Below are 69,844 nucleotides of genomic sequence, written 5' to 3' on the forward strand. Positions count from 1 at the left end.
CAGCCACAGGGCTTGAGTAGGAGTCCAAAGCCCCCTTTAAACCAACTCTGCTTCAACACTCACCCCCTAGGAAGGCCCAGAACGAAGAAAGTCCAAGCCCCACACCCCCTTTGCTAATCACTAGAACCGGTTACTCATTTGCAGAGCATGTTTTGGTCGACAAAGCTTTTTCCCATATGTGATGTCATTTGATCCTCACAACAACACGATATTTCCCCATTTTACAGAGGAGGAAACTAAAGCTCGGAAACTCAAGCTTCAGAAGTGGTGAAACCACAACAGGGAGCCGGGAGGTCAAATTCCAAGGTCAGTGCTCTCTGTGGGGCGCTGTGTCCCTATCTCCAGGCCCTAGGGACCCAGAAACATGCCTCCGGGATTCAGACAGTGGGCTGAGGCCTTCCCAGCCAGCAAGGCTATGTGTCTGCAGTCCAAAGGGCCTAGAGACCCACCCACACTGTTGCTCTGCGCCCACATGCAGGTTCATAGAGAAGGTTGGTAAAGCAAAGCCATTCTGCAGTGGGCCTGAAACTCAGGGTAGACCTTCCCTGGGGACTGACAGGGCTGGATCTCTTTCCTCCTGCTGAAACCCATAACTCTTCTCTTAGAGGAAGAGACCCATTTGCCGCCTTCAAATCTCTGAAGAGCCGTGAGGAACAGGGAATGGCCATCTCCTGTGGGGATGACGGGTGGAAGAGGCAGCAAGCAGATGGGTTACAGTGCAAGGAGGGACCGATGGAAGGAAGAACCCTCCAGGCTGGGTAATCGTTCTGCCCTGGGAATGTTGTATAGGAAATTCAACTCCTGTAATGCTGAGTGGGAAGAGTGGGGCTACGTGATAGTTACACCTTTTCACACCAAGAACCTATGATGAAATGGGAACTCTCTTGGCTTCTATGGCCCTTGAATTCCCCTCTATGAGTACCATACTGGATCAAGATAAAGTTGTTGCTGAGTGTCTCTACCTCCTGCTGTTACAGACTGGGATGGAGTGGAGAGAAGAGGTCAAGAAGCAGGGATGGTGGGCTGTGTGGTGGCCCCTGGACCACAGCCAGCTGAGAGTCTGATGTGGGAAGGGTCTGCTGGAGCTCCATGCTCTGAGGGCCGAGTGCCCTGAGGCCATCTTTATCTGCTGTCCCCGAGAGGTAACTGGGGCATTCCCATTGATTTGGGCGGCCAGCCAAAGACCTGCCTGGGCCTCATGGGCAGCTGTCTCCTTTGCCACAGTGACCAGAATGAGTTGCCAGGTCAAGGCAAGCCCGGCCTCGGCCATGGGTGTTGGTCAGCCACCTGTGTCCAAGCAGCAGCTAGCCAATCACTGGCCATCCCTCCTCTGCAGCTGGCCTGGATTGTCCATATCGAAGAGGAGCTCTCTTAGGACATCTGAGTAACTGAAATCTGGAATCTGGAGCTACAGGTGGAGTGATTGGACTCTAGCATCCCAACACTGTCTGCGGAACACCTCAAGCTACAAAATTGTCTGCCGCAGGTCCTTGAGGGTTAAGAGAAACCAGACCGTCCCCCTTGTCCAGAAAGCCTCCCAGGAGTGTGCTCAGTTGGTGAACAGAGGGTGGCACCATCCCTCCCCCACCACACCTCCTGGCCACCCACCTCCTGCTTGGTTCTTGGTTTTCCCCTGGAGGCATTTCCTGCCATCCTGGGGAGGTGTGGGTACAAGCAGCCTTCAGGCTCAGCCCAGCCTGGCCCATGTTCTTCTAGGAGTCCTGGGAGCTACTCCCACTCATTCATTCGTTACTCAATGCTTCCTGAGCACCCGTGCACCTGCAAACCTAAAACAGCAGATAACTCCCTCATAGAAAAATGGGCAAAGGATATGAACAGGTGATTCCCAGACCTGGCCTTGCTACTTATTTGCTGTGTAAATTTGGGGAAGTAACTTAACCACTCTGTGCCTGTTTTCTTATCTGTAAAATTGTGATAATAATGCTTCTAATTCACTGGGTTACTGTGGAAACTGAATGAGATAATCCACATGTTATGAGTAGAATTGTGTCCCCCACCAGATTCACGTGTTGGAGCCCTAACCTCCTGGTACCTCAGAATTTATTTGGAGACAGGGACTATAACGGGTGATGACGTTAAAATGAGGCCATTAGGGCCTATAAGGGGTGATGACGTTAAAATGAGGCCATTGGCCCTAATCCAATATGACTGGTGTCCTTGTAAGAAGAGGAAAAGACAAAGAAATGGGCACACAGAGAAAAGACCATGTGAAGAGGTAGCAAAAGGGTGGCCAAGGAAAGAGGCTGAAGGAGAAATGAACCCTGTGGGCACCCTGATCTTGGCTGTCTAGCCTCCAGAATGCTGGGAAAATAAATGTCTGTGGTATTTTGTTATGGCAGTCCTAGCATACTAATATACCACCCAAAGCACTAGAACAGCATCTGGCATATGGTATATACTCAATAAATACTAATTACTGCCATAAATATTATTGTTTATCTCAGCTGTATACCCACTATATTCGTTTCCTACTGCTGCTGTAGAAAATTACCCCCAAACGAACTGGCTTAAGATAACACATATTTATTTTCTTATAGTTCTGTAGGTCAGAAATCCCACTGGACTAAAATCAAGATGTCTGCACGGCTGTATTCCTCCTGGAGGCTCTAGGGAAGAACCCATTTCCTTGTCTTTTCCAGTTTCTAAAGGCCACCTCATTTCTTGGCTGGGGCCCCTTCCTTCATCTTTAAAGCCAACAGGGTAAGATGTTCCAATCCATCTTTCTCTGACCCTCCTGCCTCCCTCTTATAAAGACCCTACGATTACATGGCGCCCACCCAGATGATTCAGGATCACCTTCTCATCTCAAGATCCCTAACTTAATCACAACTGCAAAGTCCCTTTTGCCATGGAAGGTCACGTGTTCACAGATGTGGGGGATTAGGACATGTGCATCTTTGGGAGAAGGGCCATTATTCTGCCCACCACACACATAATCTATGATTAAGTGAAAAAAACGAGCCATAGAACAACACCTATAGGTTAATCTCACTTATGGAAAAAGACACTAAATCAATTTATAGAGAGAGAAAGAAACTCACACAACTATTAACCATGGGGAGGGCGTCGGGGCGTCGGGGCTTTTTGTGTATTGTTCTAACTTTTTTCTTTTACAGTATGCACATATTCACAGATGACTTGTGTAATTTGATTTTTTTTTTAAGTAATCCAAAGGAAAGAAGAAGAGATGAGTGCCCATCCTTGGGGAGCTCAGTCTAGGGACGTCAAACAAATCAACAGCCTCAAGTCCTCTCGCTTCATGGTCTGAGAAGCGGCAGCTGGCGTGGAGGCTCCCACCCGCCTGGGTGACACTACCTGAGGTGACACTTCTGCTGGGCTCTGAAGGATAAGAAAAAGTTTCCCAGATAGAGAGGAGGCAGAAGCGTGTTGCCAATGGCAGCGGGCCTAAAGGGGCCGCCCTTTGCCGGGCGGTGTAGGAGCCATGGAGCAGAGGCCAGAGGCAGGACTGGGCTGCTTGGCTGTGGGCAGGCCCTGTGCTGAGTGGTGGTGTAGGCATTTCCTCATTAGATGTCAGTGAACTGAGGCTGTGTGTTTTGATGAGACGAGAGAAGGTCTGACTGGATGAGAAAGGGCATGAAAGCAGGTGGCAGGGCCTTGGTGCAGCTGGTGCAGACAGGGAGAGCTGGGGAAGGGGGCAGGTAGGGCAGAGCCAGAGGCAGTGCCTTCCCTCAGTCCCCACCCACCTCCCACGGCCCCATCTGCAAGCTTAGCCCCAAGACAAGTAGCAGGTGCAGGACAAGGTCTCCGGCAGCCTCTCCTAGGGTTGCGGGAGCTTCTAGGCCTGACCTGGGACCTGCTGCCTGGGGGCTGACTGCCAGGTCTGCATGGTGTGTGCAAGGCAGCTGGCCACAGACCCGGCCAGGTCATCCTGGCAGCGAGGTGACGGCACAACACCATTTCTCTTAGTCCACTGGGGCTGCTATAACAAAATACCACCGATCGGGTGGCTTATAAACATCAGGAATGGACTTCCCTGGTGGCGCAGTGGTTAAGAAGCCGCCTGCCAATGCAGGGGACACAGGTTCGAGCCCTGGTCCCGGAAGATCCCACATGCCGCAGAGCAACTAAGCCCGTGCACCACAACTACTGAGCCTGCGCTCTAGAGCCCACGAGCCACAACTACTGAGCCCACGTGCCGCAACTACTGAAGCCCGCGCGCCTAGAGCCCGTGCTCCGCAACAAGAGAAGCCACCGCAATGAGAAGCCCACGCACCTCAAGGAAGAGTAGCCCCTGCTCGCTGCAAGTATAGAAAGCCCGCTCACAGCAATGAAAATCAAACGTGGCCAAAAAATAAATAATTAAATAAACAAATTTATAAAAAAATAAACATCAGGAATTATTTCTCACAGTTCTGCCGGTCAGAAGTCCAAGATCAGGGTACCAGCATGGTCAGGTGAGGGCCCTCCCAGGGTCTCAGGCAGCTGACTTCTTGCTGTGTCTTCACCTGGTGGAAAGGAAGCAAGGGGTGTCTCTGGGGCTGGTTTTACAAGGGTGCTCATTCCACTCATGACCTAATCACCTCCCAAAGGCCCCACTTCCTAATACCATCACCTTGGGGGTTAGGCTTCAACATTTGAATTTTGGGGGGACACAAACATTCAGATCATAGCACCCTCGAAGGGTTCCCAAGCTGGGTCTGTGGGCGGGGAAAGCAGACAGAGGGCCTTCAACCTGTGGCCAGCCACCCTGTGTGCTTGTCCTGACTTGCAGAGAGAACCCAGCCGTGACTCGAAGATGTAACTGCAGATAACACAGAAGGCACCTGTCAGTGGCAGAGGGGAGAGGTGATTGGGTGGGTGGGATTAGTTTAGGGGGTAGCCAGTTCCCATGTTCCAATGGCACCCTGGCCCAAATGATGGGCCCACATCTCTGCTCTGCCAGTTTCAAGCTGTGTGGTATTGGACAAGTTACTTAGCCTCTCTGGGCCTCAATTTACCCATCTCTAAAGTAGGGGTAATAATAGTATCTACTTCATAGGTTACTGTCTGGTAAGTGCTTGGAACAGCCTAAGTGCTAGTGGTCATTCCTGGGGACCCTCCATGGATCTCCCAGCTCAGCCTGGCAGGCGAGGACCCCTTCAGGGTCTCCACAGTGCCATATCCCACCCTCAACCAGTCACCCACTCACACCTGCTCCTTGGGCCCATGGGGTGGCCCCGTCAGCAGGACCTGTGGCACAGGGAAGGGGGAGGAATGATGGCTTACGAGGCAGTGGTTACGGGGTGCGAGGGCTCTGAAATGGTGGGAGGTGGGGATGGGAGGAAGCAGGGGTTTCAGAGTAGCAAAGACTCCCTCGGGGAGATCTGTCCAGGGCAGAGACTGCTGGTCACCGAATGCCTGGCTTTGGGGTATCAGAGCCAGCTTTGACGGGAGCCAGAGCTCCCAGCTCTGCTTCCCAATGCCGAGGTGTCTGTCATTATCTGCAGGGCTGTTGCGAAATGTTCCAAGCAGAATTACATACTTTTAATTCACTTTAATTGTATAAAAGACCTGCATGTCAGGCAGCACTTGTGAGGAGGGGATAAGGTGTCACCAAGTCAGAGAAATGCTGATGATCGGGGTCCACTCAGCAGAGTTGGGGGTGGGTGTCTGGATACTGATGTGGCTGTAGGATGAGCAGGCCAGGGGCTCTGGAATGCTAATATTGTTCTTGGAGATCTGCTGATCTGTTGGAGCCCACAGGGAGGCCCATCTCAGATGAAGGGGGCGGAGCTCAGCACTGAGGAACTCAAGGAAATCATCCCAGTTTGCAAACTAGTGGCATAGCCGGGAAAAAGTAACAGCCTGTGGTTTTCTAATTCCATTGCCAAATGGGGGCAGGGCCTACTGACCGGGGTGTGAAATGCAGGCTATCGATTTGTTTGATCTGTGAGGGATTCTCAGAAAAGGCCCGACCAAGGCAGGGGTGAAAATGATTGCAGAGGAAGCCCAGGCCTGCCGCAAACCGGCTGTGTAGCCTGGGACGAGCTGTTTGCACTCTCTGGGTTCCACCTCAGTCGTGTCGTAATAAGGAAGGATGGCTGCATAACCATGACACAATTATCATGCAGGGCTTACTAGGTTTGAGTCACCTTAAGTACATTATCTCACATAATCCTTCCAATAACCCTATGGAGTTATCCTCATTTTGCAGATGAGAAAATGGAAGTTCAGGGAGGTTGAGTAACTCATCCAAGTTCACTCAGCTAATGAGAGACCCAACAGGGATTTAAAGGCTTGAATGGCTTTAGATGGTTGCTAGCGCCATGCTAGATCCCTCGGGGTCAGCTCTGTGCTCCATCCTGAGCGTGAAAAATAGGGAGGGGTTGCCCCCGTTCCTTTGCGCTCTACCTCACTGCTGCTTGAGGGCCGGGTCCTGGGCTCGATGTGCAGGCAGTGGGTTGGGATGGCCCCGGCCGCCACCAGGACCCCCGAGCACGTGGAGAGGAGGTGAGAGCCCTGGCACCTCCACAACCTATACACCTCCCGTCCCCACAGGTCTGAGAAAGGCCACGCCCTTGCTTTAAACTGAACTCTTCTCTCCAAGAGCTTATTACACATCCCTTTACACAGCAACTTAATCAAATAATAACTTCTGTGCAAACCTCTACAAAGGACCTTTTCACCCAGGGCTCATTTAATGCTCACAACCTCGCAGGCGGGGATGTTGTCATCATCACTACCATTTGGACAGTCAACTGAGGCAGAAAGGTGGCCAAGGATAGGTGCTACAGTCGCTTGTGGCTCTTCAATGACCAGCTGGGCGCCCTTGGACAAGTCACCTATCCTTCAGAGCCTGAGCGTCCTCATCTGTAACCTGGGGATGGTTGTGAGGACTAAAGGCAGAGTGGGTGTGCAGTGCTCAGTACTCTGCTGGTACAGAGTAAGCACTCAACAGTGATAGCCTGTATGTTTTTAGGTCCCTTTTTTAAAATGGACTTAATTTTTTAGAGCAGTTTTAGGTTCACAACAAAACTGAAAGTACAGAGAGTTCCCATACACCCTCTGGCCCCCGCCAACGCACACACACACACATGGCCTCCCCACCACCAACATCCCCCACCAGCGTGGTTACAGTCCCTGAACCCACACTGACACATCATGACCACGCAGAGTCCCCAGTTTACATTAGGGTTCTTTCTGAGTGTTGTACGCTCTATGGACAAATGTATAATGCCGTTTACCCCCCATTACAATATACAGAATACTTTCACTGCCCTAGAAGTCCTCCGTGCTCTGCCCATTCATCCCTCCCTCCCCCTGAACGCTCGGCAACCACTGATCTTTTTACTATCTTCATAGTTTTGCCTTTCCCAGAATGTCATATAGTTGGAATCGCACGGTATGTAGCCTTTTTAGACTGACTTCCTTCACTTAGCAGTATGCTTTCAAGTTTCCTCCATGTCTTTTTGTGGCTCGATCGCTCATTTCTTTTTATCGCTGAAGAATATTCCGTTGTCTGGATGTGCCACAGTTTCTTTCTTCATCCACCTACTGAAGGACATCTTGGTTGCTTCCAAGTTTTGGCAATTATAAATACAGCTGCTGTAAACATCCATGTACAGGGTTTTGTGTGGACATAACTTTTCAACTTGCTTGGATAAATACCTAGGAGCACCATTGTGGGTTCAAAAAGGGTATGTTTAATGTAGGCTCTTGTTTTTTTATCCAGTCTGACACTATGTCTTTTCATTGGAGTATTTAGTCCATCAACATTTAAGGTAATTATTGGTAGATACATATGTATTGGAAACAACCTAAATGTCCATTGACATATGAATGGATAAAGAAGATGTGGTATGTGTGTGTGTGTGTGTATATATATATGTATATATATATTACTCAGCCATAAAAAGAATGAAGTAATGCCATTTGCAGCAACATGGATGGACCTCTAGATTATCATACTAAGTGAATTAAGTCAGAAAAAGACAAATACCATATGATATCACTTAACACGTGGAATCTAAAATATGACACAAATGGACTTATCTACGAAACAGAAACAGACTCAGACATAGAGAACAGACTGGTGGTTGCCAAGGGGGAAAGGGGAGGGGGGAGGGAAGGAGTGTGAGTTTGGTATTAGCAAATGCAAGCTATTTTTTTTTTTAATTTTTTTTGGCTGCATTGGGTCTTCATTGCTGCACACAGGTTTTCTCTAGTTGCAGCGAGTGGGGGCTGCTCTTCGTTGCGGTGCGCGGGCTTATTGCAGTGGCTTCTCTTGTTGTGGAGCATGGCCTCTAGGTGCACGGGCTTCAGTAGTTGCAGCACACAGGCTCAGTAGTGTGGCTCACGGGCTCTAGAGAACAGGCTCAGTAGTTGTGGCGCACGGGCTTAGTTGCTCTGTGGCACATGGGATCTTCCCAGACCAGGACTCGAACCCATGTCCCCTGCATTGGCAGGCGGATTCTTAACCTCTGTGCCACCAGGGAAGTCCATAAACTATTATATATATGTATAACTGAGTCACTTTGCTGTATACCAGAAACTAACACAACATTGTAAATCAACTATACTTCAATAAAACAAAAATTTTTTTAAAAAAGAGTATATTTAGTTTTGTTAAGAAACTGCTAAACTGTCTTCCAGAGCGGCTGTGCCATTTCTCTTTCCCACCAGCAATGGCTGTGGCTTTTATTTTTATTGAGAAACAAGAAGTGACTAGCTTACGATTATACAGCCATTTGTTGGCAGAAGAAGGACCTGAGGACAGTACCACTTCGGGTGGTTTCCCTTTAACCACATTGCCCCTCAGCTAGACACACCAACCTCACACCCTGACAAACACTCACACTTATTCACTATGGCTTTCAAGACCCAATTCTCGGTGCGGATGTGTGTGGAGCAGTCCTCTTCTGCCCCGTCCAGGAAAGCCTGCCATCCAGTCCCTGCATCTGAGAAGATTGTGATGCTCTTGCCCCATGCCCGGGTGCATAGGGGCCAGTGTCCAGGTGTTCCAAGCTTACCTGCACCTGGAGAAGAACCAGATGTCCTGGAAGGCTCTTTCCCCTGTCAAAGCAGACCCAGCCAGCCCCACAGTCCCAGGAGTCGCTGTAACTTCATCAGGGACTGGCAGAGGGAAAGAAACGGCCCCTACACTCGCCCCTTACTCCAGCTCTGAGTCCTTCCTCCCTTCCTCCCTTCTGTAGGTGAAATTCACATAATAAAATTAACCGTTTTGGGGCTTCCCTGGTGGCGCAGTGGTTGAGAGTCCGCCTGCCGATGCAGGGGACACGGGTTCGTGCCCCGGTCTGGGAGGATCCCACATGCTGCGGAGCAGCTGGGCCCGTGAGCCATGGCCGCTGAGCCTGCGCATCCGGAGCCTGTGCTCCACAACGGGAGAGGCCACAACAGTGAGAGGCCCACGTACTGCCAAAAAAAAAAAAAAAATTAACCATTTTTAAAGCGTACAATTCAGCGGCCTTCATAACATTTCATAATGTTGTGCAACCACCACTACCCGTTTCTAAAACATTTTTATCTCCTCAAAAGAAAAGCCCTGTGCCCATTGATCTATCCCCCCCATCCTCCCTGTCCCCAGCCCCTGGCACCCACCGACTCACATTCCACCTCTCTGGGTGTACCTATTCTGTAACAGGATAAACGGAATCATATAGCCAGACCTTCGGTGTCTGGCTCCAAACACGTTTCTCGGACCACACTCTCTGTAACTCCCTGAGGAAGGAGGAGAAGCAGGGGCTTCTGCTGTTTCCTTTGCTTCCGTCCCTGCCCCTGGTCTACATTGCCCTGCACCCCCGGCCCACAGCGTCTGTGGCCCACCTCATCCGTTCCGTGCCATTTCCTAGTTCCTGTAACTACCCCCCAGCTGAGGACCTTGACGCTTCCTAGATTCAGTCAACAAATAGCTTCTGGGCTGGCAGGGGAGACAGACAGGTAAACAGTCATTGCGGCGGTAGGATGAGACACTGCTAGGGGGGTTTTCAGAGAGTCAGGGGAGCCCAGAGGAGAGACATGGAACCGAGCCTCGGGCTGAGGGTGGTCAGGGAAGATAACATGGAGACTGGGGGTCCCGTCTGTCTTGTTCACGCCGTTTGTTTCCTCAGCACAGTTCCTGGCACCTAGAACAGGATGAATGATGAGTCCATCCATCAATCAAAGCAGCTCTTGGCTAAGAGCTGAAGGATGAAGTTGTTTATACCATAAATTGGGCATAACTTACCTGAAGATTGTAGGCAAAGATTCAGCGCCTATAATACCCTGAAAGACATTTCAATCTAGATCAGCATGGAAGGGGACGGGCAGTCAAGTGGCAAGACGTGGGGCCAGATCACACAAGGCCTTGGAAGCAGCACAAAGGAGATTGACTTTAACCTGAGTGAAAAGAGGAAGGACTTCAAGGAGATTTGCGTTTTAGGAACTCAACATTCTAATCTAGGTTAGAGATATGATGACCTAAGGATGTGTCAGGCGGACAGAAGAGAGATCATTCTTGCCCTCCTGCAGCTGATGTTCCAGTGGGGAACAGAGATACTTAATATGCTGTTTAAAATAATTGAGTAGTCCCAAAGGTGCAAGATGATCTGAGGGATGACACGGCAGGGAAATGTTTAAATTTCAGTGACCTTTAAATTGAGTGACCTTTAAATTGAGACCTGAGAAATGAACAGGAGATGGTCAGAGAGAGAGGCAAAGAGATTTCCAGGCTACACTAAAGCTGTTATGAAGGTCCTGAGCAAAATGTGTTGAAGGAACTGAGAAAAGTCCAGTGTGGTTGTTGAGAAAATGTGAGGCTGGGAGTTTGACCAGATGAGGCTGGGGAGGAAGAAGGAATCAAACCCCAAAGAATCCGCTTACACATTTTGAAATCACCCTCAGCAAAACAGGAAGTTTTTAATGATGTAAGCAGGATTCTCGTTTTCAAAATAGGATCACTTGCATTTCTCTTTTGCATTTCTGTGCATGTGACCTCCTTCCCGATCAGTGCATTCGTCTGCTTGCCTTGAAAGTGGTGTCAGAATTATCAAAGAAAAACAATTCAGAGAAGGAGATAAGTAGTATTTAGCTTCTGACGTTGAAAATAAGATTTTTCAGCCAGGCGATAGTCTTGAAAGACTCTCTATCAAGAAAAAGATGTTCCGGATGTCTTTAACTTTCTCTTTAAGATTTCAAGAAGCTAACCTGACAGAATTGATCTTAGGGTGTTATCTAAAGAAGAGAACAGGGACTTCCCTGGCGGCCCAGAGGTTAGGACTCCACGCTTCCACTGCAGGGGGCACAGGTTTGATCCCTGGTCGGGGAACTAAGATCCCGCATGCCACATGGTGCGGCCAAATAAATAAATAAGCGTGCAAGCTACCAAAAAGAAAAAAAATGAAGAGGAGATCAGAGGAGAGAGCCTCGATCTCTAGCCTGGAGGATGTTGGGGAGGAGGTAAGAGAGGAGGCAAGTGTGGAAGGAAGTCAGGTGTGCACCCTAGTGGTCCATCCTCCAGTTGATGTCCCAGATAGCAAAGGTGTGTTAGATGAGGGAGGGAGGGGAGACTGGGAGGAGATTTCCTTAAATATCTCTCTAGAGGTCTTCACATCAAAGTAAATTGCAGGGTGGTTAGGCACAGGGAAGGTTTGAATTTAACCTTCTGAAGCCACCCTGGGTTCCCATGCAGTGTTAAAATGATGGCTGCATTAGATCTGTAGCTGTGGGTTTTATATAAGAAATAGACAAGAAGCAGATAGATTGAAATCCTGCTAAGCATTTTTTTTTAATGCATTGAACAAACAACAACAAAAAGTATTGACTATGGCCTGTCATTTACTAGTTACTTCCTTATCCAATCCCTGGGTCCCAGAACCTGCAGCAGCAGGAAGTAGACGGTGAACACGCTGAAGCTCCCAGGGGGCCCGCTCACCAATGCCTGCTTCAGGCGTAGCCATGGGGGATAATGCACAAAGAAGGGCCTCCCAGAAGGAGAAGCCCAGAGACACAGACAGTGGACAAAGCTCCACTGCCGGGGAGGGGGGTTCCCTCCTCCAGTCTGTCAGTATCTGATCGTTGCCGTGAACCAGTGTCAGATGTGTTCCCTTGATTCCCTTTTCTGAATGGGAGTCTTCACTGCAGTTATCCTATTCCTATTCCACCTGGCAAGTAAGTATGGGGTGGAGTGTTTTCACTTAGATGTGTTCAGACCATACAGAGCTTCATCTGAAGCCCATGCAGAGGGCTGCACATCGCCTGATGATCCTGGGCCCTTGATCTGCCTGAGGCTTTGGAGTTGTCTCCCCGGGGGAGGAAAGGAAATAATAATTCAGTGTATGAGAAGAGGGAGGCATATACATTTTGGGGTGGCCAAAGGGCAGACTATGGCAGAAACCGCCCGTTGGTTACTCCAGTGCCCATTCTTCCCTTCTTCCTCAATAACACAACCCCCAGTTTTATGACTAAGGCTGTGTATCGCTAAGGCTCTATTTAAGATTACATTTCTCAGACTCCCTTGCAGCTAGCTCTGACCGTGGGAGTAACTTCTAGCTAATAACGTATAAATAGAAGTGTCATAAGGTTTTTCCGGAAACTCTCTGTAAGAGGGAAGGAGTTGAAATAAAAGAGGGGGAGGAGAAGCCTCTCTCCCATTCCACCATACTGCTTCTGGGAAAGCCAATATGATGGCTAGAGTTTGGTAGAACACGGATCATGGAAATTAGGGCCATATCTTGGGAATGGACAGGAAAGAAAAGCTAGAGGATTTTGGCCCCTGACAACTTCATGAAACCACCAGACCAGCCCTCAAGCTCTGGCTCCAGACTTTTATAGGAGAGACTAAAGCTCTGTGTGTTCAAGGTTCTGTTTATTTGGGTTTTCTGTCACCGGCAGCTGAATGTAATACTAATGGATATATCTCTACCACAAGCTTTGAGTGGGAGACTTACATAATCAATTTAGTGGTTGGGCCCCAGAACCTGCAGACTGTGAACACACAAAATGTTGGCGCTATGGCTGCAGAATGGGGATTGGAGGTGACATCCCAGGTGAAGGATGACAGGGGTTTGTACGAGGATGGTGATGGTAGGGTTGGATAGCACATTCAGATCTGAAGCATATTTAGGAAGTGAGACAGGAGTTGGTGGTGGTGAGGGAGAGATGAGAGTCAAGGGCAGGAAGAGGGAAGCCAAAGAAAATGGCATTGCAAGGCAGGAGCGGTGAGCAGAGCCAGCTGCCGTGCCGTGGTCAAGGAAGATGCGGGCTGAGATATATCTGTAGGATTTGGTCCCAGGGAAGTAGTCTCAGGGCAGTGGAGGTGGAAGCAGACTTGAATGGGTTGAGGAAAGAGTGGGAGGTGAAGAAGTGGGCCCAGCGAGTAAAGATAACTCCTGCGAGGCTGAAATAGGGATGGAGTCAAGGGAGGGCTCTTATCCTTTTTAAGATGGGCAAGACTGGACCTCATTTAATGGGAAGAGCCCTTAGAGAGGCAGAGGTCAACGACATAATAAGAAGAGGTATAAGCTGCTTGAGGAAGGTCCCTGAGAAGAAGGTGGGAGGAATGAGGCTTGAGGAGCAGGAGGGACCCTTCTCTGTTAAAGCAGGCAAAGGAGGGCAGGCAGGAGACACGCTGTCTCTCTCCCGAGCTGTGGGCAGAGCCACTGGCCTCCCTGCTCCCCGCTCCCATCTCCCCATCTTGCACATCTGCTGCCTCAATATTCCTAGTGTGTGACGGAAGCCATGTCCATACCCGCCGGGCCCCTGCCTACGGCTCCCAATACCTCAAAACAAAATTCTCATTTCTGCTTACATTTGGGGTCTCAGCTTAAATGCCACTAGTTCTGGGAAGCCCCACAGATTAGGGAAAGTCCCAGTGATAACTGCACCCATGACAGCTTATGTGTCTTCTTTGAGATGCCCAGTGAACTTGTAATTACTTGATCGTACTCCCATTAGACGATGGCAGGGGTGTGCGTGTATGTGTGTGTGTGTGTGTGTGCACACGCATGTGGGTGCTTCCTTATCACCTCTATCTCCCCGGCACAGAGGACAGGGCCTGGCACACACAGGCACTACATTGGGCTGAATGACTGACTGATGAGAAGATTCAAGCCTGTCATTGAGGCTCTCGAGATCTCAGGTTCAATTTCCAGCATCCCTTAAACCTGCCCATGCTCCAGATGTTGGGGACTACTTCCTGGTCCCCAAAGCTGTCCCACGCTTTCCTCCCGCACTGGGTCTTTGCTCAGACTGTTCCCTGTGCCAGGAATGCCTGCTCTCCACTCTGTCCTGTACAGACTCCGCTTCTCCTCCCAGCCCAGGGCCTCTTCCGCTGCGAATCTTCTCTGAAACCCTCACCTGCCACAGGCTTAGCCACTTAACATCTTCCACTGTGAATGTCTGTTTTCCCTGTCCCTTCACTCCCATCAGATCGTAACCTCCTTGAGGGAAGCTTCTAGTTCATAATTAATTGTTATTTCAAATGAAAAATTTGACTGTGAGGCAAAGAGACACCTTATATAACACTTGGGTAAATAGAGTCTTAGACAACTGTGTCCCCAGTGGTGGCTTTAGAGTGTCATGCACGTAGTAGGGACACAAAAATATTTTTGAATGAATATTTTCTCCCTCATACCTGCAAGACTATGATGGTGACAGTCTCCATCTGCACATTAATTTTTTAAATTAATTTAAATGTGGTTCTCCTATGTTTACAACACAGAAAAGGTGCCTGTTTTCATCCGGGAACAAAGTCTGTCTTTTCAGATTTATTCCGTCTTTACTTGAGAAACAAAGGCATGTCTTATAGAGCAGATCAGGGTGGTGACTGTCTTTGCCAGTGTACCAGATCCACCACTGCATAAGGGAAAAGGAATTTCTCCTGGAGCTGATCATTTCCAACATGTTCAGCAACATTTCTGCACAAGACCACCAGTGTAAAGGATATGAAATCTACAAAGCACTAAAATAAGGAGGAAACTGCATCACTATTCATAGCTATTATTTTCCATGCTAATGTTTCATGATTGTTTTTTAGTTCAGAAAATAGAGTCATTGGGATTCTCAAAAATACTACCTAAATTGAAATCCATAGAGACAGAAAGCATACTGGTGGTTGCCAGGGACTGGAGGCAGGGGGGATGGGGAGTGACTGCGTAATGGGTCAGGGTTTCCTTTAGGAGTGATGAAAATGTTTTGGAACTAGATAGAAGTGGTAGTTGCACAACATTGTAAAGGTCCCAAATGCCACTGAATTGTTCACTTTAACATGGTTACTTTTATGTTATGTGAGTTTCACCTTTGGGTCAGGCCTCCAAAGGGTCCTCAGAGACATTCAGCTGAGCACCGTGACAAACCAGTTGAATGTGTGTATTTTGGTTTGTTACTCCGTTGGCTGAGTCCTTAACAAGGACTTGTTAAGGTGTTTCGTTTGATTAAGGACTTTCTAGTTCCAGAGGTGGAGCCTGAAGCAGGTTTTATTTTTTCCTTTAAACCAGGGGAACCTCCCAGAGACAACAACTCGCAGACTGTGGATGGCGCCCCAGACGCTTCTCTGGGCCGTTTGTCCGTCAGGGCCCAGTGGGGAGGAAGGAGGACGATCCTGCCCCAAAGAGCAGAGTCACAGGCTACAGTTTCTCTCCACTCCAGGCAGGTCCCGCAAAGGTGAAGGCTGGTTGCAACGAATGGCGGGTGGACTTGTCCTGACAGCTCACAGCTTCTCAGGAAGCCGTCCTTTTGTTGTCGCGTCACGGGGGGAACAGACTCCGTCAGAGAGAGCAAGGGCAGGTGCTAGAGCTGCATCCTGGATCAAGTGCCAGGCTGGTGGGGACGGGCGGGGCGGCCGTCAGCCCTCCTCAGTGGGGCCTGCTGTGTGCAGGCCTGGCAGGGCCCCGGACCAGCGGCGGGGGCTGGGCTGACCACATACCAGTACCCGTCCATCTTTTAAAGACGCAGGACCCAAAGGGAAATCACACCCTTTCATTTCAAACATGGCCCGGGAGCCCAGAGCCCAGTGGCTGGGGCATCAGTCAACTTTATAACCAAGTCTCCTTTTTTTTTTCAGCACTTCATACCTTCTCCTATGCCTTCACATACGTGTCTCATTCAGTAACCCAAGAGACAAACACTGCTGACGGCCTTGGAAAATAGCAGCTCCAGGAGAAATTCCTTTTCCCTTATTCAGCGGCAGTCCAGTAAACAAAGAAAGCCCAGTGACAAAGTTGTGTTCACTTGGGAAACTCTAGGTCCAGCAAAAGGGGATAGTCCCGGGAGTCGCTCACCAAGTCGTCTTTCCCGAGGGAGAGAACCCCGCTTAATCTTTAGAACTCCAACTGTGTTGGATATGTAATCAATAGAGTTTACCATCAAACCAGGTCGCTGAACCAGTGACCAGTTCAAGACAGCCTAGACTCAGCAGGAATTGCAAATTCCCCAGCAGACCCTGTTAGAGCCCAGTGGAGGTGGCCCCTTATTGTTTTTCTCAATAAAAGACTAAAAAGCTGTCTGCATGTTTTGAAGGCATCGACAGCCACCCGAAGAAACAGGACTGCTTATGACTCCATCTAATAAGCGCCTGGCAACCATCAGCCTCTCTAATTGCCATGTGAGTGAAGAGGTGGGAATTTTAACAAACAAAGTCGATTTCGAAGTGTTACTGGAAGATGAAAAATGTCACAGAAGCGCCTAGCCACGAGAGGCGAGCAGAGACGCCTGCTTCTCTCAGGACAGCATAATCCCGAAAGCCGACGGAAGCCGACACGAACCCTCCCAGCACCTGCCTCCTTGACACTCACAAAGAGACACGTCAGCTGCTCAGGAAACTACAGGTACCACTGAGACACCCCAGACCCTTTCCTTGTTGTCTACTCGGGCAGAAGAGGCGGCTTGGAGGCCCGGTGCCGAGAGTTCTGAGTGCCCCGTTCCCTTATATTCCAGGCCCTCTCGAAAGGGAAAGGAGATACGGGAATCCTTCCCACGCGGGTGCTCTCACAGTATTATTGTTACCCTCCCCCTCTACAGAGAGGAAACTAAGGCTCAGAGAGGTTATGAGCAGTGGGCGCAGGCCTAGGATTCAGGGCCCCTGTGACTCACAGTCCAGTGCTCTTGGGTCCTCCGGGAAACGAGGCCTACACCCTGGGCTCATCTTACGCAGATTAGGAGCAAGTGGCGTCATCTCAGGGCCTGACTCTCAGCTGGGGCCAACCATCGCGAGAGCTAACTAATGACAGGTGTGCCTCCCTACTGTTTATATTAAAGGGAACGAGCGCCCAGAATAGATGCTCCCCCATTTACCCCGGGGTTTCCTGGTCTGCAGGGCAATGGGATCTGGCTGACACTTCTCAGTGTTCCACACCCAACAAACCGGCTCTATTCAAAAAGGAAGTCCGGAGATGTGATCACCCCACTTATCTGCACACCTTGGTTGCTTCCAGAGGCCTTTCCTGCGCGTGACCTCACGTGACCACCTGGACCATCTGAGCGATACCTTAAATTGGTTTTTTGAAGATTCTTGAGTTTCCAGCAACCTTGTTGAAATATAATCCAAAGTACCCCCAGGAAGGGACAGCACTGTGAACCATTAGTGGTTTGCACTTGGCAGCCAGCTGAGAATCAGGCCCTGAGAAGTGGGAAAAAGGACTGGGAGGGTTTGGAGAGGGTCAAGAAGAGAAAGAAGCAAGAGAGAGAGGCAGGGAAGGTCTAAGCCCCTCCCAGCAGCTCACCTCCCAGTTTTGCAGAAAGAGGTTCCCGGGGAGCCATTCCTTGCTTCCCCACTCCCACCAGAGAGACCAACTCTGCCCACGGGGCCAAAGGTAGAAAAGTCTAGAAGAAAAAAGGAGACGTGGCAGGAGAGATGGGAAGAAAACACAGAATAAACCAACCATCAGAGGCTCTTCAATCTTAATTCATTTTATTCTACAAAATGCTACTCAATTGAAAGTGGAGAAGCTAACCAAAAAAAAAAGGAAAAAAAGTTGTAATATGTTCTCTCTTCCATAGCAGCAAGCTTTTTCTAACAAGCTTTCTTTAGTGCAAATACTGTAGGCTTGTATTACAGTAAAGTAACAAAACAGAACAACAACAACAAAACACCACCAGAGATGCTTTAGAGCAGAGCTACTCCTCAATTTTCAAAAGTATACAAAGATTTCTGAGCTCACAGTCCTGCCTGGAGAGGCCTATTTAGCAGCCTTTCCAATGGGACCATTCCACCAATACTTAAAAAAAGAAAGAAAACAAGGTGTTCAGAAAGATAAATTCCCCATCAAGCTGTAGGAATCTTGTACAACTTTTTTTTGCCTCCAGGATCTTATAGCAGTCTTTACACCACATCATCGACATACCTCAAATACAGATGCACAAAGCTTATGATTGTCTACTATATCCAAAATACTATATATACATCTCTCACTGCAGAAAAGACACCCTGATACCTATTCTTTATACAAAGGTGAAGATTTCCTTCCTCAATATCAAGTAACCACAAACTAAAAGAAATGGAATAAACTTTTAATCATACAGAGAAAATAATTTTTTGAGGAACAGGGCAGGTTCTCTTACAATGTAGACTTCTTGGTGACCCCTGTCCCTAGAGGAATGACAGTCCATCTTTCAAAACAGACCTTTTTTTATACAGTTTATACAGCACAAGTCACAAATCATTTTAGAAACAAAAGAAGTATCATTAGCCTAAATTTTTAAAAAAATTATAAAGAAGAAAGAGAGGGAGAGAGGAACTGAGCATTTTAATGCTATCTGTTTCTACTCAGGCTTGGTACAACACAAAGATGTAAACATTTAAAATAAATAATAAAATAAATGTCAATTTCTTCTCCCCCTCCCCTTCCCACGCCCCGCTCAAAATTTGACCCAGCTCCTCCTGAACATGTCAGCGTTAGAAAATTAAAACCCTTTTTGATGTATGACCAAAATACTAGAAGCATGAAAAGATGTCAAATAGGTAGTGGGGTGACTGGGTTTCCTTTTTAAAAGGTGCAGGAGGACATGGGCACACTTGGAAATGTACACACGAACACACACACACACACACACACACACACACACGACCTGTCAATAAATAGTGAGATGCTGGCTTTTAAGATGAATGCCAAGAAGACTCAACAAGCAGAAAATAGCAAGACCCCTTTACTTAAGTTTTTAAAAGAAAGTTACACACACCACGTATCCTATTGGTCCACAAATTCTATAAAACTCAGGTCAACCATCTGAAGAGTGCAAAGGAGCACATCCCAGGGAAAACAAGTTTAGAGGTGGAAGGATATTGTAGGGGATGGGTCTTTGAGAACAAACCTCGGACTGAAGGCAATCTTGCCTCGGATCTTTGGAGAAAGACCTTCTCACCTCCAAGTGTTTTTGTTTATTCATTACTTGTGGGCTTTTAATAAGGGAAGTCCTCATGGCTCAGTCTCACCCTAAAGAAGGTATATATATATATATATATATATATATATATATATATATATATATATATATATATAAGTGCCTAACACATCGTCTGGCACATAGTAGGTGTTATTCTTTTCCTTCTTAAAGAGGCCACGTGGATGTCTCATCAGAGGAGGAAATCAACCTGAAAGTTACAAGATGAGACCGCAAGAAGCACTGGTGGTCCATCAGGGAAATGGGAGAAAAGTCCCAATGCCTGGAAGTTGAGCTCATCCTTAAAATGGAGCCATGTGGGAGCAGAGAGGAGACTCCTTTCCCCAAAGCCTGAGAAAGGGAACCAGTAGCCTCTGATGGTTCTTGGCGTTGAGATGCTTGTGTTATTGGGCACAGTGAAGACACCTGGCCTGTCTCACAGGCAGAACAATGACTTCTTTCTGGAAACGTCCTCAGTGAACTCTCTGCTTTGAGTTGGCTCTGGCAATCGCCTGAACTTCACCTGGGATCTCCTCTCTTTCCTGTGTCAGCAGCTGTCCCCATCCACCCAGCCAGGAAGAGGACTATTCCCAGAGAGGCCAGCCAGGTGGCCAAGGGGACGGTGTGTTTCACACCAGCCTGTCAAGGGGTGCCTGCCCTATGCCATCCCAGAGCTGCCTGCAGCCCAACTGGAGTCCACACCAGCTGCCTCACGGCTGGGGACACAGGGGGAGCACAGGGTTCCCTGCCCGAGCACAAAGGCCTCCCCGCTGCGGCTGCTCCCTGAGGGGGAAGAGGAGGAGGCAGGCCTGGGTCTGGTGTGAACTTGGAGAACAGCCAGGAGGAAGTGACTCAGGGTACACTAGTGCGTTAGGTGTGAACATTCCGCCTTCTCCGAATAACCTCTGGCTTTGGGGAAGCCAGACTACCTCCCAGAACAAAGCTAGAGGGTCCTGAATAGAAACACGGCTCCGGAGGCCTCAAGATCCTGAGAGGCGGCTGGGCTTTTGCTTTCTGCTGGTCCCAAAGCCAACGCAGCTTGAAATCGGAACGAAAGCCAGACACTGTCTCGGGCATGTCCAGCCCGGCCCCAAGTCACATACCGGGACCTGCCTTGGGATCAGGGCTGTGCAAAGTGGGGCACAAAGGGACTTTTAGAAATAAAACACCAGAAAGCAGCTTCGTTTAAGAAATATATATATATATGCAAAAAGCAGCAAATAGCTCCCAATTGGCCACAAACACCACTTGAGATGATTAAGCCTTTCAGAGCTGAGCGCACCCCAGCTCTCTTTGCCCGTCTCCTGCTACTCCTTGCTGACTTCCGCGTCCTTGATTAATCTGAAGCCAGAGAAACCCAGTGGCCCAATCTTATTAGGAGCGCCCCGCCCAGAACCTCTGGGGAACTGGGAGGGCAGCGTCACAGCCAAGGAATGTGGGAAATAACATTTTTAAAGCATTTGGGGACAAAATACTTTTTCTTTTAATCTCCTCTCTCTTCATGCCCTATCTCTCCACACGTCACTCCCAGTCACAGCAGTCTGTGTATTTTAGGCATTCGGCTGTTCCATTCTGTGTGTCTAGTGCATGGCAAGTGGATAATGGACATTAAATGCCAGCCCGCGTGCCAGGCCTGGGTACGTGAAGGGAATAGGGAACAGGGAACCATGTCACTGCTCTCTTTCTCTCTCTCTCCCCGGAGTCCAACTTTGAGTTCTAACCCCCACTGGGTTGATTTAAATAATATCTATATAATTTTAAATTATCATCCAATGATCTCTAGAGCTGAATCACAATAGCGGGGTCTCCCTCAGAGCACTAGCCCAGCAGAAGCTCATTCTGGAAGATCAACCCTGGGGAGAAAAAGGCTTTGAGGGGTGGGAGGCGGGGACCACGCTGAGCTCTGCTGAGCTGTGCTCTTGGCGAGGCTGGAGGACCCCTTCCCTGCCCCCCACCCCATGGGAAGGGAGCAGCTAGCTTGCAGCGGGAAGCAACACATCTCATCTCTGATTTCAGCAGCCCCCAAGCATGGCATGTACGCTGCAAGCCACAGTGACAGCTCTGGGCCAGCTGCTCACAACTGGCTGATGGATCTGAGGAGCACGCTGGGGTGAGGGGCAGGGGAGTGTACAAGCAAAAGCACTAGCTCCATTAGGTAGCAGACGACCACAGGGGGTTGAACAGGCACCTGGGTGAGAGGTGAGAAGCGGGTGCTGGGGCTGCTGCGAGGCGAACCCCACTCCGACTGCCTCCCTCCTTCCTCCCCCTGCATTTCTGTCCACAGCAGAGGCGCTTTTGAGGCTTGGGGAGGGGCCAGGCCCACGCTCATTAAACCTCCGTGGGTGGCATCACCCTGAGAGGCAGAGTGGAGGAGGGCAGAGCCAGCAGGGACTTGGAGCGATCTGTGGCTCCTAGGGAGGGATGCCTCCCTGGTCCGGAGAGAAGGGTCCGGGGCAGAACGGCGAGGCAGTAATTACAGGAGACGTCCTACTCAAGACACCCATGTGGACTGTTGGCACTATTCCTGGCCCGGTAATTAGGCATTTGGCAAACCCAATCTGCGCCCCGGCTGTCTCACTCACACCCTGTCTTTTGGCCAAGCCGCTCCTCCAAAAGCCGTCTCCGAGGATGGGGAGGAAGGGTCCTCCGAGCCTCCCAGCGATGGCGGCATCTCCTCGAGAGCTCAGGGAGCCCTGCTGGTGGTTCTGGAGATGGTGGTGGACCGGGAGTGTCAGGGGAGGAAAGGTTCTGTATTGCACATTGACTGTCCCCTTCTGGACAAGTCAGCCCGAGCAGAAGAGTCACCTGCTGCCCCATCTCCAGAAATGAAGAGCTTTAATATTCAGACCACCCAGATGAAATGTCATGGCAAATTTGATAAGAACCAAGAGGAAGTGAAATTGACACTGGGGGAAGGAAGGGGCAAATAGTGGGAAGGTGAAACCAAAAGGCACTGAGCATGCTTGGTGGGGCAGAGAAAGACACCATCACTCCAGAGACATGTCGTGACAAAGGGACGGGAACGGTCCACACCAGCTTCAGGCTCTTCAGAAGCCAGAGAGATGCCCGGGTCCGCCGAACCAAGTTGTCCAACGTTTTTCAAGAAACAGGATTTGCTTTGCAAGATGAACGAGGGAGGAGGTCCCGTGACTTCCAAGAGATCGTCCAAGTCCTCCAGCGCCTCACTTCCAAATCCCACCTGGGTCTCCCCAGAACCACGGAGCTCTCTGGCAGGGTCCCCTTCTTAACCTCGTGGCCCTGGAGTGCTGAAAGGTGCTGGTCCCTGGGAAGGAGGCAGTGACGAGGACGCCCCTGGGAGCTGGGTTACAGAGCCAGCAGAGTCGGGGAGTTCAAGGAGTCTGACGACTGGTCCCCACTGCTACTGCTTCTGCGGTGAGCCTTGGAGCAGGACTCAGAGGGCGACGCAGGCGACTCCTGCTCCAGGACGCTGGGGTAGGTGAAGACGAGGTTCGAGGTGCCTGGGGTGATGGCAGGAGTGGAGGTCACCACTATGGGGGTGTGCAGGGGCTCCTCCCCATAGAAGCCCCCAGCGATGCTGATGGGCTTGATCACGGAGCGCTGGGCCTTGTCCAGCCCCGCCGATGAGGACGAGGGGCTGTCCTCTTCCAGGGGCTCCTGCTTCACCACCACGGCGCCTACCCCTCCACTGCCCCCACTGCGCAGGGCCTGCAGCCCGGAGGCCGGGGGTGACCGGCGCTCCTCGGGGCTGATCTTGCACACGGGCCCGTGGGCCACCAGCATGAACTCCAGCTTCTCCTTCTCCTTCTGCAGCTCGGCGATCTCCTTCTGCAGGCCCGACTTCTCCTCCTCCAGCTCCTCCGTCTCCTGCAGGGGAAGAGGGGTACGTGAGGGACGGCAGGGGCTGCGCTGGGGGGTTGTCAAATCCAGCTGAGAAAGGGAAAGCCAGCCACGTGCTCAGAGGACAGACCATGAAGGCAGCAAGCTCACAGCCCACCTGCACGTTTAAGGTTTCCTTTTGTTTCCAAAGCTCCAGACTGAGAGAAGAGGAAAGTCAGCTTGGAGGAAGGGTGAATTAACGATCGTAGCTGTCATGATCGAGCACTTACTTTGTGCCAGGCACTGTGTTAAGCATTTCACAGGCATTATCTCATTCAACCTAGCGGTTTCTTGAAGCAGGTATCAGCAACCTGCAGGTATCAGTTTGCAGATGAAACTGAGTTTCCAAGAGGTTTAATCATTTGCCCAATGCCACAGAGCAAGCAGGTAGGGTAGCCCAGATTTGACCCCAATGTAGCTGACTCCAGAGTCCACATGCTACTACGCTCTTCTGCCTTGGTGCCAGGACCGCCCCCCGGTATGCCTCAGGGGTGAGTAATAGTGAGATCCGGTGGGGGAAGGGGGCACAGCATGCAGCTCCACCCCTCTCTCCTCGTGCCTCCTCAGCCCCATCCCGCTCGCCGTGGACACATGGACACTAAATTCTAAGCTGCGTGGCAGTGCAGATTTCTGTCTGCGCACACAAGCCCAGGACAGTGCCCGGCTTATAGGAAGATCTCAATGCATCCCGTCTGGATCTTCACCGTCCCTCTTCCCTTTTTTGCTCTAAGTAGAAAGCATATGTTTCAGGACTCACAGAAGCCCGGGAGAACATTCAGTTCAGCCCCCGAGCTTTAACAGATGAGACCCCTGCCAGCCTGAGCGGGCACGTGAGGCTGGCATGGACCTCAGCCCTTCCTTTCACACAAAGCCAGAGAAGCAACAGATGCACATGCAGGGGGTCGTTATGGAATACGGAAAGGCACGTGTCACCAGCCTCTTCCCCACTTTTCCCGAACACAGATTCCTGTTTGAGAACGAGATGACATGGGCCAGAGCTTCGCTAAGCAGCCGAGTACAGCACATTCCGAAGTGAAAAAAAGTTTCCATCTGTCTCAAGGGTCTGACGAATGTCATGAGCTTATGAGAGGCTTCCTGTGGAGGATGTGGCTCAGGGCCTGGGTGGCTGGGTCGTAGGTGGGGAGGCGCGGGGGAGCTGGGTGTGAGGCTTCTAGGGAGGTGGGGGGAAAGCTGAGGGGCCTCAGGGGGGCAGGCTCTTCTGGGGCTGGTGGCAGAAGCACCTGGGGGAGACCCAGGGGGCATGGCTCCTTGCAAGGTCAGTGGTAGGGAGGGCTCTGCTGGGGGAGTCTCCCCGGGGAGTGCTGAGCACTCATGGATCCGCCTCGCGTGACATCGGAGCACCGCCACTCCTCCTCCCCGCCTCTAACGCCGCCACGGGGCACCACTACAGGCACCGCGCGATTCACGCCGTGCACGTTCAAGACCCACGAGCGAGGGCTCCAGGATGGACAAAGGGAAGCAGAAGCCGGTGAATGGTAACTGGGAGGATTAAATAAAGTAATAGGACGTGCAAGGCAATGATCTCCAAAGCACCATCCTGGCTGGTCGTTGCAAGGATTGCCGACGGAGTCTCCCTCATCTCCTCACTTTGAACACGTTCCACCCAGGAGAGTCAGTCCTGGCTTTGGGCTTCCCCCACACGGCATACGGCCCATCCTGGAGGGCGGGGCTCTGGAGGGAGTTATGTGACGTTGGTCAGGTCAAGCTTTTGAGAGGGAGGGGTAGGGCCACGGGCCCCCAGGTGTGGGCAGTTAGGCAGCAGGGGAGAATGACTCACAAAGGCAGAAGGAGGTACCAAGGTGACAGCTTCAGGCTCAGGGCAGAGGCAGGGAACCCTCCCAGCCACGAAGGATATGAGAAAACCCCAAGACAGTACAACTCAGCTGCACGTGACCCATCTCCATGAGACCTAGAGAGCGTCACGACCCCTGCAGGGGTGAAGGAGCCCAGAGAGCAGTTCCCCACAATGCTTGCCCGCCCAAACTAGATGGCTGAAGCTAGGCCGGGCCACTCCTGCTGGTGGCAGGCACCCTGGGAAGAGGAGCCCCAGAGGAGGCAGGTCTGGGCTTGCCTTGGCTCCTGGGCTCGCCAATGCCAACACCCTCTGCCATCCCTCACCCGGGAGCCCCAGCAGGTCTCAGTGCAGGGATTGCACAGGTGCTGAATGAGAAAGGGTACCAGGCCCAAGAAGCCTGTCCAATTCTCTCTGGGCCCAGGCTGGTGCTAAAGGCCAGCTCCCTCTCCCCAGCCCTCTCCTTTAATCAGGGCAGTGCTGACCCATGTGCTAAAAGGAAGCAATGTTTCTGTCTGCACTGACTCACATGTCAGCCACTAGGGGCAAGGAGGAGGGGAGGGCCGGGAGCCCTGGGGTCCCTGCTCTGGCCCGCCCAGAAATGCGCCCGCCCCACGCAGAGCTCCTCACCGCCTGCAGCTTCTCTGTCAGCTCCCGGCGGCGGTTCCGGCACTTGGCCGCGGCCAGCTTGTTCCTCTCCCTCCGGATTCGACGCTTCTCCTCCTCTTCCGGGGACAGCTAGAGGCCAAGGTCAAGGATCACGGTTACGCTCGGATAAATGGCTCACCACCTTTTCGGCTTTTAACTGCATTTGAAGTAGGGGAAGAAGCCCTTCTGGAACTGGGGAGGGGAGGGCCGAAGGCAAGAGGAGCGCGGCTCAGAGGCCCAGAACACGCGGCTCACTGCTGTGTGGACGCCTGGGAGGGCGTTTAGAGCTGAATCCCCCCTGGAAGGTGATGTCGCGTGTTTGAAGGGAGAACAGGGTAGCCATGGGTCAGGGACTCACCAGCCCAAGCATGATGGCAGCACGTGTCAGGCCAGCCCCGACTCAGTGCCAAGGCCCGAGAGAACGGGCTGGGACTGCTTCCCGCAGAGTCCCCTCGTGCCAGGCCCGCCCCACCCACTTACGCAGCTTCCTCCACTCTCCGCCTAATTACTCCTCCCCATAACCCTGCCTGCTCTGCGAGCCTCATTATCTCCACGTGATTAAGTAGCTGGGCCCAGAGTAGGAAGCACCCAGGGGGGCATGTTCTGTTGCCAGAGGGAGGGCCACCCCACTCCCAAGCCCCTCTGCCAGCCCTCGAGCGCTGGCTGCTCACACTTCAACCCCGAGGACTCACCCGTGAGCCTGGCACAGTGCCGGGCTGGACGGGACCAGCGAAAGGAGGAGGGGCCCTGAGGCAGGTTAAACCCTGCTGCCCACCACATCCACTCATTCAGCCAATGAGCCCTTCTGCACGCCAGGCACAGTGTGAGGGCTTAGAGGTTTGTCAACAGATCAAGTGAACACAAATCCCCCCGCAGCTCCTCACACTGAGGTTGGTTAGGGGCCCGCGGCTCAGGCCAGAGGGCAAGAACTCTGCCCCCACCATCGGGGCTGACACTCTGCTTACACAGAGCCCTCCTTCCAGAGGAGGGCCACCAGCCCCTCGCAGAGGTGATGTGAGGAGATGGCTGGGGGCCAAGGCAGAAAGCAGTTCAAAAGGACAGACCACCCCTTCAGTCATCAGACTGACGGCACCCCTACAAGATGCCAAGTACAGTACTTGGGGCTTAGAAGATTCTGGGGGAATAAGACCTGAGTCCTACCCTCAAGGGATACATGGGGAAAGGGCCAAAGCCACTTTTGGAGGGGCTAAGAGAGAAGCCGCCCCACTGACGGATGCTGCCTGGACCACCAGCCATCCTGTGAGGGAGGGAGCCACTGCCCAGGCTGGGCCCAGGCCAGAGTCCCCAGGACGCTCCCTGCAGCCTTGAAGGTGTGTGGCTGTGACGTCCTGAACAGGACACAGCATCACTGCAGCAGCCTCCAGGAGGTGCGCACTGACCTGAGCCCATCCAGCCAGTAGCATCTCTGTTAGTCCTCAGGCCCCTTCCAGAGACCCAGTCTTGGAGTCCACGCTGGAGTCCCGGTTCTACTTCCCTCCTTAGGTCCCTCCTCTGCCTAGGAACCCAAAGAGCCGTTGGCTCCACGGTCTCCCTTCTGAGAGGCGTCAGGCAGCTGGGAGCCAAACGCAGGTGTGGCACTTCTGGGTGGACTTGGACAGATTACTGACCCTTCTGAGCCTCAAAGTCCCATTTGTAAAATGGGGTTAATAGGACCTGCCCTGCCTTCCACAACGTTTCTGCAATGATCAGATGAGATGCAGTGTGAGAGTCCTCTCTAAACTAGAAAGTGCTAGAAAGAAGAAGATGCAATTCAGAGGTCTCCTCTCTGATGCCTTTTCTGCACTCACTGAGCAGCAAGTCAATTGGAGACCCAGAGTCCACAGATTCAGGCACCCTGTTCTCTGTGGAGACCAGCTGAGGTCACAAGGCCACTTGGCCAAGGCCCTGAATACTGGCTACTCCTAACCCTGTCTCAACCTGAGTCCAAGAGGGTAACCCTGCTGCAGTCGTGGGTTCAGGGCTCAGCACTGAAAGGCTACCAGGGTTCCCCTTGAGGCCCAGCTAGCCCCCCTCCTCCTTCACTGATGAGGGGCAGAAAAGATGGAGAGCTGGTCCTGGTCCACTTTGGCCTCCGTTCCCCCTTGGCTGCTTCTGGACAAATTCTGACCTCCCAATTGCCCTAGAAGCCTCGCCCCTATGTGGTGAGGTGTGGGGCAACTTGTGGGAGCTCTAGGCTTAGGAAGTGTTCAGGGGTGGTGACAACACGGTTACAACTTGAGTGTGTCAGCACCACCACATACCCATCCACAAGCCACACACACCCGCCCCTCCCCGCCACTGCTGGCCTCAGAGGGAGCCTCTGGGGCAGGTTACGGAGGAGGGCAGTGAGGCACCAGGCCAGTCCCTGGTAACAGGTTCCTCCCCCTGGGGGAGGCTGGGAAGGCAGAAGTGAGCCTCTGAGAAAAGACCCTCGGGCTAGGAACCCAAAGAGCCAAGGTTCTAGGATGCCGCCACCTAGGCTTCCTCCAAGCTGCCAGACGATTATCTGAACTCCTGACATGGGATAAAACACTTCTGGCTCTCTCTTTCCCTCTCAAAAAAGGAAGGAAATTCTCCAAATTGTCTTAGGGCACGCCTAGGTGGTGCGGTAGGAAAACCACAGGGCTGAAGGTCAAAAGAGGTGGATTCCAGTCCTGGCTCTGCCACTAACTCACTGTGTGAGCCTGGACAAGGCCCTTCTTTCTGGGCCTCAGTTTCCTCATCTGTAAAATAGGTGCAGAGGGAAAATTATTGAATTTTCTATAATTATTGAAAATTATAGAAAAGCTGGTCTCCAAAGTCTCTTCCAGATATAAACTTCTAGACTTGGTGTGAGCCAGGCCCAGAGAAGGATGAAGAGTATTCAGCACATCTTGCTTTGCTGTCCTGCTAACCCAAGAGTCCCTCCCAAGCCCGGCTCTCACTCAGGGGTCCCTTACATACAGGGAGAATCCAAATCGTCAGTGACTGTAAAGCTTAGCACCCCGGGCTCCCTGAAGGAAGCACATTTAATAGAGGACCTTAGGATCACTGCTACTGCAATATTTATAACTACAGGTATGGAAAGCAGCAGTGAGGGGGATATTGGCCATTTGCCCCAGCAGCAGACAGCACCCGGGAGCTGTGTCTGTTACTGTCTATTACACACACCCCTCCATGTTGCCCCTGCACAGGGCCCTGCCACTAATAGAACAAACCAACATGTAATGGATACAAGGCCCAGCTTTTTCCTCAGAGGAACGGGGCTCCTGTGAAAGCTTCCGGTTCCTCAGAGCAGTGACCCTTGTGATTCTAAGTGTCCTGGAGACTAGTGGCACTGGATCTGCAATTATCCACTGGGCACCACGTTTGAAAGGTCCTCGTATTGGAACAAGGAGTGGAGGTGGACAGTGGTTGAAATGGGGAGGGGTTCCAAAGCTGTAACTGAAGTAATTCTTCAAGCTAACATTTCATTTGAAAAAGGGATTCTACTGCCAAAGTATCTCCCTTCCCTGGACTTGTGGTGGCATGGTGCTGGAGAAAGAGCACCGCACAGGGGTCCAGGGGCCTGGTTCTAGGCCACGCTTCCCCGCTCACTTGCCAAGTAGCCCCAGGTAGCTGTGTCCAGGCCTTGGCTGTGTCATCTGTGAAGGGGGACAGATGGGGCTCTTGGAAGGCTCATTCCCTCCTTTCTGGAATTATGCATGACTCTGATTTCTCTTTTGGGAAGCAGGGGGCCATCGCTGCCCTGGTAATCTGTTAATACAGACAACGGGCCTTTTGAGTGTTGGGTAGATGCTACCTAGAGAGCAGAGGCCCCACCCTTTGCTGGCGTCTCTCTCAGCCAGGTTGACTCCTGCTCAAAGCTGAGCCCCTTGAGGAAAAAAAAGGCTGATGATATCTGACCACCTCCCCCCCCAGCCCCGGGAGCTCAAGCAGCTGAGCAGACTCCAAAGACCCCAGAGTCCCTCCACTTCCGGAATGTGCATCCCAGGCACTTGAAACGGGGTCCTGCCTTGAGTTGGAGGCCTGAACCATGCAGGGAGAATGGAAGTAGTGTGGGCAGTACTGGTCTAGAAGGGGCGGGGGCCTTTAGGACTGCTGGGTATCTACCAGATACTGGGAGACAGTTAAGGACTCCCCAGAAAGCTCCCAGCCAGGGTTCACTGGCTGCTTGTCCTGTGGCCCTGTACCAAGTTATCAGAGAATGATACTGCTATAGGCAGGGCCTAAGTCCTGCCCATGTGCTGACGCCTCACCACTCACTATGTGCTTTCCCACCATGATCTCATTCGGCTGGAAGCAAGTCCTGGCCAGCAAGACCCTATCTCCATTTTGCAGCTGAGGAAACTAAGACACAGATTCTAAGGGACACAGGCAAAATGCCTGACTCTCAGCTCTCTAGCTCTGCCTCCACTGGTCCTGAGCTCCTTCATCTCCGCAGTGCTCCCAGAACGTCGACCCTGCTCCCTGCCAGTCTTCAGAAAAACACTGCGTTATAAGGCCTGGAAAGCCACCAATGCGGCTCCTGATAGGAACTGTACCTGTTCATCTCTCCTCCTGCGGCCCACAGTGGTGCCAATGGTCTTGATCACGCCGGGTCTTGGGAGGGCCATGTGCCCGGGGACAGAGGCCAGGCCCGGCAGGGGGCTATAGGGGTGCGAACGGGGGTACGGGTTGGACATGGAGGTGATCACCGTGGGCTGCACCATCCACTGCAGGTCCTGGCTGGTCGTGATGGCGTTGATGGTGGGGATGAAGGCGCTGCCTGAGCCAGGCATATCTACCCGGAATTTCTGAAATGAGGAGAAAAGTAGGATTGAGCCAATAAATACTGCAGAACAGGACAAGCAGAGCCAGGAGGCCAAAACTGGCAGAAAGTAAAGTCAGAGCCTGGGAAGCCAAGGTCAAGACACTGGGTGGACTTCCTGCACATCCAAGAATCAAGGGGATCTTAACTATTCCTGGGACCCCCATGTCAGATCTGCTCCCTGACTGAGGTCCTGGAAACTCCATCCCCAACTGGCTCAGCGAGGATGTGGTCATATCTCCAATGGCTTCTAGGATACATGTGGTCCCTAGCAGCTCACACTCAGCAGGTCCTCTCTGAAGCCCTCCAGGCCAGCTAGGCCCCCATTTGCAAGAGAGCAGGCCTTCCACCCGGGGCCTCCTGAACTTCTGGGTCACTTGCCATTATTCCCAAGGGTACCAGCTTAGGATCCCTTGAGGAGATTTGCCGACCAACTGCTTTGCAGCAACGAGGATCACCAGGAAGGTTGTTATGTCTGCTTTCGTTACTTTCCAAACAGGTTCATGATGGGGTTGTGGCCCCATCAGGGTGAGACCAGGTCCATGAAAAGATATCCTCTGACCCATGAGACTGAAAGTGGTAGCGTCTGCTGCCAGACTTCCCCTTGCTGTCCTTGTCCTCCTTGACCTTCACCCCCATCTTGCTTGGGGCAGACCCACTGTGTCTCTCTTTATCTATCTACATATCTATCTGTGCTCACAGGCGTGTCTGTGTGAAACTTTGCTGCTAGCTCTGAGTTTTCTCCCTGTCACTTAATTTATGCCCAGACCACGTTGCAGAGCTCTGTGGAACATGCTGCAGGAAGCATTCTATTTAAAATATAAGATGATGACAGAGTACAAAAGCTAAAATGGGCCATGCTCCTCAGCAGCTGGGCTTGACCTTCCTTCAGGGCAGCTACTAGAAAGCGAGCAGGAGGGAGAAGGGAAAGATCCCCTACTTCCAGATTTTCGGGAGAAAGCTCCCCTCCTGAAACCCTCAGCCTCGGATAATTCCTGTTTCCACAAAAAGGTTCTGCACATCCTTTCTTCCCTAACTTGGTGGATGAAATATTGACAACAATAATAACTAACACTTACTGAGCACTTATTAAATGACAGGCACCATGGTAGTGTTTAACCTAGATTGTCCCATTAATTTTCCCTCTGAGGTAAGAACTACCATTATCTCCATTTTAGAGGCAGAAATTCAGGCTTAGAGAGATTAAGTAACTTATCCAAGGCCACGTTCTAATAAGCAGTGGGGTCAGGATTCAAACCCAGTTCAGCCTGACAAAGAGGCTAGGTCTCTCAAATATAGTGCAACACAAGCTTCTGTAGCATTGTTTTTTCCTGCCTCAAAATCCAGCCCCAAGTGCTGGTATCCATCCCCACTGCCCTCGGACAGAGCATCAGGGTCATCCCCACCAAGGGTCCCTACAGACCTTCCCTCACCCAGGACTCCCCACAGGTCTGGTTGACCCCAGATGAAATCCCACTGCCATTAGCATGGATGCTATAGCATCTCCCCTATATTGGCCCAATCAGACCAACCAGGATTAGAACTGTCAGCAGCAACGGCAGCTACCACCACCACGGTCTTTGCCCCTGGTGACGACAGCCGGGTTGCTTTGTGTAAATACTTCACTGCAGCTGAGGGAGCTGTGGACCCTTCGCTGTGGACCCTTCCTTGCTCACTCCCCTGCCAGCTGCCTGACCCTAGTCTGGGTAGTGGAATGTGGCTGTCTCACCTCCCAGACTTCCCTGGGGCCCCAGGTCAGGGGCATTCAGTGAAGAGAGTGACCCAGTGCAATGAATTCTGGGATTCTGTGAAGTTACCAGTGCAATGGATTCTGGGAGTCTGTGAGGAGAGCTGCCCAGTGCAATGGATTCTGGGATTCTATGAAGTTACCAGTGCAATGGATTCTGGGAGTCCGTGAGGAGAGCTGCCCAGTGCAGTGGATTCTGGGATTCTGTGAAGTTACCAGCGCAGTGGATTCTGGGAGTCCGTGAGGAGAACTGCCCAGTGCAGTGGATTCTGGGATTCTGTGAAGCTACCAGCACAATGGATTCTGGGAGTCCGTGAGGAGAGCTGCCCAGTGCAATGAATGGATTCTGAGTCACCTCCCAAGGCAAAGACAACTGGACTTTTTATCCGGAGCTCACTGAAAAGTAATAGGTGTATCTGGGTATGTGTGTGTGAAGGAGGGCAGGATGCAGTGAACACGGAAGGATACAAGTGGGAAATGATCTTCAAGGAGGAAAAACAGACAACCAGGGCTGGCTGTGAGGAGGCAGGGCAGTGAGAACACGTGAGCGGCTGAGTTTGTGCAGAAGCACTAAAACCCAGGCAGCTATGTTTCTCTTGGGCTGCTGGATTGGGAGGGAGAATGGGGAGTAGTCTGAGTCAGGAGGCCTGGATCTGAGGCCCTGGTGGATCACTGAGGACCCGGTTTCCCTGTCTGGAAAGGGGAGCAGTCACACCAAACTCACTGCACTATCACGAGGATTAAATAAGAAGCTGCTTGTAGTCACGGGCTCTAACAGCACACCAGCGGCTCTCAACCCCGGCTGCACGTTAGAATACTCGAGGAGCTTTTTAAGAACACCAATGCCGGAGCCAGCCTCACCATTACAGGTCTAAATGCATTGCTTTGGGGTGGGGTTCTGATAAGGTGCTTTAAAAAAATGACTGAGGAGGTTCTAATGTGCAGCCAGGGTTGAGAAACGCTGCTCCAAATAAGCGAAAGCTGGCGTCATTGTCATCACGACCACCGTCGCCACCATCACCATCCTCAACATGCATCGTCCCTGGAAGTGTCTGTGCGCTTACAGTGCAAAAGTGGTGGCCCCAGGGAGAATGCCAGCTTCTCATTCCTGGGAAGCACCCAACATTTTTATTGTTTCTCTTCCCAAGTCCGGTCCTTGGTTTGAAAGACACCCGAGGCATCCAGCAGGATGGTTTAATGTGACCTTCCACTTCTGTGGGGGAACTGTCAGCTTTCCTTTCAGGAAAGCACCCAAGAAATTCATTCCTCCTTCCAAAAAAACAAACAAAAGGGCTCCCATTTCAGGCTGGGAGAGGGAAGCCAAAAAGCTGATGCAAAGCTGAGAGACTAAGATCCCTTAGGACTAAGTGGCTGACTCCCAGCCCCTCTCGGGGCCCTCCGGTCCACTCACTCTGTGATGGCAGGTCCACGGAAGGCCGTGCCCAGCCATCAGCCAGACTCCTTGCAGCAATGGCTTGGTCTAGACAAAACAAGACAGCAATAAAAACAAGGCAGTAGGTAATGACTGCCTCTGAATGCATGTACAACTTGTTTCAGAGGGAGGTAAAGCCATCTGGAGAACACACTGGCTCTAAACTGCAAGGAAAACACGTCCTAGCCCCTGAGGGGACTGGTGCTGTGATAAAGAAGGCTTTTGTCTGCAGGTGGAGGCTCTCTGAGACACACAGAAGTTTAAGTGAGATCTGACAGATGTGTCTTGTCCCAACTCCAAAGGTATTTTTCAGAAAGCGACACTGGGGTTGGAGAGGAGAGGAGGGCCTAGGAGTCTGTGAAGCCAGAAGTTAGCCTGGCATTCTTCTCTGACAACAGACCCAAGAATCAGTCAAATGTCATGCGGGGGAGAAATCACGGCTCTCTACGAACAGGTTAACACTGAACAGAAACCAAGATGGGGTCTCCCAGCTGCGGGCATTAGGGTGGTTTGATCCCTGATGCAGCACCAGGTGTGTGCTGGGAGTGGGGGGCTACAGGTGGGAACCCAGGACCCTCACTTGACTCCCCTGGGGCTCTCCAGCCCCCCGGAAGCTCCTCCTATAGGGACAGAATCGAAGATGCTGGATGGCTGTGTGGTATTCCAGCCTGGCAGAGCCTCCAAATGCTTCCTTTCACTGTGTCATCCTGTTGACTTCTGGGTGGGCAAGAATGCCTATAAAAGGACAAACTGCCGCCCACCCCCACCGACCTCCTAGAGCATCTTGGCAAACTTCTGCTGTCAAAGGCCAGATAGTAAATATTTTAGACTCCGGGGGCCATGAGGTCTCTGTTGCAGCTACTCAACTTGGCCATACTAGCGTGAGTGCAGCCACAGACGAGATGTAAACTAACGGGCGTGCCTGTGCTCTCTTAAGCCCTATTTACAAAAACACTCGGGCCATAGTTTGGCAGCCTCTGTCCTAGAGGATCATTCTCATCTCTCATGCTCAGGTTACTGGAAAAAGAATAAAGAGGGGAAGTGAGAAAGCAAAAAATCACAACTATTCTTCTAACCCAGGGAGTGAAGGGATGGACTCTCACTAGACAGGTTGAATCTCCAGAACCTGAAGCCAAAGTTTGAGCCCTTTGAGCCTTGCTGCAGGTCTTTGGGCAGCAGAACCTCCTTATCCTGAAGCATCCTGAATTTAAGGGAGCTGTGGGGCCGCTCAGTAAGTACGTGTGTCCTCCCACTGCCTATGAGAAAGACAGCTCAGAACACAGGGCCCCTAGGGCCACCCAACTTCATCAGGTCAGACAGGTCCCTGTAGCCCAGCAGTTGCTAATTTGGGAAAATGACCTTTCTGAACTCTGCAGGGCCTTGCATTCAGAAATAAGGGTCACAACCACGGCCTTCTGTAGAAAGGTCCAGGAAGTAGGGTTTGGGTTCCTATTTTCTGCAGACGTGGATGGGGCAGGGCTTATCCCAGAAACTCCTGGGCTGGGCAGAAATGGCATTTGAGATGGAAGTCAGAGTTGGTGTTTTGGGCCCATCACCTCAGCCAGGTATTTCTCCATCAGATTGATTCTTGACTGGGCCACAAAGCACTCGAGCCATGAACCCCATGAATACCTGTGACCTGCCTCGGCAGGCAGAAATGATTATGCATATCTGGGAAGAGACTGGGTTCTTTCTCTTAAGAACCCCTTTTTTTAGTTTCCCAGCACAGGAAAAGGAAAATTCCAACATCCCAGGAGACTGGCTTGGGGAAGAGGAGAAGGCAGGGCAAATGCTGCTTCAAATGCCCCAGAATAACCCTGCTGAGGTCCAGTTTGACTCAAATGCTCTGTATTTTTACTTAACGTGGGGTGTTCTCCAAAGCCTTCTATATGGAATTCAACCAATTTTCACAGATTCTGCAGTGGACATCACTTTGACCTTTGACCTTTCGTTCCTCTCTGAGGAAAGCCACTTAGCTCACCATGGAAATGGTCCTAATAACTCGTGATTTCCCCAAATTTTACAAACACTATCTCAGGTGACCTGCCTCCTGTCAGGTTCACTTGAAAGAATCATGCTATCTTTCTTCACCTAACTGCCAGGGTGAAGCACAGCAAAGAAGAAAAGAAAAAAGCAAGGAAAACAAGGCGATCGACACAGAGTTTCCAGCAGGTTCCCCAGTGTCTTTCCTCCCAGGGCCCTTCTGGACAGAAATTCCACTCCAAAGCATGAGAGGACTCTCTCCACCATTCTGTGGATCCCTTTTGTACCTCCACCAATCCTGGGACGGCTCTGCACTCCACGGGAAGGGGATGCCATCTCATCTTCTCTGCAACCACAGCAGGTGAGCGTGGCCAAGTCACTGCCACGTGACAGGGTGCGAGACAGCAGCGGGCAAGAGGAGTCTTACACCTTCCCTCTCCAGCCCAGTGAGTCCAAGAGGGACAGAGTTACCGAATGGAGTTTGGAACAGATATATTTGCCTCAATCAGGGCAGCTGCCGTCATTTTGAAATGCTGTGGCCATCAAAAGATACCACATACAACACAGATGAGACACATCCATTAAACACGAATTCTTTTTCTTTCTTTCAACAAATAGACCAGAAAGGTAGCCTCCCGAATTCTCAAAATCAGTACCTTTACTCCTGTATAACAGAGCGGGGAAATCTAAGGTAGAGGTGGCAAAGGTGCCTGCTTTTGGTGTGCCTTGTCTTGGTGACTGCTGTCCCAGGAAGACTCCTGAGATGAAGACCAACAGGATTCGGGGTCACACCCTGCTTTGGACCCAGAAGATCACCCAGACCTCATACATCACACTTGGTTCTTTATATGTCAGATCTTTTGATAACTTCCAAATATCAAATTCACCCTCAAAAGACAAAGATATGTTAGGAGGGAGGGTTTTCAAAAGAATTTGCTGAAGGCAGTCCCAAAGAGGGATGTTGTAAAACCTTTCTGAATCTAATAGCCACAGCATTCAAATAAGTATTTAGTCTTCTCAAGGAACAACAATGAAGGGGACAACAGTGATTTGGATGCGTAAGTTCGGGTGTGTTTGTAATAAGACAGAAAAGAAAAAAACAGAGCCTCCTAACTTTACACTCACCTTGCATAATGAGGCAGGCAGAAATAAAGTAATGGAAATGCACTCAGGAGTTTGGATAGGAAAATTCAACTGCCACTCAGACAATACGTGACTGCGGTTTCACCCCATTCACTTTGATGAAACAGTGACACTGACTTCCACCATCAAGAATCAGCGGAACAGACAAATTCCTGGGATAACATTTCGTTTGATCCTAATCTACAACATCTGTGAGATCAAGGCAAAAAAAAAAAAAAAAAAAAGGCACCAGACCCTTAATATACACCTCCCACCTTCCCACCAATTCTGAAGACCACCTCCCCAAATAAAATTCCCAATGTCCTAATACAAACAATATCAAGAAAACAAGCCTTGGGAATTTGAAGACATTGTGCTGACAGATGTCAAAATAGGGAAAGAAAAAAGCACTCCCTTTTCAACTACGTTGAAAAGAAACTGCATTTCAAAGTCAAGCAGCTCCTAGTTAACCACTGTTAAATATACGCCATTTATTTGTCCTGGATTAAAAAGAAAAAAATCCTAAGAATTCCGAAAACTCACCAGGTTAACACTCTCTGGGGCTGGAAAAATACATTCCCCAGATAGTTCTTCTAAGAATGTCCCGTAGGGGGCACTAGAGAGGTATGATTGGGGCTGACTTGGGAATCACAGTCATTTCTGGTAAAAGTTCTTTGATGTGAGGAATGTCCCAGCCTGGGTACAGTTGGCAAAAGTTCACTCTGGGGAATTTTGTGTGTGTGTGTGTGTGTGTGTGTGTGCGTGCGTGCGTGTGTATGTGTGTGTGTGCGTGTGCGTGTGTGCGTGCGTGTGTGTGTGTGTGTGTGTGTGTGTGTGAGCTAGTCTGGTATTCCTTGAACTGTCCCCCTTGATTTATTTTCACAAGTTATCTGAGGAACAGACAAATGGCAGCCTTGGAAAAGTTCTGGGTCTTGTTTTTGTTTTGTTTTTCATTAAAAGGGGGCCCAGCTGATGAAAACAAGTTATGAAATGACCTATGTTTGTGTAACTGGCTGAATTGCGTAATGCTCAGGGCCTGAAACGGTTTAAGAGTCGTGCAGCCAGGCAGGGCATATATCTGGTAGGTGTTTTCCTAGGAAAGTTAGGAGAGAGAGAGAAAACAACAACAACAATAAAAAGAAAAAGCCAGGAGGGGGAGGTGTGTGCAACTATTAGTGACAAATCAAATCACCAATGACCAACCTCTGAGATTAAAACTATAACTGGAACAGGAAATATTTTCCATGCTTCAAGTTCCTGCCATATACAAGAACAGAGGTTTCAACAGAGTTATCTGCCCCCCACCACCTTCCCCAAGTCACTGAAACTCATGGCCATGTGTTAAGATCAAGCTTTATGAAGTGAGAGAGGAGAGGAATGTTCTAGGTTGAGTAAACAGCAACAAACTTCTCAGGAATATCAGACCCCACAAACAAAGAGAGCAGAGAAAAATAATATTCACTTGCCCAGGGTGAAACCAGAGAATGCTCTTACACTGATTGGTCCGCTGAGATGCCACAAAAGGAAGAAGGACCATCACTAACTGTCAGGAAAGTCTCCCCGTAAAGGAAGCTGAGAGAAATAAAGTGACTACAGGTTTTATCTGGTATGCAATAAAGTTACCTCGAGCCAGAGTGGGGTCACAGACTTGGGAAGTAACAAAATCTTCTCGCGTCAGTCCTTAGGACCACAGAACAGCTCTGCTCAAAGTCACAGAGATGAGAGAAAAAAACCCTGCCTCCCTCCCCCACCCCCTCCCTCAGGGGTGGATAGGCTGAGAAACTTGTCCAAAGCTACAATACCTTGCCAATCCCTCTGGTTTGAAAGGCGCCTCACTCAAGCTGCTGGGCCGAATGGGCAGGCGTATATGCAAGAACCCCGTGCACCAGTTATTACTAATTGCAAAATCCTCATGTGTTACAGCATGCTAGGAATTAGCCAACAGCTGCTTTTTGCTTCGGTAATGAGGCCCCATTACACTCTGCTGGACTGAGTTCTCTTCCTTCTTCCTAGCACTGGTTTCCTGTCTGATTTTCTTCCAAAACAGGGAATTGCCTCCGCTCACATCCTGGGCTCAAAGCCCTAGTGACACAGATTATTCAGTTGGGGCACTGATGTCCGGTCTGACTTCCCATCTAGGCCCCAGGGTCTGAGAAAAGCCAGGCGGCAAGGTTGTAACATTTCAGTGATGAGTGCCACAGAAACGGCAGCCAAAGGAGCAGATGAGAAATCAAAAGATCCCTTCCTGGTTCGGAGAGGCAGAGAGGGACTTTTTGGGGGCTGTTGAACCGGAGAATGAGGGAATGGGTTATAAATGACTCTGACCCATTGCCTAACGATAGCTGGATTCAATACAAACCACCAATGGGGCTGCAAAGCAAACAAAATCAAACACTTTGGAACAAAATTGGAAACTCATCACCTTGGTACCCGTTATTAGGGGTGCACTGGCTGCACCCTCAGTGCACAGACTAGGCTCTCTACAGTGGTGCTTACGGGGACACCAGGGCAGGTAGAGGGAAGACACAGAAAAGCCGTTTTGAGGACTCACCAGGTACGGGGAGCCACTCTGGAATAAGATACCCCTCTTCAGTTACCAAAGAGCACCGTGTCTCCATTTTATTCTCCATCAGGGTCCCTCCTCCCTGGAAGCCCACCCCAACCCCTTCTGGTTGGCTGGCGTATAGAGGCCAAGGCCACTGCCTTACCAGAGCAACTCTTGCTGCAGCCAGTTTGGCTACAGACTCTGCAGATCCTGACTGAGGCGGGTTTCAGGTTCTAGCGGCCTTGTTTGTTAAGCCAGCTCCCTCACAAGCCTCGGGGTGGGGGGGTGGCTGCTGCCGAGGACAGGCACCCCACCAGCACCACCAACCCAGCAGCACCCTCCTGGTATTTATTTATTCTGGTATTTATAGACAGATCGCACGCACAATCCCTCCAGTGCAAACCAGTCCGCCTACTTTAGAAACAAGTTGTTTTTCGGCTTCCAGAACCACTCAGGAGCCCAAGCGAGGTCTCTCCACCCTCCCCGCCCCCCTTCTCTCTGCAGGCGTCCTTGCCCCAAGGTACTCCCAGACCCACAAGGCGCCCCTTCTGGTGGCAGTGCAGACTCCTTCTCCGACCCTAACAGGAGATGGATGGGCGCCGGGCACCTAGGCGCAGCCGAGCCAATCAAGGCTGACCTCCTCCTTCCTTCCTGACCTTCGCACCTGATTCCCAGAGCGCCAACCCGCACCCACTCCGGATTACTTGAAGGAGCCCAACCATGTTTCCGAGTCCCCAACATTTTTCAGAAATTAAGACCGATGGGGGCCGGGGAAGAGAAGGAGAGGGTTTTTCGCAAGAATAAGGTCCCGAGATGTAGGGAGGGGCCCGTGGGTGCAAAGATTTTTTTTTTTTGTCCACCACGGAAAGAGAGGAGAATGGAGGTGGATTCCTGGGAGAGGAGGTACAGGCTCCTGGGAAAGGGACCTGCAATTCCAGGAGCTGGTCTGGATAAGATGTAGTGTGAAGGATAGGGTTTGCTGGCTGTTCCAGCCCGCTCGCCGCTCCAGTTTAAAAAAAAAAAAGTGTTGGCGTTGGGTAGAGGGGATGAAAGGAGGTGTGGGCAGGACAAGACGAAAATCCAGAACTTACAATGGTGGCCCGTAGGAATTTTCTCGCCAAACCAAGAAACGGAAAAGAAAGCAAGAGAGGCAGTGGCGGCGAGAGGAAGGCGGGTATCCGCCCGCGCCGCCAGGTGCACCCGGGCCCCGCACCTACCTGCTGGCCGCCGCCGCCACTGGAGTAGGACTCGGCGTGCGCAGGAGAGCCGCTGCTGCCCCGGGATGAGGTATCAAAGTTCCCGGGATAATCTTGGTACATGATCCGCGGTGGGGGCCCGAGAGGAAACAGGGTGTTTTTCTTCCCCCGCCCTCGCCGAGGCCGCGCACCGGCTGCTGAACGCTGGCTCCCTGCGGGCCGCGCCTCGGGCTCTAGTCTTCGCTCCCGGGCTTCTGCCCCTCGGCGGCGACACCCCGGGAACAGTGCCCCCCGAGCGCCGAGCGCTGCACTTCTTTCCTGCTCTACGAGCGCTGCGGGTCCGGCTGTCCACCCGGTCCCGGCTGTCCACCCGGTCCCTCCCACTAAAAAGTCCGCGCGTCCCTCTGTCCCTCCCCTGCGCGCGCCCTCCTGCCCCCGCGCGCAACCGGAGCTCAGCCCGGACCGCCGGCTCAATCAAAAATTGGAAAGTAAAAAAGAATAGGAGCCCGGCGAGTCAAGCCTGCCAGGTCTGGGGACCCCCGATTTCAGGCAGGGCAAAAAAAGGCGAAAAGAAAGGCTGCCCGCTTGGAGAAACTTCTATTTCCTCCTTTTAGAAAAGGAGCTGAGAATAAACTTCCTGTGGCCGACTCGCCGCCAGAGTTTCGAGCGGTTCGGACACTTGACTAGAAGAAGGCAGCCTGCGCCCGGCCCGCGGCCGGTGGGGTTCCAGTTGAGCCGGCGCGGAGAGGGACGCGGCTCCGCTCCCCGTGCCACAGCTGCGGCGCCCGGACCTGCACCCCTTCCCCGGCGCCCGCTCCCGGACGGGCCCGTGTCGCCCGTCCGCGCCTCTCTCACTCCCTCTCTCTGTCCCCGCCGAACGCCGTTCGCTTGCTCTCTGGTTTGCTCGGAGCCCCAGCGCTCTGCCCGAGATGAGTCACTACAATGGCACGAGTTCAACTCCACACTCTTTATTCTCCAGCCCCTGTACCTCACGTCAACCCCAGACTCCACCTTGCAGGGAGGAGCGCGCGGGGAGGCGGAGGGAGAAGGCCGAGGAGGAGGAGGAGGAGGAGGAGGAAGAGGCGCGGGAGGAGGCGGGCGCAGCGCCACCCTCCCTGCCCCGGCTCCCGGGCGCGCTGACGCCAGCCGCACAACCAGTGCTAGGAAGGAAGGGGGTGGCGGGTGTGGGAGCGGACCGCTGGCGCGGTTTGGGGGAGCCGAGGCTCCTGGCCCTTCCCCTCCCAGCCCACCCCCGGCCCCGCGCCCTTGGTCTGCTCCACTGGCGCATGTTGCCAAAGATGGTCATTTGCGTTAAAGGACGCGAGTGCGGGTTCCCTCGCTTTCGGGTGACGTGGAGGGAGAGGGATTCCCTCGCCGGCTCCCCAGCACGCCACGGCCTCCCCCCCTTCCACCACCCTGGGAAGGGGCGCGGGGCGGGGCCCCCGAGAGCGGCCGCAGGGGCCTCGGCGCCGGGTTTTAGAAAATAATCACAGTCCCGAAGAGCGAGACGGGCGGTTCGGTGCGGCGCCACCGCGAGGCTGGGAGCCGGGCGCGCAGAGCCGCTCGCAGGGAGGGCGCGGCCGCGCATGGTCGTCGGCGTCCTCCGCGGCGCCGCCTGAAGCAGCGGGCGCCCTGGACGCGCTGGGTATCTGCACCTCCCTGAGGCCGGGCCTTGCCGGGGCGAGGCGCCGCCGGGCGGGGCCGGCCTGCCTATTTTCCCCTCCGTGGCTGGCTGCCCACTGCTTCCCGCCCCTTCCCCCCCCCCCCCGCCCCGTTTTTTCGGCCCTGAAATTAATTTGTTAGGAGTAGCCTTGAAGACGAAATTAAACAGTCAAGACATTCAGGCCGCCCTCTACGCTGGGCAATTAGGACGCATCTAATAGGAGTAATCGGGCATTATAAGCAACCTTGACTGTTACGAATTTGGAAGAAAAAAAGAAAAGGGAAGAGGGAGGCCCGGGAGAGGGTGTGCCCCAACGTTGTCTTCAGCTGTTTTGGAGCGAAGTTCAGGCAGTAGGTAGTGCGGATTCCTAGGTTCTCCCGCCTCGCTGGGCGGGGTGCGGGGTAAAGAGCACAGGCCCTGGAGTATGAACGCCAGGCTATGCTGTTTACGAGCTGTGAGACTTTGGGCGACTCCCTTAACCTCTCTGGGCTTCAGTTTCTTCCTATCAAACGAAGGGGTTGAGACATGACCTTCTAAGGCCCTTGTCAGCTCTGGAACTTTAATCCTTCTGCAGAGATGATCCGGAGGAGCACCGTACTAGGAGTCAAGGAATTTGGGTTCTGGTCCAGGCTCTGCCTTAGTCTCGCTTTACCCAACTCTTACGTGTACCATCTGTACCCCCACAGGGTCCTTGTGAGGACCCAACGGGAAGATGTGTGAAGACTTATGCACTGTAACACATCACGGTTTCGGTCCTCAGTTTCCTTATCTTTAAAGTGGGGGTGTTGCTAAGAAAGAAAAATAGAGCCGGGAACTCAAAGCTTTCCCGGGGCTCTATATAAAGCGCTGGCGTTTCCGGGACGGCTGGCGGCATCTGGCCGCCCCAATGGCCCCAAGATACGGTAATCCCAAACAATACTCGGGGTCATTGTTTACAACTATAAAACACATTCTGTCCTGAGCTCCATCCCCAAGGACGCGCGCGAAGAGGCGAGGCTGGCCGGGCTCCTCGCACCTCCGCCGCCGCCTGCCTGGCAGAGTCCCCAACTCCCCCGGTCAGGGCGAGAAGTGTCGGGCAGACGGATGCGCGCACCCAGCGCGGGGGCTTGGCGTTTTTGTTTTTGACTTTTAAATCCTGCGTCCTGCCTGCCTGGGTGTGTTTACGCTCCTCTCTCAGCAGGACTGTGTAAATGCAGTCCTTTGACGCAAAACCGTTCAGCCCTTTCCCCAGCGGCAGCGGCAAAACCCAGAAAACTGGGGGTGGGGACGGTGGGGGGCGGGTGGAGCGCAGGAGAAGAAATCGTGACACTTTCTTCCTCGCTTCTCCGTCCCATCCCGCGCCACACGGCCCCCGGCCGCCTTGGCGAGCTCTTGGGGGGCTACAAAGGGAGTCGCGGTCTGGGCGTCCAGGGCCCTCCCGGGAGCAGCCGCGTGTCGAAGCGGCGCGAACAGACGCACTTTTAGTTTTCCTTTGAGCAGCAGCGGCTGCCCGGGCCTCCCCCGCCCCGCGCTTGAAAATCCGGATGCTTCTGCGTCTCTCCCACACAGTACTTCCAGTAATTCGGGGGGAAAGAAGGAGGGGGAAAGGGAGCGGGTTCTTCCTCGGTGGCCTCCGCCGTCCCGGGCGCGTCCAGGCCCGGGCAGGCGCCGCCGGGAGCGAGCGGGCAGGCGAGCGCACCCTAGCGCTCTCACCCGCCCCCGCCCTGCCAGCTCCCCAGCCCTTTCCTTTCTTGTGGGTTCCCGTAAAGCCCAGCAGCCCCGAGACGTCTGCAGAGCATCACGGAATCTGTGCTGATGCAAGTCGCTAGCCTCCCTTTGGTGCGCCCCGGCCTGCCTCGGAGCGCTTTGATCCCGGCCTTCCCCGACTCCAGAACTTGTGTTGGCTCCCTCTGCCCGCCGGGAGGCCTGCGTTCTGCAGCCTGCCTTCGCCCCTCAGTCCTGGAGCAGCAGACACAGAGCTGCGCCCGGTGCTATGGGCAGCTATGGGCTGGTGCAGCTGGTGCCTCGGACTAACTGTGAATGCCAAACCGAGAATTTAGCTTCCAAGCCCAGTTCACTGCCCCCTCCGGGGGGAATCATTCCAGGATCACCCAATTAGAAGGGATCCTCTGACTCCCAGGAATAGGATACTAAGAAGAATAGGGGCCAATCTTTCCTGAGCACTTACCAATAGTCAGGCCCCAGGCTGAATACTTCATGGGGATTGTCTCATGCAAGCCTCCGAACAAACGTTTGAGGTGGGTATTCTTCCCTGGTTGCAGATCAAGAAAGGGAGATTAAGTAACTTGACCAGGAGAATGAGTTAGAGGGTGAGTGACCCAGTTGGAAGTGCAGCTGGTCCTCTATGACTCCAGGCTCTTCCTAGGACATGTGTGACCTGCCTCCTACTGGAATGTCTTTGTTTCTCTCTTACTGGTCTCCAGAAAGCGTGGACTACCTCTGGTGCATGACTTTTCCTTCACTTAGAGGTTCTCCTTAATTCTCTGCCCAGCACTATCACTCAGGGTAAGGAAAGGTCATGTCATGTGAGGGAAGAGGAGGCGGTAAGCTGGGATGGGGAGAAAAGGGTAGCTTGTGCCGCCTTCTCATTGCCTCTCTGGGTCTTGGGACCTCCCTGCACTGAAGTTAGGTGTTTCCTCCTCTGTCCCTCCTGTCCAATGTTTGGCCCCGAAATGGTTGCCTGCTCTGGGCTGCAACTGGCCCGCACATCTGAGTGCTGGACAGTTCATGAAGCCCTTTCACATACATGGCCTCGTTTTTCCTCACGTTAACATCTGCGCCAGGGATGTAACAACAGTCAGGGTGACTCTGGATTGCCAAAGTGGAGGCCGAGGAGCAGAGTGGCAAGGCAGCCTCCTCAAGATCTCCCAACCCGTGGTTGCCAGAGCCCGAACTCAAGCCCATCTCACCTGACTTTACACCCAGCCTGTTATCCATGCTCCCGGGCTTGACAGGTCAGAAGCAGAGTCCATGGCTTAATAATACATGGTCCTTTATCCACCATGCCTGAGAGAATGCCATCATTTCTGTATTGTGAACCATACATGTTGATGATGTTTGAACGTTTCTGAAAGCCAGGTACATGCTATCATCAGTGACTATTTAATACGGAAGCGTTTCTGTTTGTCCCAAGATCTCTGGATCACTCAGGAGTCCATCAGGAAACAGACCTCAACCCGGATGGTTCAAAGGAAGAGGCTTTAAAAATGAAGCATCTTCACAGAGAAGTGTGAGCAGGGCTAAGAGAGCAACAAGGGATCTTGCCACACCCAGGGCCTAGTGACAGCTGGAAACGGTGACCATGCCCAGGGTTCAAAAGGGAAGGAAATACCGTTATTAGAACCTACTGCACACTGGGACCACGGAAGAAAGGCCATCCATCAGGATAAAGAGAAGCAACCCATGCCAGAAAGACACTGAGGAGGATGGAGGAAAGGATCCCAGACCATCTCTCCCGTCCCCTGTCAGCCTCCCAGGCACAGCGAAGGGCAAGGAAGGGTGAGCAGTGGATCTGGTGGGGGTGGGAAAGGCACACTCAGCAAATAAGGAATAACCAGCAAAGATGCGATTAAACCCAGATGTATCATCTCATGGGTGACATTTCAGGGTGGGGGAAATACAGTCAATCAGTAAGTCTCACATCTCACCCCGAGTCGGGGTAAACATGAGAATAACGCGCACAGCTTTTCAAGCTGCACCTCCCCTCCGTTTAAACGTCACTGATACATTCAGCCACTAATCCAGAGGGAATGTGTTGTATCGTTCAGGTGTGGGGCAGAAAGAAAGGCTGGGAACCACGGATCAGAAGAGATCAGCATCTGGAGGAAAGAGCTGGATGAATAAGCAAGGTTCACTCCTCCCTGTGGCCTTACACAACCTCCGTAACATTCCAAGAGGGGCCCACCAGCTTCAGTATTCTGAGGCATGACATGGGCCCTCACCCACTGTGATTCCCATTTCATGTATGGGATTCACACCAAGGAGGAGATGTGAAAGCAAGGAAGTCCAGAAACTATTGCTCTAGAGGCCGACCTAATAATAATATTAAAACGGAATGTTCTGCATCGGGGTGGTGGTTACATCTGTACATATGTGAAAAACCCATCAAGTTCTACCCCCGGATTAGGACATCTGTTTACTTTACTGTATGTTACCCTCAATTTAAAGAATACAAGCAGACAACCACAAGCCCTTCTGATCGCCTTAGACCACATTTAGCGTTATATTGAAGTCTGTGCAAGACTTCTCAGAAAACATAGGCAAAGGAGGCCTTTCTGGTCCCCACTTATGGCCCCTAGGAGACGCTGAGTAGTGACCGCCCTAGAAAGACTCAGGCAGAGAGAAGGTGCTTCCCCAGTTGCCCACATATGTGCGCGTGTGTGTGCGTGCGTGTGTGTGTGTGTGTTTAAGCCGGATACATTCCAGAGATAAGTTAACCAGTGCTATTATTCAGAAATATCTTTATGAGTCACGACAGAAGTTACCTCTGGTAGGAATGTTAGTTGGGTCTGGAAAGGAGGAACAGGACCGCTTTGCTCGCTTCCTCTTCTGGGTCTAAGATCTGCATGAGGAGAGGCAGCTCAGATTGGGCTTTGAGTTGAGAAGCAGAGGTCCAAGGATGGCCCTGCTATAGCCGGCTCTGTGACCTGGGCCAAGTCCCTTGATATCTCCAGGCCCCTGCTTTCTTCTCTGCCACCAAGAGGCTGGACTGAACATAGGCCCTGTCATAGGGCAAGGGATGCACAGAAGCCCTAAAGGGGGAAACTCTTTCCCTACCATTCCTCTATCCGGCATGAGTCTCCTGCCAGGCATCTTCAAGTCCCACATGAAAACACATCTCTCCCACCCTCCTATCCTGAGGACCCAGAAACCCAGCACGAGCTTCCCCACTCCTGCCCCATCCCAGGCCAGAGGCTCTAGGCAGGCTTCCTCCACTTCTAATCTGGTCAGAGCGTGGGACCCATCAGCCTGGCCCCAGGATTTGCCTAGCATGTAGAGGAAGGGGGAGGAGAAGCCTGAAGCCTGGATGGACGCTGCCTGCAGGCAGTTCACAATCTAGCTGAGAAAAATAAAGAGAACACACACAATAGTGCGGGCATGAAGCAACAACAATGGTGACACCTATCAAAACCTTTAATAGGGCTTCCCCTGTACCAGACAGTGTTTTAATTGTCGTATATATTAACTCGGTTAATATTCACAACAACTCTATGAGGTAGCTACAATCATCCCCATTCAACAGATGAGGAAAACGGACGTCAAGAGAGGTAAATTCACCCAAGATTCCAGAGCAAAAGAGAAAGAGTTGGAATTTGAACACCTGCATTCAGGCCCCAGACTCTTGGTATAGAAGGCGCTAACGAATCTTCCCCCTAGCTCTGCACGGAATCACGACAAACCATCTCTACACGCTTAGACACCCCACCCACCAGGGTGTCATCTGATCCTCTCAACAGCCTATGCAGTAGCCAGGACACACATTATGGGCCCTATTTTCCAGATAAAGAAACTGAGGTTCAGGAAAGGTAAGCCATGGGCTGAAGATCACACCCACCTTGCATGCAGAGCCAGGTGTACCCAGGTCTTCAGACGCCCATGTGCCAGGCCTTTGCTTTTCTCCTTCACGCGCTGGGTCCATAGCGGATACAGGAGGAGCTCAGAGAATGACCAAGAGCGGGCGGCCTCGTTGCTTGATCCAGGTCTCCTTCCTGGATCTCCTCCGTACTGAAAAACACGGGGATTAAATGACATAATGTTTGCATTTTGATTTAGAATATTTAAGCAAGGGGGGAAGCATATGTATTTTTTCACACACATATATGTATATGTGTGTCTATATATATTAGACACATACACAAAGTTAGCAAATATAACGAACAAAAGATGCCAGACACAAAGCAATACTGACTGTGTTGTCCCATTATATAATTTTTTAAAGGCAAAATGAATCTGTGATGTTAGAAGTCACTGCAGGTCAGGCAGAGTGGAGGGCGTGAGAGCTGAGTTCTGTTTCTTGGCTGGGTCAGGCTTACAGATGTGTTCACGTTGTGGAAACCCAGTGAGTTGTGCACACAAATTTGTATACTTGACTGGATGTATGTTTTAAACGTCAATAAATTTACCCTAAAATGCCCCCCGTGCACACATGCCCACGCACACGCACGTGTGCATGAGCGGGAGAGAGATCTGAATTATGATATATGTGAGAGGGAGAATGATCTGAGCCACATATGATCCTCCACTGACAATTTCCTAGAAGAAGACGCAACGGGAGCTACGGCCTCAAGCCTGAGTTTTCCAAACAAGTTTGAATGCTACCCTCAGGGGGAAGTTGTTTTGTTTGTATTTGCCTTACTCAGGAGACACAAATCATGGGCTACAGCCAGAGAATAAAAATCTAGCTTTAAGCTGATCACCCTGGTAGAGGATGGAAGGGAGGGGGAAGAGCCCAGCGTGGAGACTGAGAGGAGAGAGGTGGGGGGACCGCAGTGGGCGAGGGCCTGGGAGGGCAGCGTCCACGTTCAATGCTCCCACCCCCGCCCCCGCCGGGCAGTCCCCAGCACACCAACCGTCTGGGGCGTGCTCATGTGGAGGGGGCAGATGTGCACAGACTCACAGACACCCCAAGTACGACACACACAGAGGGGGCAGGCGCTGCCAGCACCCCTACTGAGCACCCCCTGGGTGTCAGCACACCCCGCCCCAGCACCCCTGTGGATCAGCTACTGTGGGTCACTGAGTGCATGGGCTGCCACGGGGACCCGCACCCCTAAAGACACACAGAACCCAAGGAGCGGTGGCCCTGTTATCTGCACAACGAGCACATCTCGCGATTGCCTGCCTCGGACAAGGAAGCACCTGAGAGGTAGGGGATGTTCCTGGAAGGAAGGGAGGGAGGGAGGGAGGGAAAGGGGGAGGAAAGAAGGAAGGAAGAAAGGAAGGAGGCAGGGAAGAAGGGACACCACTGGTTTTTCTTTTGAGGCAACTGAGATGTTTCAACAGCCCTAGGTGTGCAGGCGAAAGACAAGGTTTGAGTTCTGGCTCTGCTACTCAGAGCTGCAAACCCTTGACAAAATCATTTCATCTCTGTACACCTCATTCACTCATCTGCAAAGTGGGGCAGAGAATGCTGATTTGTGCAAGCTCAGTGCTCAGAAAGGGCCATGGGCTTAGATGAGAGAGGCCTGGCTTCCAATCCTGGCTCTGCTGCCTGAGAGCCAGGGGACCTTGGGCAGTTATTGAACCCCTCCAAGCCTCACTTTCCTGCCTTGTGATGTGGTGATGATGATAACACCAAGACCTCAGGGCCATGGTGAGGATTATGCATGCGTGCATTCATCTAAATATCTGTCCACTGTCTATTTATTTATACTCTGCTTATTCCCAAAAGGATTTCTGTAGCTATGGGGAAGATTCAGTGAAACAACACACAGGAAGGGCCTGACACAGGCATCCCATCCCTCTGCCGCATCCCTTTCTCTGCGTACCTCACAGGGTTGGGTTGAGGCTCCAGTGGGATAATGTTTCTGAAAATGTCTTGCAAACTAGGGAATTCGATACACACGACGGCTAGAGAAAGTGGAAAAGAAAGGAAGGATTTGGGGAAGCTGAGGCAGGAATGGACATCCAGCCACCTCACAGAGGAAGAGCTTGGGTTCTTGGAGCACTGAGGGTGCCCACCCACCACCAGCTAGGGGCCCATGTGCTTAATACATAAAGCAACTCTAGTAGGAGCCGTGGCTACAGGGTCCTGTAATGTCAGAGCTAGAAGGAACATGAGCGATCATGGGGTACAACCCCACCTCCCTACCCCATTTTACACATGTGGGAACCGAGGCTCAGAGAGGGAAACGGGCTTGCCTCACATCATCCAGGGCAGCAGAGGCAGAGCTGGGACCAGACTCACTTCCCGATGCAAAGTGCAGAGCACCATTTCCACTGCCCCACGAACCTGGTACGTTTCTCCTCACTCTGGTCTGGGGCACTCCGAAGCAGGTCTGCAGGCGCCTCACTTCCTGGGGTGAATTCTGGTAGCTCAAGGCAGGAAGGTTTGCTCCCTCCCCTGGTAAGTGTGCCTGGGGCCCCACCCGGATGACACACCCAGGGGCTCCTGAGCAGTGACTATAGCCAAGAGCAAACATAGAGCCTTATTGTTAGGGGCATCGATCCTGCACTGGGTTGGGCATTTCTTTATTATCACAGCTATTTCTTTTCATCAACAGAAGGCAAACATTCCCCACCCCAGTAACTGGAAGGCTACTACCTGTACCAGAGGATGGCTGATGTCTCTGGAGGCCGAGTTGGGAGCAGAACGAACCTACTTACATGGTCCTTCCATCCGATCCAATTCAGGCAAGGGTAGGAGGGACTCAGGCCCGACCTACGGGAGAACTGCCCACACCATCAGGACCCAGAGGCTGCGTTACTCAATACCTTCAAAAGCTGTGGGGTGGGATTGGGAGCCAGAGCTTGTTCTATTCCTCTTTGCCTCTCAACTTTTGGCAAGATACTAAACCTCCGCCTTGGTGTGATCGCCTGTAAAATATTAGGGGCTGTAAGGATTAAACAGAAGACATGTGAAAGCACCTAGCGTAGTGCCTGATATACGGGTGCTCAATAAACAGTCCTGGATCTGTGTCTGAGAGCATATGGTGAACCCGTATCTGCAGATGAAACCGTCAGGCCACAGCGGCTCCACACATTACAAGGTGGATCTGAGCTGGGTTGCCCCTTCTGGGGGAGGATAGTGGCCTGGCCGTAATCTCGCTTGGCGCCAGGGAAATAAACCTGGTGGCCTTCTCAGTCTCCTTATTTAGCTTTCGTGCCAACGTTCCCATCTTTCTTTTGGGCCCAGAGTTGGAGCCCTGCACCTCCACCCATCCCGTCCTCAGGCTCTCTCTCTCCTCTCCCCTTGGGACACACCTTCAGTCCCTTCTCTTCCCCCACCAGCCCCGTCTTTCCCGTGGGAGGCCTAGGTTTCTTCTTGCTCCCATTTCAGAAGATCCAACTTCTCTGGGATTTTTTTCCCCCAGCAAAGGTAGGAGGGATTTCGTTGGGACCTTTAGCAGAAAGCTCTGGAAGGGCAAGTTCCCAGGTAGCTTCCTCTAACGAGGGAGGGCCGAGCAGCTGGAGTCTGAGGTGGAGGTGAAGTTTGGATCCGAGGGATGTGGTGAGCATGTCCTGTGGGGCAGAGCAGCGGAAATGCTCTTTCCTCCGTGGCTTCCTCCCAAGGGCCCCCCGCAGGCCCGGGGCCCTTGGGAGGAGGCCTTCACCCGCAGCCTCGCCCAGGCTGTCTGCGGCTTGGGGGAAGGGCTTCTCATTTTCCAGATTCTTGACTCTCATCTTGTAATGGATCATTTGTTACTTCCAGCAAAATGCCTGGCAACAGCTCTGGGGATGGGAACCAAAGACTCGAACTCAACTGTTTGGTTTGACCTCAACAGACTGTGAAAGCTGGAAAGGATGCCCAGGCAACACAGAGACCGGTCCTCCTTCCAAAGCAGCACAGGACTTCTGCGGGGTGTTAAAAGAAAATGCTAGTCGATAAAACGACTCTATTTTCAAGTAAGTTTGGAAAAGACTGACTTCAGTGGGTTTCTCTACTCAGGACTTCTCCCAGGCTTTTGTAGGCCAGTGCAAATTATGAATGTCCAGGATGCATTTTCCAAAAGCGTCCCTTGGAAATAGCGATTCAGCCAGCCCTTTGGCATTATGGTGAGGAAACCGAGGCACAAGGTTCTAGGGACAGAGCCACCAGTGAGTCAAGGTCTCACGACCTCAGGGTCTATGCACTGTCTCTGACCCCAGGATTAAGCTGGCTCACCGTTTTCTGATTTTGTTTTTGCCTTGTAATCGGGGGCAGGAGGTAGTGGGAATAGAGTTTATTTATTTAGGTGTATTTTATGTGCTCTGAAGGACAGAACTAGGGCCAGTGGGTAGAGGTTCCTGTTGAGTGGAATTTCAACTCCACCCAAGTTAAGAACTTTAAAATAATTAGACCTGTCTGGACGCGAACTGAGCCAACCCATGAGGTAATGAGTTTCCCACCACTGGAGGGGTCCAACCCACGGCTGACTGACCACTGGGTGGGGTAACAGATGGCTCCCAAAAGATACGTCCAGGTCCACATCCCTGGATCCTCGGAATGTGGTCTTATTTGGAAAAAGGGTCTTTGCAGATGTGATGAAATGAAGGATTTCAACACGAGGAGGTCATCCTAGATCATCTGGATGGACCCTAAATCCAGTGACAAGGGTCCTTATGAGAGTGGGGCAGAGGGAGATCACACACACACAGGAGAAGCCGACGTGAAGACAGCGCAGAGACGATGCGCTAAGGCGACAGAACGCCGCAGCTGCCAGGGCCGGGAAGAGGCCCTGCCACACCTTGAGTTTGGACCTCAGGGCTCCAGGACTGTGAGAGAATAAATTTCTGTCATTTTAGGGCAGCAAGTTTGTGGCAATTTGTTACAGTAGCCACAGGATAAGGGTTAGGGATGCTGGCAAGGGCAGATAAGCACAGATGGGCCAGGGAGGCTTCCCCGAATGGCCCTCGGGCCTCTCCTGACCCTCTGCCCAGCGGTCGTCATGCCTCCAGGACACCTGTGACTCGGGGACTGGAAAGCTGTGCCAGGATTTTCCACCTGCCCCGGGAAGGGGGAGCCATCAGGGTCTAAGGCCTGAGCTAGGAAAAGCCAGTGGGGACAGCTTAGTGGCCGAACCCTGGCTGGTGCTCCCCACGGCCCCCAGCAAAGGCCCCCACTTTGGTGTCTTCAGCAGAGTGTCCCTTCAATTCAAAGAACCTATAAGCATCTCTACTAAGTGATCAGATGGCCTGTCAGACGGGGGCCCACGGGAGCTTCTGCGTCAACCAAGCAGGGTCTGCCTTGGGTCCTCTGCCTCAGTGACAGAAATCAGTTCCCCCCAACACACACACACACGCACGCACGCACGCACGGAAGGAGGGCCAGGCACGCACTCCGAGGACAGCCTGTTCCCTCACTGCTCCACGCATGCACGTCTACACGCATGCAGGGGCCCTGTGGCAACCGCCTCTCTGCTCCCGAGACAAGTGATAACACGCCTGCCGGCCCATCTCTTCTTGCTTCAGTCCCTGGCAGAGTAAGACCCAACCCAAGTTGCAGGGCACAGCAGGATAATTGCCAGGTAAAGGAGGCGGCTGAGGTTTGACTGTCTCAGCAACAATCTGGGGACACCTGGGGACAGGAGAGAGGGGGACTGAGGCCAGTGCCCCCCCTCAAAGCACCTGACTGCCCCCAAGACCTGCAGCCATCTGCAAAGCCAGTGTCGGCTGCTTTGTCCCTACAGCCGAGAGCCCAGCCCGCCGGGCACCTCCTGGCTGGCTGCCGCCTGCCTCCTTGGGGGGCAGGATGAGCTCTGCCCACCTGGGCGAGCCAGGCGGGGTGCTTGGCAGGAGCCCCAAGCCCGGCACACCTGTGCATGTGGCGGCCTAGCTCATGCAGAGCCCAGCTGGCCTTGGGAGTGAGGAGGGTCCCCCCTGCCCAACTGCAGTCACAAGAGGACACCCAGCTCCCCCCTAGCTCCCACCCCACACACCCAGGAACCCGGGATCTGGTCTCAGAGGCAGCCTCGCTTTACTTCCTGGTTCCCTCTTTCCACTTTCCAAATCCTCTACAGACTTACCCCAAACACGAGAGGGAACATGGCATTCTCCCCTCTCTAGGTCACAGACGCTTTGGTAACTGCGCCCGCGGGCGCTGTAAATGCTTGCAGGCTTGTTTTGCTCAGCTGGGCCAGGGGTGGGCTGAAGCCAGCCCCCAGCACCCCCCCCCACCCCGCCCCGTCCTCGATTGCCTTCTACCCCTCCTGTCACCACCCTAATTTCAGGCTCAACTGTGCGCGTTTAGGGCTTAATTAAACTCTTGTCTCGCTTTCAGAAGAGACATTTTCTGCCCCAGGGAGTTGCTACCGAGCTTTGTGAGGAAGGCAGGTCTGAGCAGGCTCTCAGGTGAAGATCTGCCTGGTGGGAGAAAAAACATCGCCTCCTAGAAGCTGCGGAGCTGTGGCCAAAGGGGAACCAGCAGGGCAGGAGGTGGGAGGCAGGGAGGCCCCAGCCTTGGCAGTGAGGCCGCCCCCCGGCACGGGGGGCCTCGCTGCCTCCGCAGCAGCCATTGCGTGCAGCACTCAATTATTGCAGGTCACGCTGTCCAGGTCACACTGTTCCCGTGCCCGCCCTGCCCTGCCCTGCCCAGCCAGCAGCAGCCTCCAGCGCCTCCCGCCCACTGCTGGCCGCACCCTGGACTCAGCATCCGAGATTCCTCCCTCGGGGCCAACGCCCCACCCCCAACCCAAGGGGCCTCGGGAAGAGGAAAAGGGCCCAGCGAGTGGGCTCTGTGATCCAGGCCCTCAACCCAGGTCGGGCCTGCCCAACACTGGTTCCAGGAGGGACTCTGTGGTATGGAACTTTCTAGAGAAATGTGTCTCAGGGAGAGGCCTGGGTCTGCCCCTTACTACTTAGGTGCCTTGAGATTACTTCCTCTTTCTGAGCCTCAGTTTCCTCATCTGTAGATTGGGAGTGCTCATATACCTCTCCCACAGGTGGGGAGGGGAATTGAAAGAGACAACACAGGAGAGAAAGTATTTTGTTAACTTGGGTAAAAGGCTGGGTCTTCCCTGGTGGCGCAGTGGTTGAGAGTCCGCCTGCCGATGCAGGGGACACGGGTTCGTGCCCCGGTCCGGGAGGATCCCACATGCCGCGGAGCGGCTGGGCCCGTGAGCCATGGCCGCTGAGCCTGCGCATCCGGAGCCTGTGCTCCGCAACGGGAGAGGCCACAACAGTGAAAGGCCCGCGGACCGTAAAAAAAAAAAAGACTGTACAAATATTAGGAAGTATTTCTATCAACATTAAGCAGGCAGTGAGCAAAACCACTGCTGGAGCTGCATTCCCGCCTCCACCCGCAGCCCCGCCGAATATCACTCCATGGTCCTCTTCCCACCCCGCGCCCTGCCCCCGACCCGTTCTACCCTGTGAGCACCGTGTCCCCTGCACGGCCCCCCACCCCGCCCCCATCTCCTCCATTTCTTTCCTCCAGCCTTCAAAGCCCCCTCAGGCGTTCCCCACAGACGTTACCAACAGGGAAACTGAGGCAAGGAGCAGGAAGACCCTTGTCCAGACCACACAGCTTGCTTGTGGGGGCCAGTGGTCAGAGCCTGGTCTCCAGACACCTTGCTCGGGCCCAAAGCTCCCACCGCTGTCACTGAGATGAATCTGCTTTATAACAAACTCTTTGGGTTCCTGTGAGGCAATCATTAAAAACAGACAAGATTCTGGGGAGTGTGGCTCTGAGTCAGGGTCTCAGGGACTGTCAGAGCTGGAAGGGACCTCAGAGGTCAACCCCCTTGGAGAACTGGGCCCCAGAGAGGGGCCCTAGCTGCCCAGTCACACGCCCTGGCCTGTGCCGGTGGGAAGGGACACCCTCAGCCCTCTGTCCCAGGAAGCCCGGTCCTGCCCAGAGGGTCCCCCAGGCAGGACATGGGAGGCTGCCCTAGAGGCCTGGAGGGAAGCCCATGGGCCACCGTCCCCAGGTGATCCCAGGTGACCATAGTGTTTATATCTTCTGAGAGCTTCCTTGTGGGATGAAAAAGAGCCCAGGACAGGAGGCTTTTCATCTTCCCCTGGGAGGACCTGCGTGCTGCCTCAGAGCACTTCAAAGCCCTTCCTGCCATGGTCTCATTCAGCCTCGCCCGAGCGCTGGGGTAGGGAGGGAGTCAGGGCTGGGGAACTCTGAGGACTTGAGGGTGGTGGGGGAAGGGAGAGGTTGTCGAAGAACATGACTTGTCCAAGGTCACACCATTGAGCAAGTCACTTTTCCTCTGTGTACCTCAGTTTCCCCATCTCTAAAATGATATCTAATAATGCCTCATGCTCCCCAGATGACTTGTGGCCCGTATTGTTGACAATGAGGGCACAAGCATGTTGCTCGGTCCATGGCAGGTGAGCATAAATGGTGGCTTCTTCAACAAGCCAGTTTTCTCACTTGTGAAATGGGAGCAATATGCCTGCCTCACAGGTGGGGTGTGATCAAATAACACAAGTGCCTCGAACAGGGCCTTGGCACATACCAGGCGCCCTGTCAACGTTACTTCTCTTCCCAAATCGCTGGACCAAACTACCAAAACCCATGCCTATGGACCTCCTCCTATGTTCCCAAGTGTCCCCAGAACTCAGTGGTCCAGACTCCCCCGGCAGCCACTCCAGGGCTCTGGCAGGTGAGAGGCTCTGCCACTGTCCCATCAGCCTCGTTGCAGGGCTGGGCTGGAGCCCACATTTTCTGAACCTTTCCCAGGGGCCGGGGGCTGTGAGTTCTAGCCCTCATGGCGCTGCCGACTTACTGTGTGGCCTCAGGCCAACCTCCTGGATTCTCTGTTTCCCCATCAGTAAAATCAGGCTAATGACCACCAGCCTCCTGCACTGGGGTGTAGTGAGAATTAATTAAGGTTTGTAAGAGGCTTTGAGATCCATGGACGAAAGGCCCTGGAGAAGGGCAGAGTGTTGTTATCCATTATTAGTACTGCTATATTGCATCCAAAGATCTCACAGTCTCTTACAGATGGTAATTAGTACCTTGCAGGGGTGTTTTGAGGGTGATTAGTCCCATTTCACATTTGGGAAAACCAAGGCACAGAGAGAAGTTAAGTCAGAGCAGGATGGAAAAGGGAAGAGCAGGCCCAGCGTTCCTAGAATCTGTTGCCACCCTGGCTCTTGTATCCTCAGCCCCCAGGGTACACTTGAGCATCTTCCTTAGGACCAATCAGCCAGGGTCCACGAGAGGCTGGTGAGGTGCCTCCTCACCTGTTCCCCTGATTCTTCCCTCGGGGAAGCCCATCCCCAGTCTGGCTGGGCAGCAGGAGCTGGCGCTGAGGGGCCTGGAAGAAAAGCCGTAGCAGGATATGAAAGCAGAGGGCACGACAGGACGGGGAGAGTGGAGACCCAGGGCAGCCCACTGCTTTGGGGTGCTGGGCACAGATGCTCCCTTTCACGCTTAGCTCCCCAAACTCCTCCTGTCGCCTTGAGGGTGGGATCGTATCAAGTTCCAGTGAACCAATGCCAGTCCAGCCTTCCAAGCTCTCTCTCCAAGGGCATTCAAGAAGGTGAAGAAGCATGAGGCTCTAAGACTAACGAGGCGGGTGTTTCTGGGCTGTCAGTCCATTGAGGACTCATTGGACTAGAGAGCCCCCGCCTGCCTTTTCTGGGGGAGGCCTGTTTGTTTCCTGGAGACAAGCAGGAGGCCCCGGTGCTTGGGGTTGGCTCCCTGGTGCCCTGCTATGTGGATATGGTAAATTTTTTTTCTTTTTAAAGTGTCCCAGAGCTGGTAGTTTGAAGGCAAGTTGCACTAGTTTGCAGAATAAGCCATGATTTTAAGTACATAAAGTAACATCAGTGCTTTAACGTAGCAAGCTACAGAAGTATTCCACAGCAAACCCAGACTGAGAGCACGAATCCCCAACAGGGCTGCCATATTGCACAACTGCAGGCACTTTTCCTGCTCTCAACCCCACTCCCTAGGAACCAGAGCACCGAATGAGGGACACTGATATTCAGGGACGTGCTGTAAATGTTTAATAACAAGCTCTCAGAAAACAAAACAAACCCAAAAAACTTGACATGTAGCGTTTGCCAATTTCAGTGGTATAAATACTTTCGCGGACTTCAAGCTACTGACGTGACATCGACCAGCTTACCCAATTCTCGAAACTCTGACAGTCGGCTCTCTTAAGCTGGTTCACATCAGCTTAAGATGCACACTGCCATCCCTTGAGACCATTTCCCCAAGGAGAGAGGGAGCTAATTGGTACCATAGGGAAGGAACTGGGAGGTCCCTCTCACCCAAAGTCTTTCCTTCATCGATTGTTTTGTCACCAGAAATTCCTATGAAACCTTCAGTTCCAATAGAGCCGTGACATAGATGGAGAGGAGGGGAGCTCGTTCCCTGGGTGTTTCCTTGAGGAGTGGCGGCAAGCTGCTAAGGAAATGGGCATAAGATGGGCAGGTTTTGTGAAGGGATGGAATTATAAGGGGTACAGGTAAGTGTCAAAGTGAGAGGCCTCAGGATAGAGGCTCTGGCTGGGAACCTGAAGCACAGCAATTTTGAGACTCCCCTGCCTCCAACTAAACAATAAGGGGCACAAAAAGCCTTTTGAAATGACCTATGCTACTCAAAGAAATGAGAGAAGCTACTGCATCCATGAACTAAGAACAAGATGATATTTTAAAAGGTGACATTGGAAAATAAAAGAGCTTTGAAATTAATCTGATAGAAAACCTTGAAAAAAATCTAACAGAAAAGTCAGAAGATAAAGTCGAGAAACTTTCCCAGAAAACTGAGTAAAAAAAGGCAAAAAATTAGGAAAGAGGAAAAGTAAAAGATAAAGAGAATTAGAGAGTGGATCCAAGAGCTCCAACATTTGCTTGTAAATAATCTCAGAAAAAGATAATGGAGAAATTTAAGGGGAGAATTAATCAAAGAAATAACAATATAAAAAAATTTCCCAGCACTGATAAAACGGGTGACCAATATGAAAGGACCTACCAAATGCCTCACATGATAGGTGAGAAAAGACCTACACCAAGGACCATCATTGTCAATTTTCAGAATGGAGAGAAATAAAAGGACCTAAAAACTTCCAGGGTGGAAAAAAAAGCAGGTCACATGCAGAGGATCAGGAATTCAAATGAAACCAGATTTCTCAACAAAGCAAAACGACAAGGGAGCTATGTTTTTAAAATTATGAAGGAAAACAATCTTTAACCAATACATGGTTAAACTAAAAACTAAGTGTGGAGATGGAAAAATATATGCAAAAACTAGATATGCAAAATCTTCAGACACGCACATCTCAAAAAAAGTTTACCTCCTATGACTCCTTTCACTGGAAGCTGTTATTTGAGGTACTTTCCCCCAAAACAAGGTGAAAAGGGGAAGAGCTAGGAAACCAGGAATGGAAACAGGTGAGTGGTGAAGAGACGTCTCAGATGATAGCTGTGGCACAGTCGTGGAGAACAATCTATCCAGACCAGAGCCTAAGGCCTCTAGGAGGGGTGTCCGTCCCATGGGTGATAAATGACAGACCTGACCTGTTACCCAATGCACTGTAGTGAGGGGAGTTTTACTCTCTGTCTCAAGGTTAGATGAACCATCTTGCAGTGTGTTAAGGATAAACGCTAAGGATGGATGAAAAGATGTTAGGGGAATTAAGAGAGACCCTTCATGATGTCCTATAATTTCTCTGAAAAAACGGAGTTAGGTCATCTGACAAAAGGGGAGGGAGACACAGATGCGGGCCTGAGTCAATGGCGAAAGTTTAGAGATTCTGTGTCAGGAATGAAGGGGGCAGTTAACCAGGAGCAAAAGTGCTCCTGAGCATCGGGTACCACACGTTTGCCCCTGTCAGTGGAGCCGTGTGGGAGCTGGTGTCTGCACCAGGACTGGGTGTGAGGTTTATTCCCTGATCATTTATTTTGAAAAAACTTCAAACCTATAGAAACATTCCAAGAACAATACAAAGAATATCTATATCCCCTTCATCCAGATTCTCTGATAAACATCGTACCACATTTGTGCTCTCTCTCTCCATTTGTGCATCTGTCTCTCTCTCTCCCTCTCTCTCTTTTCTTTTTTTTTTTTTTTTTTTTTGCGGTTCGCAGGCCTCTCACTGTTGTGGCCTCTCCCACTGCGGAGCACAAGCTCCGGACGCACAGGCTCAGCGGCCATGGCTCACAGGCCCAGCTGCTCTGCGGCATGTGGGATCTTCCCAGACCGGGACACGAACCCGTGTCCCCTGCATCGGTAGGCGGACTCTCGACCACTGCGCCACCAGGGAAGCCCCCTCCCTCTCTCTTCATACATATATATACATCTGCCTTTTTCCGCCTGAACCATTTGATAAGAACTTGTAGACAGGTTGCCCCATGACCCCAAAATACTCCAGTTTGTACTTGCCCCAAACAACACCCTCTCCTTATTACTATCATTCAACCCTCCAAATTAGGAAATCAAAATTAGTTTAAAGCTATCCTTTAATCCATGGACCCCATCCAAGTTTCTCCCACTGTCCCAACAATGCCTCATTTGCCTTTCTGGTCCAGGATCCAAGTCAGGATTCTGAGCGGCATCTAGTTGCCATGCCTCATTAGTTTCCTTCAATCTGGAACAGGTCCATCCTTCCCTGTCTTTCACGACCTTGACAGTCTTAAAGAGTACAGGCCATTCAGTCTGAGGATGTCCCCCAATGTGAATCTTTCCAGTGTTTCCTTGTGTTCACTCTCAGGATGTGCACTCTTGGCAAGAATACCACAGAAATGGGCTTCCCCGGTGGCGCAGTGGTTGAGAGTCCGCCTGATGATGCAGGGGACGTGGGCTCGTGCCCCGGTCCGGGAAGATCCCACATGCCGTGGAGCGGCTGGACCCGTGAGCCATGGCCGCTGAGCCTGCGCGTCCGGAGCCTGTGCTCCACAACAGGAGAGGCCACAACAGCGAGAGGCCTGCGTACCGCAAAAAAAAAAAAAAAAAAAGAATACCACAGAAATGATGCTGTGCTCATATCAGGACATCACATCTGGGCACATGTTACTGACCTGTCCCACCAACAGTGATGTTAACCTTGATCACCAGGTCAGGTTGGTGGCTGCCAGGTCTCTCCATCATCAACTCACCATCTTTTTCTTTGCCTTTGGTAAGTATGTTGTGGGGAGATACTCCAAGACTACACCAATATCCTGTTCCTCATCAAATCTCCGCCCACCAGCCTTAGCATCCTTTGATGACTCCAGCCTTATTCAACAACTAGGAAGGTTGCCAAATGGTGAATATCTATTTCCATCACTCGTTCTATACATATAGTTGGCATTCTACTGTAACGAAGAGTTTTCCGTTCTCCATCATTTATTCATTTATTCCCTTATATCAGTATAGACTCACGGATTCTTATTTTAATCAAAAGGTTGTAATCTGTTACCATCACTATTTATTTTGATGCTCAAATTGTCCCAGATTTAGCCTTCCGGCAGATTCCTGTGTCATTTTGACATGTGCCCATTATTCTTTGACTGTTTCCTTAGTTTCTGGCACAAAAAGATGTTTTAAACTCATCTTGTAGTTTTCCTGTTCTAGCCCTGGGATCAGCTATTAACTCTGGTTCCTTTTAGTGGAGAATGATATTTTTTTAAAACTAAGAAGTGGGCTCTTGACGGCTTATTGCTACTGGGTTATCATTGCCTCTAGGCAATTGCCTCTAACCAATAGCATTGATTGTCTGTTCCAGAATAATGTTAAAGAACAGTGGCAAATCCTGGCACCCTCTTCTTGCGCCTGACCTTGATAGCAATATCCCTGATGTTTCAGCATCACACGTGGCGCTGTCTATTGGTTTGACATAGATATTTTAAAACCACATTAAAGAAGGATCCTTCTATTTCAATTTTACTAGGAGTTTATTTTTTTTATTTTATTTTATTTTTTGCGGTACGCGGGCCTCTCACTGCTGTGGCCTCTCCCGTTGCGGAGCACAGGCTCCGGATGCGCAGGCTCAGCGGCCATGGCTCACGGATCCAGCCGCTCCGCGGCATGTAGGATCTTCCCGGACCGGGGCACGAGCCCGCGTCCCCTGCATCGGCAGGTGGACTCTCAACCACTGCGCCACCAGGGAAGCCCAGGAGTTTATTTTTTTAAAGCAGGTATGGATATTGAATTTTATAAAATATATTTTTTGGCATCCATCTAAATGGCCAAGTTGTATTTCCTCTTTTGATATATTAATATGAGTTATTGTATAAAATTTAGCAGTATTAAACCACACCTCTTTCTCTGAATAAAGTCTATTTGGTCAGGATGTACTTTTTAGAATATAATGCTTGATTTAATGTGTTAATATTTTATTTCAGAATTATGTATCAGTATTCATAAGTGAGAAGAGCCTGGCATTCCCTTTTTTTCTTGTCTTGGTTGGATGTCTTGGTGGGGTGGAAACAGGATGCAGGTGAATGTGCAACAGAAATGAGGGCTCCTGGAGTTAGGGAGGAAAGGAAGGCGGGTAGGTGGGAGAAAAGAAGGCAGAGGGGGTCCCTGGAAGGCATAGAGGAGACATAGATGCACAGCAAGGTGAACTGCCTTCTGAATGGGAACTTGAAAGAATGGAGCCCTTTCCAGTGAGGTCAAGTCTCAGATTTTGGCCAGGGGGTGGCTTGCTGAAGAAAAGCTGTAAGTCATGGGGCTTGGAAAAGTCAAGAAACTGTGAGGCAAGGATCTGGACTGTGCACCTGGCTGTCGAAATCTCCCCAGGTGGAAGCCAAGAAGCTGGCTGAGTCAGTGACAAGGCCAGTGGGGTCATGACCTGGAGGCTGATGGAGATTGCCACAGTGGGGAGGGGCAGGTGGCCTGGCTGGCTGAGAAGACCCCAAGGGGGAGGTGACTTCTTTTTCTTTTTAATAAGGGTGAAATAGCTTGACACATGGCCAGCGGTTCAGAGCTGGGGGGGTGCTGTCCTGTCCTCTCCTGGGCTCAGGTAAGGAGGTGAGAGAGGGGAGTTGACAGCCTGGGAGGCCAGGCGTCAGGGCAAGCAGAATTCGGTTGGCCAGAACTGCTGTTGAGGGAGGGGCGGCTTTTCTAATCTCAACTTGAGGACCGATTCAATTGAATGAGTTAATGGATGTGCCTGGCACAAAGGAAGCCCAACAGAATCACTATCATTATTATTATTTGTATTAAGTAATTAAATGTCTTTAAGTGATGCTAAAAGGCATTTGCAGACATTGCCCAAGAAATGTGATCGACACATTCTATTTACAGGGAGAACTGGTTATCTTCCCCCCCCCCACACCCCTGCCCCATCCTCCCTTTCCCATTTCCAGACAGCCTTTGGCATCAGCCAGTCCCCTGACTCAAATCCCAGCAGCCCAATGGCAAGTTGCAGGGACTTGAGGAAACTCGGGCCTCATCTGGAAAATGGGTAATGACACTTCCTGAAGTTGAGACAGGGCACCAGTGCCACAGGGACCACTGAATCTTGCAGCACCCTGAGCCCAGGACTGCCTAGCACTGCAGGTTTGGTGGCTACTCAGAGGCTGAGCAGATCCCGGGTTAGAAAGGGGACAAGAGGGGGAGCCCCAGCCAGGGCCTGGATTCCTGCAGCTCAGACTGAGGAGAGAAGGGGGGATGGGGCGGGGATGTCAAGAACAGGTTTTTCGGTCCAGAGAGGCACTAATCTGTCAAGCCTGAGATCCAGGAACTCTGGGAACTCCGCGGCAGGAGAGCATGGATAGGCAGGGAAGGGTGCCGGTCCTTGGCCTGTGGTTCGGTGGGTAGTCTCTGCAGTTCCGCATTTAAGCTGGGAACCAAGCAACCAGCCTCTACCACACGCCTCCATCCCACCCATTTCCTGCCACGCTCCTGGTCCCGAAGTCCCCTCCTGGAGCCTGTGTGGTCACAGGACCTTCCCAGGGTCACTGCTAGGGCTGCCTCTTTCCTGGGTAGGACCCTCGCTCCTCAAGGGACAGGGCATGCTGGAAAAGCCTGGGTGAACCTGGAGCCTTGTCCTAAAAGCACCTTATCACAGAGCCAGGGAGGGAGAGGGAAGGAGGGCAGGAAGGATGCGACTCCCTTAGCAGGACGAGCCTCTCCCGGGGGAAGGCTTCCATCCGGGGCTCTGGTTGCTGAGTAATAATGATGATGATATTAATACTCATTCAGCATGTAACACGTGCCTGAATCAGAACCTGCACTTTACAGATGAGGAAACTGAAACTCAGAAGAGAGTTTGACTTACCTAAAGTAACAGAGCTGGTCAGTGTCAGGGCAGAATTCGAACCACATCTATGGAGCGCCAGGGCCCGTACTTCCGTCCGCTCCACGGTGCAGTGCATGAGTATTTAGAGAGGTGGGGGGAGCTCAGCAATCAGCCAGGAGTGGGGTCAGGTGTGAGTTACTTAATCTCTCTGGGCCCCAGGTGCCTCTGGTGGAAAATGGGCATAACAGTAGCTCCCACAGAGAGGCGTGGAAAAGAGCAAATCAGAAAATGTAGTTGTAACCCAGTCGGCTGGGGTCTCACAGGATCAGTGTGAAACCCCACACCAGGCTCCGAGGAACCCAGGGCCCTCCCCAGGATTTCTGCAGATCACCCAGAGTGGGGGTGAGATGGGGGGCTTAGGTTCAGGGTCCCTTAGCCTCTGGGCCCCACCTCTGTGTGTCTCTCTCCATGCCACCCTGTGGAAGCCCAGGCTATCTGTCCCTTCCTCTCTATCCATCAAAAGCCAGGTCTCCCACACCCAGAGGTAGAGGTCTTCACCGGCCAGTGGACAGGGAGGACAGAGAAGCAAAGAGCTTCCAAATGAACACAGCATGCTCGGGTTCTTCAAATGCCCTTCAGTCTCGAGACTTCCTGCCCTCTCCCTGCAGGGTCCCAAAGTCCCAGGCCTCAGCTTCTCATGGGCTCCGGCACCCCCTGCTCTCTCCCCCCACCCTCCCCTCCCTGTGTGCCCTCTCCAGTTTTCTCCCTCTGTCAGGCAGTCCACTCAGCTTCCCCATCCCCTCCTGCCTGACTCCTTCTAGACCCTTCTCTGCACGTCCAAGCCAGCCAGGTGCTCACAGAGCAAAATGACCTTCATCTAATGGAGCCGCCTTCGTAGACAGCAGACTACGTTACTTAAGCAGGGCAGGGGCACACAGATGAAGCGGTTTGCCTTTCCCATCACCATCATCCTTCCCTGCTGGCAACCTGCCCTTAAGAGTTGTATGGTGTAGTCGGTGTCAAAAAAAAATTCTTGTGTTCTCCGTTAAGACCATTTGGAAATAAGATAGAGTTAAGTGTTCTAAGTAAACTCAGGGAGGGGAGTAACTGTAGGGAAAACAGGACGACTCACTGTGCGGCCTCAGGAAGGTCTCACCTCCAGACTTTCCATTCACCTGTGACAGGGGAAGGGGACAGGGCAGGACAAGGTGGCCCCAGAGGGCCTTCTGGCTGCTCCCTGCGTCCTGGAGAAGCCTTGGGAGGCATGACACCCGCTTGGCCATCAGCCAAGGCCCCGGGCTAACCCTGTGGCACGTGCAGCCTGGCAGCCCCTGTCCCTAAACACTGTGCCAGGGAGGCAGCCCTGCGCACGCAGCAGCTGCAGGCAGAGGGGCCGGACGCTCCACGGACAGAGGACTGTGGCCTGAGCTGCGGTTTGCGCCGCGCACCAGGAAGGCTGAGCAGGGAGAAGTGGGTCCTGCTTCCTGTCTCAACCACTGACTGTTACTTTGAACAGCGAGCTTCCTCTCTCTGAGTCTTGGTTTCTCATCTGATAAGGAGGGCCTGGCCCAGCCAGCACAGATCACTAGGCCCTGGGCCTGTGGAGCCTGTGCGGGAGGCCACTCTTTGGGGCTGGGACTGGGGGACACCCCAGCTATAGGAAGAGCTGCCTGCGGAGGCAAGAGAGACACAAGAAAGGAAACTTTAAAGACTTAGCCAGCCTCCAGACTCTATACCCTAACACACAGAAATCAACGCAAGAAAGGAAGAGATATTGTATAGCCCCAGGAGCCTAAAGTGCTAAAGAGAAGTACTTGGAACGTTGCCCCAGCGCCCTGATCCTTCAGCACTCCCTTGACCTACTTTGTGCCAGGCAAGGCCGAACCACCAATCCTGGTCACATCCACCCTGACCACATCCTCGCCAGCCCCGTTGAGGTGTTTCCTTCAGGTCCAACCACCACCAGAGTCCCTCTCCTGAAGGACTCCGTCTCAGACCACCAGGACACCTGATTTTGCCCCGTCAACCTTGGGTTTGGATGAATGAAGGACTGTTTTCAACAATGACTAACTACTGGTGCCAGGCTCTGAGTTATGCCCCGAGTGTGCTGGGCATCGTGATGGCCCAGCCCAATCCCCTTTGGTGAGGACTTGTTGCCCCAGTTCCTGGGAGGGCCAGCCAGTCATCTTCCCCTTCAGGCATGGCCTCAGCTATAGGCAGCTGCCTCTCCCAAGATCTCGCCTTTCCCAGGGCAGCACAGATCGATGACGGATGGATTCGAGGGTATAAAGGGCCCATTTGGAATGACTCTGGAGAGCAGCTCTAGTTCCAGAGCTCCCATGGGGCTGGCTCTGGGCATCTCTGCTTGGCTTCCCTCTGCCCAGCCCTGCTTCCTTGTCCCCTTGACCCCAGGGGTTGATCCCAAGTCCACTCCCTAAGAAACATCCTGCACACTGTCGGAGAGCCTGCTTGCAGGGAACTCAGCCAGCAACACAGACAAGAGATGTGGCCCTTGCTCTGCAGAGCGCTCAGTCTCGTTGGGAATAGAAACAACAACAACAGCGGTAATAGTAACCACACAGAGCTTCCTAACGGCCGGTCACTGTGCTGTGCGTTTTACATCCACTGCATATCAGCCGGGCCTCAGTTGAAACAGATAGAAACTCAGCTGAAGCAACTTAAGTAAAACAGGGACTAAATTGACTCATGCAACTGAAAAGTCCCCTAAACTTCTCGATTCAGCTCCTGTCGGCTCCGAGTGTTGCCATGGTGCCGAGTGTGGGTCCGAGGCCCTGTTTCCAGGGATGGCTCCAGTCTCGGGCACAGCCTCTCATTTGGTGGCTGTATTAGTTTCCTGTGGCTGCCGTTACAAACTTGGGGGGCTGAACACACAGATAGCTACTCTCTTCCAGGTGTGGAGGTCGGAAGTCTGAAAGCACGGTGTTGGCGAGGCCTGTCCCTTCTGGAGGTGCCGAGCGGAAGATCGTCCCAGACCTCTCTCCCCGCTGCTGGTGGTTACTGGCAATCCTTGTGTTCCCTGGCTTGTAGCTGCGTCACTCCCATCTCTGCCTCTGTTGCCATGTGGCCTTTTCCCTGTGTGTCTCCAGGTCTAAATTTCTCTCTTCTTATAAAGATACAGGTCATGGGATTAGGGTCCACCCTCGTCCAGAACGGCTTTATCTCAACTTGCTTACATCTGCAAAGACCCTATGTTCAAATAAGATCACCTGCGGAGGCAGTTAGGACTTGACCGTAGCTTTTTGGGAGACTCCATTCAACCCTTAACAATGGCTAAAGGCTCCAGCTTTCCTTCTATGAGCCTAGTAACTTCAATGGAAATGAAGTCTCAGTAGCTCCAGCTAAAGTCCCAAGTATGATTCCCACTGGCCTGGTGTGAGTCACGTGTCCATCCCTGGGAACCTATCTCTGTGGCCAGGGCAGAGGAATATCCTTATGGGCTGGGCCTGGATCATGTGCTCACGCTGGAACCAGGAAGTAAGATCAGCCCTACCTGGACCACATAGCCAAGTACAAATCCTTGATGTCACCCAAAGAAAGAGGAATGGACCCTGGAAAGGCCGAAATAACAGATGCTTCTCGGTCTCCATACTCCCAAGTACCCTGCAGGGTGGGACTTATTCCAATTTACCGAGCGGGAGATGGAAGCTCAGAAAAGCCAAGTGACTTGCAACGAGTGAATGAGATTAGAACTGAGCCAAGACTCTAACCCAGGTCTATCTGGCTCCCAAACTGGCTTCTCTCCCCAAGAGGTGAACGCCAAGAGTTCCTGAGATGTTCCCCCTCAGATGGGACAGTCAGGCAAAGCCTCTCAGAGGAGGTGGATCTTGGGCTGTGCCTTGACGGGAGGGAGAGGAGAAGCAGAGGCCTGGTGCCGAGGGTTCTCTTAGAGCCGTGGGGAAGGGGCTGGAGGTGTGGCTGGGGCCCACTTCGAGGCCCTGGCACTCTTCTGTTTCCCATGGGCAGTGGGGAGCCACTGAAGATTTCGGAACCGGGAAGAGACGAGGCCCTTGATCAGCTCACAGGGCGCAGTCTCAGCGGAGCGTCAGTTGTGGGGGCGAGGCTTGGGCCAGGACCATCAGGAGGCTGTCGCCACAGTCCAGGTGGGAGGCGATGAGCACCAAGTGGGGCTGGAGACGAGGCAACTCTACCCGCGGCCGCCTCACTGGCCCCCAAAGCCGAAATGCAACCCTGTCCCAGCCCAGACCCCCACCGCCTCTGTTGCTTTCTGCCTCTTGATACCAGCTGTAAATTATAGGAGATGACCAAGGACTGGCTGGGACTTCCCTCACACTCATGTCTAGTGTCGGCCCTCAAAAACCCCTCCGGACAAACCATGCCAGTGCAGACCTCGATGTGGGCGAATCATTTCGTACTGGATGGTTATGTCCTGGTACCAAAGGCATTTCCCCAACCAAGAGGGAGGGCGGCGAGGCCAGCTGCTGGGCCAGCTCCCCTGCTTCCTCCTGTCAGCTCAGGGGAACGGGGATGGGGGATGGGGGTCAGCTGCCCCCTGGGGCCCCAGGAGCCGGTGCCCTTGGCAATGGGCTCCCCTGCGGGCTCTCTGCAGGGAGGAATGCAAGCAGGGGGATTTCTCCTGCTGCACAGAGGCCCGCAGCTGAGGAAGGAAGCCCACGGGCTGCTGGCAAGCCACCCCCGGGGCCTGGCTTAAGAAGGGGAGTTGGGGGGCCGCTCAGGTGGACTCCTCGAGAGCTGAGGGCTCCGTGAATCTTTCGCAAATGAGGCAGAGCCTCACAGGACAGGAGAGAGGTTCGCATTGTCCCCAGCGCCCTCTCGTGAAGTGTGTGTGTGTGTGTGTGTGTGTGTGTGTGTGTGTGTGTGTGTGTGTACAACATGCGTAGAATGGGGGGTGGCAGGGGAGAGGGACGCTTCGCAGTCTCCATTCTTCCTGGTGCTAAGTCTGTGGAGATGGTCTCAGGCCACACCTATGACTGCACTTCCTCTCAGGGATCCTGGAGGAGATGGAATGAGACCCTTCCCCAGTGGGTCCCCCAGTCTTTCCAGTGACTCAGTATGGAGCGCCTTGCTCACCTTCCCCTCACCTCCTGGCATTTGAGAGAAGGGGAAGTGTGTGGGCAGCTCTGGGATTTCTCGGTGACCGTTCCCAGTCCCCCTGCCAGGGGCACTTACTGCTCCGGCTGCTGGGAAGCAGCCCACGGGAGGGGGCTCGCTCTGCATCAGAGGGAAGGCCCTTCATGTCTCACTGACTTGGCTTTTCCCAGAGCTCCCCCTGGCATCAGAAGCTGTCAGCTCCACTCCCCGAGCACCTTGTCCTGGGGCGGTTGAGGCCTTCGCTTTAGGGCAGCGGTCCTGGGCTCCCAGTTCCCCAGCTTCTAGAGGCCGGGAGCGGAATGGCATGAAAAGGAGCCCCGAGTTTCTCAAGGGTGGATTCAAAAAGGTGGGGTCGGGGAGGCCAGGGGGAGGCTCTGCCCAATACCTTGTCATTTATAACGATGAAGCAGAAAAATCTATTCTCCTGAAAAGCTGGTACACTTCTTTTTATCGGAAAAGGAGAGCTTGACACGACAGCACAGACTTTTGGACGAGTCTGCCTGGAAGCTGTGCTTAGATGCGACAGCAGCTCAGCCCACGGTTCTGGGACAACTCTCTCCTCCTCTACCCCAGCCTTGTATTCTTTTAACCTGACTTTAAAGGCCTCTTATATTTGTGTTTTCCACTGTGAGTCATCTCTAACCTATTTGGAAACAGGACAGAATGAGTGAATGCATGCATGCATGCATGCATGAATGAATGGTAATCTTTACTGAGTAAATGTGCCAGGCTCTGTTCTAAGCACTTTATGGTATCGACTTATTTAAGCCTCCCAACATCCCTCTGAGAAGATATTTTTAGCATGCCCGTTTCACAGCCAAGGGACTAAAACACAGAATAAAAGCTTACCCCAGGTCAAGGCTG

The 69,844-nt window shown here is 52.2% G+C and overlaps 1 protein-coding gene and 2 long non-coding RNA genes across 11 annotated transcripts in view; 2 read left to right on the plus strand and 1 right to left on the minus strand.

Annotated features, from left to right (window-relative positions):
• The window catches only part of LOC113623896 (uncharacterized), a 6,274-nt gene extending 2,223 nt beyond the window's left edge, over positions 1 to 4,051 (plus strand). The window contains exons 2-4 of one of the 3 annotated variants that reach the window (XR_003434111.1): positions 228 to 306; positions 606 to 2,721; positions 3,186 to 4,051. This is a non-coding gene — a long non-coding RNA (uncharacterized LOC113623896). Of the gene's footprint in view, positions 1 to 227; positions 307 to 605 lie in introns of all 3 variants that reach the window. The other 2 variants (XR_003434112.1, XR_003434110.1) reach the window with 2 other exon arrangements.
• Positions 4,052 to 20,512: 16,461 nt separating this feature from the next.
• Positions 20,513 to 51,619, minus strand: FOSL2 (FOS like 2, AP-1 transcription factor subunit). 7 transcript variants are annotated; one of them, XM_027113510.1, is made up of 7 exons: positions 51,551 to 51,619; positions 50,454 to 50,663; positions 47,683 to 47,852; positions 33,599 to 33,667; positions 30,175 to 30,426; positions 25,634 to 25,741; positions 20,513 to 23,178 (listed from the first exon to the last, which is right to left on the minus strand). In XM_027113510.1, the coding sequence occupies exons 3-7, from the start codon at positions 47,764 to 47,766 to the stop codon at positions 22,657 to 22,659; spliced, it is 1,035 nt and encodes a 344-aa protein (XP_026969311.1). In that variant the 5' UTR covers positions 47,767 to 47,852; positions 50,454 to 50,663; positions 51,551 to 51,619; the 3' UTR covers positions 20,513 to 22,656. The 7 variants fall into 7 exon arrangements, with proteins under 7 accessions (XP_026969311.1, XP_026969314.1, XP_026969310.1 ...); XM_027113513.1 differs by lacking the exon at positions 33,599 to 33,667 and having other exon boundaries at positions 51,551 to 51,615; XM_027113509.1 differs by lacking the exons at positions 47,683 to 47,852; positions 50,454 to 50,663; positions 51,551 to 51,619 and adding an exon at positions 40,487 to 41,449.
• Positions 49,616 to 50,927, plus strand: LOC113623902 (uncharacterized). The gene is made up of 2 exons (XR_003434119.1): positions 49,616 to 50,082; positions 50,351 to 50,927. It is a non-coding gene; the product is annotated as an uncharacterized LOC113623902 (long non-coding RNA).
• Positions 51,620 to 69,844: the final 18,225 nt, after the last annotated feature.

This window comes from Aethalodelphis obliquidens, unplaced genomic scaffold (genome assembly GCF_003676395.1).
Source record: "Aethalodelphis obliquidens isolate GAN/ISIS:26980383/991018 unplaced genomic scaffold, ASM367639v1 scaffold12, whole genome shotgun sequence".
NCBI lineage: Eukaryota > Metazoa > Chordata > Mammalia > Artiodactyla > Delphinidae > Aethalodelphis > Aethalodelphis obliquidens.

Excerpts from the sequence above, each read along its gene's own strand:
- FOSL2 (XM_027113509.1), bottom strand. The coding sequence starts at position 40,588 with ATGTACCAAGATTATCCCGGGAACTTTGATACCTCATCCCGGGGCAGC. Across the intron at positions 30,427-33,598 it reads CGTGGACCTGCCATCACAGA|AAATTCCGGGTAGATATGCC; the intron begins GTGAGTGGACCG and ends TCCTCATTTCAG. Across the intron at positions 23,179-25,633 it reads TGACAGAGAAGCTGCAGGCG|GAGACGGAGGAGCTGGAGGA; the intron begins GTGAGGAGCTCT and ends CTTCCCCTGCAG.